This window comes from Castanea sativa, chromosome 1 (genome assembly GCF_040712315.1).
Source record: "Castanea sativa cultivar Marrone di Chiusa Pesio chromosome 1, ASM4071231v1".
Classification (NCBI taxonomy): domain Eukaryota; kingdom Viridiplantae; phylum Streptophyta; class Magnoliopsida; order Fagales; family Fagaceae; genus Castanea; species Castanea sativa.
In genome coordinates, this window is record NC_134013.1 from 23634381 (window position 1) to 23706469 (window position 72089).

Here is a 72089-nt window from a genome sequence, read left to right on the forward strand (position 1 = left end):
TGATTGTAAAAAAAAAAAATAAAAAAAGCAAGCAGTCGTCCTAGGTTAATATTTTTTGACGCAAACCCACAACAATCCCACATGCTTTCTAAAATAATTGTCCAAACTCAAAAATGTGTTTTTCCAAGCTTCCAAATACACATCACAACAAATGTGTCACTCTAGATATCAAAAGGCAATGTTTCAATTTGTTTTTCATAAAGTTAAAATGAGGTGTTGTTGCCAAATAGATAAGGTGCCTGACATCTTCTACACGCATAGTCAAACCTCGAAATCATGTTTATGCGCCAAGACATGATTTTCATAAACATAATTTTGACCCTTACCTAGTCTAGGGACCCTTTAAAATGTAAACGTCCCTTTGACTTAGGTTTGCTAATAAAATAGATTAGAAACAGATGATCAATTACAGCCTAACAGCCAAAGATTAGTAGTGACTTCATAAATCACATAATTCTTCATTTTCCACCAATTGAATCCATGTACTAGAGTGGATTATGTGAGAGGAAAATGTATCACTGTTTTAGGTGGTTGATCGCTCTTAATTGAATCAGGATTCTACTTAGATTGACTATTTCATCATCCTAAACATGAACCATGTGTCACTATTTCATGAATCCATGAGTAATACATGGATCACATGTGAGAGACATGTGACACCATTTCAAGTGGTCGATCTTAGAGAGAGAGGATATTATTTAGGTTCTATTTTTGGCTTTGACATACATCATCGAGGTTTTATTCTTGTTCCCAAAACTTAACATGAATGGTTGAAGTGCAGAAAATTTGAAATTTTCATGGTTGGAAAAAATTATAAATTTCAAGGATGAAAATATAACATAGGCTAGTGATAAAAAGATTATTTTAGCAAAAATATTAAAACTTAATCTTTTTTAATTTAAAAAATAGAAACATTTTCAAAAACAAATAATAATAAAATAATTTTTATGAAAATTTTAATCTCAAAATGTAATTTTTTTTGTTGTTCTAAAATTTTGATTAAAAAAAAGGTAAGTGAAAAAACATGAAAAAGTTAATATTTTATTTTTAAAAAATTCTAAGAAATCCAAAATGCATAAAATTTAAAAATAAAAATTTACATTTCTTAAATATTGAATTATATTGAAGAAAAATTATAAAATTTCAAAAATATTTGGAAGAAAAATGAAATTAAAAAAAATAATTTGCAAAATTTTAGAATTTAGAAAAAATGGATCCTAAATTTTTAAAATTCAAAATTGAAATTTTAATGAAAAAGGAAACGAGAATTGAAAATATAAATCAATTTTGACTTTGGAGAAAAAGTTTGAATTGAAAATGGAATTTGAAAAAACATTTCCCTTGGTGAAATTTGCATTTATTTCATTTAAAAAGCATAGATAATCGTTGCTCATTAATTTCTTATATGATAATGTTCTAATTTCTCATATTAGAAAATTTAAGGACACAAGAATTTCAAAAAAAAATTCACAACATCCTTGTTTTAGTTGTTGTAGGTCTCGATATCATATAAGCTAATTTTATTTTGACCTATTGTGGGCACAAAGGAGAGTATGTCCCGATTGAGTGGACCACGGCGGAGAAAAATGGATTTTCCACCTAGATTAGGTCTAAGAACTATATTGGGACTTTAGGGCCAATCAATTACATACATGGGTCCATATACCAGATTATAGCTCTAGAGTTTGGGTATGGCTTGGGAAGTTATTAGGCACCCAAAACCGCCTGGCTTGTGGGCTGGCCTTCATTATGTGTTACTAGGTTATATTTAATTAAAGAGTTTATTAAAAGACTCATGATCCTTAACCTAAACATATATCATGCACTTAAGGAAATAACACAAACAACATATTAAATATCACATTATAATATAAAATGAAACAAATAAAACACAATCAAACATATTTTATTAAAAAAGGAAAAGATAACACTTAAATCATATACATACGAAAAGATTATAAAATAAACCAAATATAGCAAATAGACTCAAACAAACATAGTAAATAATTAACCTTAAACAGAGTCAAATAGAATCAAATTACATGTGAAAAATGATTAAAACAAATAAAAACAAGATTTTACCATAATTTGGGTTAAGGTTGCGTACGCATACTCAACTATGTGTATGCATGATTAAACCATGTGCAAATGCGTACGCAGCCTTTAACACAAATTCGAAAAATTACATTTTTACAAATTTAATCAAACAAATATATAGCATGTGAGATCAAACAAGCATATTAGAACCCTAAACACTAAACTAACATAAAGAAAATAAAACAAACATCAATATAAACAAATAAACATGAAACAAAACAAATATACTAAACTAACATAAACTAAATATGCATGTTAAACTTTACATGAAACCAAAATTAAAAAACAAGAACAACCTAAAACAGATTATAAACATCCTAAAATCAAATTAAAACATATCAAACATAATAAAATCAACAAACAAATAAAATAACATAACTAGAGAAACTACATCAAGAACTCATGTCAATCATATATAGCAAGGTGGGAAATCATGGAAAAGAAACTCACCTTACTTTAGAATCACAGATTTGAGATTCTTTTAATCAACCCCTCAGTGCCTACAATACAAATATTAGATGGAGAAGACAACAATAATCAAAGAACACAACAATAATTAGTAATCACAACTCATGAACACAAGGTTTTGAAAAGGTTTTAGAAAAAAAAAATTGAAAGCAAACTTTCTGCCTTAGAACTAACTCAAGAGATGTTTTAATTTTGTAAAAAACGTTCTAAGGTGCTGCCCTATGATTTTGAAAAGAGAAAAAATGGTTTTAGAGAAAATAGAGGTCAAAAAAATCTCTCTAGCTAGGGTTTTGATTGGAGACATAAAATAAGTATTTATAAATTAAAATTAGGGTTTTTGGAGCTTTTTAATGATCTTTGAACATTCTCAAAGATCTATGGGCCGACCCATATCAAAGTATGATGTTTTGGGCTCTTAAAATGAAGTTTTAAAATCCAGAAAATCGAAATGCCTAGTTGACCTAATTTCAAATGGTCATAACTTACTTGATATAAGTCCAAATTAGGCAAATTTTGTATTCAAATTGAAGCCCAAGATGTCTACTTTCCAATGAAATAAACCTCACTCAAAAATTCTTTGTGTATCAAAAGGTATGGTTAAAATAGTAAGAAAATATCATTTTTCAATATCGATTTCAAAGCGATTTGAGCACTTTTGAGTTGTGATTACTTCCAAACTATTGTAAATTCTTTAATTACCATTGTTTGACATATGTCAAACTCATCATTAGGTCTGGGGACCAAAATTTATTAACGAATATAAAATGCGATGTTTACACCTATGATGAGTAAAATACTTAACACTTCAATTAATTGAGAAAATTTTACAAGATTTTCTTTTACATATAGAATTGTTATATTAATTAATATCAGAAAATCATGCCTTTCTTCCCCATTTTCCATCTCTCCCTTTTCATCTGAATAAAACATAGGGTAAAAGATAAGAAGAAATCCATGAAATACCAAAATTGAGAACATGGTTAAATTTTAAAGAAATCATAATGATAACTAAACTAAGATAAGATTTGTGGGGAATAAAAGGACCTAAGTAAGTATTTGGGCCTTGGGCTTTATTGATGGGCGCTGGTTCGTTTTAGACTAAAAGCCTCTAAAGCTGTAGGTCGGCCCATAAGTCGAGAGTCCGAGGATTCGTTTGAGGACGAACCTCTCCTCGAACAGACCCGCGAAGACCCTAGGATTCACCAAAAAGATCAAGGCAGAGTTTTGGAAAAACTGTTGGTTAAGAGGGGGATTCAAATACCTTCTAGACGCTAAGGAGTGAGAGAAATATCCCAGAAAAAGGCTGCTACCTCCACATTAAAGACCCTGCACCTACTTCCCTGGCCGCATTAATGGGGTAGTGACCCCTGAACAGTAAGAGGGACCTTCTGGCCATTTTTTAAGGACTTCAAGAAGGTGGTGGAAGGGGAAAAGGCTCTAAGGGTAAGATTTGTGTGACACGTGGATGAAGAGGGAAGGAGAAGAAGTATTTAAAGAGGGAAGGGAGTAAAGAAGAGGGAGGCTTTTTTGGGGAAAAGGAACTAGACAAGGACTAAGAACTGTAATCTTTGAAAGGAAAAAGAGAAATAATATACATAAATCGTCCTCAGCTTACGTCCGAGGAGGTTCATTTGCCCTATTCGTCCATTGTTTATAAATACTGTAATAATCTAGCCTGTTCATCAAGTTTCGAACACTACTAAACTAGATTGCGAACCCACACTCTACAAATTTAATTGTTTAAGGCTCATTGGGCCTGAGGCCACGTGTGTTTTTGGGTCCAGGTGCAATTGTGCACTTACAATTGGCGCCGACCGTGGGCTCTAGCGTTGGAAGAACTCAAACACCATGGCAGGCTTAGGCTCGTACCATACAGAATCTCAGGGATCGCAACCTGAGGATCCTTTCGAACGTCTTGAACGCCGGGAGGATCGAGAGGGTAACGTTCACACTGAATATCCTAGAGCAAGTCATACTCACGGTGGAGGCAGGGCCACCCACGAAGATGATGCTAAGGCCATGCAGAAGCAGATTGATCACCTTAAGAAGAAGCTGCGTCGCGTCAGGCGGAGGCGTGCTTCACCCTCATCCAATACCTCTTCGGGGGAATCCCGGGGAAGTAGTTACAGTTCGAGGTCATGGTCGCCCCCCAGGAAAACATCCTCTTACGAAGAGGATGACCCACCAGGCCATAGGGACAGGAAGCTCCCCTCTAAGGGCTTAGGGAACGATGCCATGAGCCGGGCGTTGCACCAACTCTCCAAATCGCCATTCTCACTCAAGATTGAGAATGGGAGGCTCCCCAGGAGGTTCATCCAGCCCACCTTCACCATTTATAACGGCCGGACCGACCCGGTGGAACATGTGAGCCACTTTAACCAGAGAATGGCGGTGCATTCTCACAATGAGACCTTGATGTGCAAAGTCTTCCCTTCTAGCTTGGGACCTGTTGCTATGAGGTGGTTCAATGGTCTTAAATCAGTGTTTGTGGGTTCGTTCAGGGAACTGACTAGAGTATTCGTGTCACGGTTCATTACATGCAATAAAGTTCCTCGACCGTTGGACTCACTGTTGTCTATGGCTATGAAGGAGGGCGAAACGTTGAAAGCATACTCTGACAGGTATTGGGAGATGTTTAACGAGATAGATGGTAATTTTGATGAGTTGGCGATCAATACTTTTAAAGTGGGCCTTCCAACTGATCATGACTTGAGGAAGTCCTTGACCAAAAAACCCGTACGGAGTGTACGTCGCCTCATGGACCGTATTGACGGATACAAAAGGGTCGAGGAAGACCAACAGCAGGGGAAGGGTAAGGCGAAGGTTATCCCGCAAGAGCAAAGGGATTTCAGGTCGGACAGATACCACAACAACAAGCCGAGAAGAGATTACTCCAGGCAGTCTAGCTCGGCAGCACCTCAGACTGTTAATACTGTATTCCGAGAACCGGTGCACCAGCTACTGGAGAAGGTCCGTAAGGAACCCTACTTCAGATGGCCTAGTAAGATGGCGGGGGATCCTACCAGGAGGAATCAGAATCTCTTTTTTCAGTACCATTAAGATGTGGGTGGTACTACTGAGAACTGTCGGACCCTCTGGAACCACTTGGAGCAGCTTGTCAGCGAAGGAAAGTTAAAGCAGCACCTGTACCAACCTAGAGGACAGGGCAGTCAGTCTGGCTCGAATAATCAGAGGAATAATTCATCTCGGCCTCCCTTGGGAACGATCAACGTTATCTTTGCTGCGCTTGGCAGGACTGGCTCATGTCCCACCAGGGTGATGGCAGTTTCGCACTCCCAAGCCGAGGAGGTGGGCTCCAAGCCGAAGAGATTGAAGCTGAATGTGCCCATCTTGGGATTTTCAGAGGAAGATAAGATTGGGACCATCCAACCCCATGACAATGCCCTAGTGGTCACTCTGAGGATAGGAAATTATGATGTGAAGAAGGTCATGATTGATCAGGGCAGCGGCGCGGATATCATGTATCCTGACTTGTTTAAGGGGCTGAAGTTGAAATTGGAGGACCTTACCCTTTACGACTCGCCGTTAATAAGTTTTGAAGGGAAGGCCGTTATACCAAAGGGACAGATTTGATTGCCCGTGCAATCTGGCTCAGAGACGGTCGAGGTGGATTTTATTGTGGTCGATGCATATTCCCCATACACAGCCATCCTCGCCAGGCCCTGGTTGCACGCTCTGGGGGCTGTCTCCTCCACCTTGCATGTTAAGGTTAAGTTCCCTTCGGGGGAGTACATTGAAGAGATTCTCGGTAGCCAATTGGTGGCCAGGCAATGCATATCGGCCGTAGTACTGCGTCAGACCGAAGCACAGTCCTCGACCTCGGTGAGGAAAGACTTATAGCGATTAACAACTCTAGATGTGCCCGATGTGGTGACAGCAGAGGAGGCCATATGCGAGGACTTGGAGAAGTTTCTGATATCCGATGATCAGGAAAGGTTCTTCTAGGTTGGGGTACGTTTACCACACCAAGAGAAGATGGAATTGATGGAGTTTTTAAAGAACAACATTGATGTTTTTGCTTGGGACCCCTACAAGGCTCCAGGGGTTGACCCAAGTTTCATTTGTCATCATTTGAACGTCAATCATGCTATTCCTCCTAGAAGGCAACCCCCTCGGCGTTCCTCCAAGGAGCACTCCGAAGCCGTTAAAGAAGAGGTGCTCAAGCTCAAGAGGGCTGGGGCTATTAAGGAAGTTTTATATCCGGAGTGGTTAGCGCACACGGTTGTGGTCAAAAAGAAAAATGGAAAATGGCGAGTATGTGTGGACTTTACAGATTTAAACAAAGCCTGCCCAAAGGACTCGTTCCCAATGCCGCGCATCGACCAGCTAGTGGATGCCATCGTCGGACATCCTCGGATGAGTTTTTTGGATGCCTTCTAGGGTTATCACCAAATTTCATTGGCGGCAAAAGATCAGGAGAAAACTGCCTTTATTACTCCAACAACAAATTATCACTATAAAGTGATGCCGTTCGGATTGAAGAATGCTGGGGCTACTTACCAAAGGATGATGACTAGAATGTTTGAATTACAGCTTGGAAAGACCATTGAGATATATGTGGATGACATGGTAGTGAAGAGTAAGACGATATCTGCACACGTGAAAGATTTGCGCGACACTTTTCAGGTGCTTAGAAAGTACAAGTTGCGTCTTAATGCCTCAAAGTGTTCTTTTGGTGTGGGTTCTGGGAAGTTCTTGGGTTATATGGTTACTCATAGAGGGATAGAGGTGAATCTGGCACAAGTCAGAGCTATTCAAACCTTACAGCCACCTCGGAATCCAAAGGAAGTTCAGAAATTGACCGGAATGATCGCTGCTCTCAATAGGTTCATCTCTCGGTCAGCTGACTGATGTAGGCCTTTCTTCCAACTGTTGAATAAGTGGAGGGGGTTCCAATGGTCCGACGAGTGCGTTGTAGCCTTCCAACAACTTAAGGAATATCTTTCCCGGCTACCCATTATGTCTCGGCCTGAAGTAGATGAGGTCCTGTTTGTGTATCTGGCTGTGGCCGTCCACGCGGTCAGCCTGGTCTTCATAAGGGACGACGATGGGGTGCAAAGGCCGGTCTACGACGTCAGTAAAACCCTGAATGACGCCGAGGTACGTTACCTACTTTTGGAGAAGGCACTTTTAGCCGTAGTTCATGCCACGCAGAGGCTTCCTCATTATCTCCAGTCCCACACCGTTGTAGTTTTGACCCAATTGCCTCTCAAGTCAGTTTTGCGCAGCGCTGATTACTCTGGAAGGGTGGCTAAATGGGGAACTATTTTGGGAGCTTTTGATATCAAATACATGCCGCGCACCTCAATAAAGGGCCAGGTTCTTGCAGTTTTGATGGCGGAGTTCGCGGAACCATTGTTGGAGGAAGCTGTGAAGGAATCACACATGGATGAAAAATCAGTTGGCGTGATCACGGGCATAGGACCTCCCACTTGGGAAGTGTACGTTGATGGGGCAGTTAACCAGAAAGGGTCTGGCATCGGACTTGTCCTGGTATCCCCCGAGGGGATTGTCTTTGAAAAATCTCTGAGGTTGGCGTTCTCGGCTACTAATAATGAGGCCGAATACGAAGCAGTCTTGGTCAGTATGAACATGGTGCATAGGATGGGCGGAAAGGGAGTTCATATGCGCTCGGATTCCCAGTTAGTGGTCGGCCAGGTGACGGGGACCATGGAGGCTAGGGACCCAAGAATGCAAGAATACTTGACCCAGGTTAAACGTTTACAATCTAAATTCGATTCCTTTATCCTGTCTCACGTTTCTAGAAGTGGAAATACACATGCAGATTCCTTGGCTACCTTAGCGACATCCTCGGCTCAGAATTTGCTTAGGATTATCCTTGTCGAAGATTTGCTAGAGCCAGCTCTTACCACTGTTCGTGCAGCCCGAATCCACTTAATAAGGCTTGGACCTAGTTGGATCGATCCTATGATATCTTTTCTGAAAAACGATATTCTTCCCGAGGACAAGTCTGAAGCAGACAAGATCCGTCGAAAGGCACCGCGTTTCGGGTTGTCTGAGGATCAGAAATTGTATAAACGATCCTTCTCCGGACCATATTTGTTATGCGTACACCCCAAATCAACGGAGGCGCTTTTGTAAGAACTGCATGAGGGAATTTGTGGGAGCCATACTGGGGGAAGCTCCCTAGCTCATAGGGCCCTGACTCAAGGATATTGGTGGCCCAATATGCAGAGGGAAGCTCAGGACTATGCAAGAAAGTGTGACCAATGCCAGAGGTTCGCTCCTAACATTTATCAGCCTGGAGGAGTCCTTAATCCTTTCTCCAGTCCTTGGCCTTTCGCTCAATGGGGATTGGACATAGTAGGACCATTTCTGAGGGCTGTAGAAAACAAAAGGTGGCTACTTGTGGGGACCGACTACTTCACTAAATGGGTAGAGGCTGAGCCCTTGGCAAATATTAGGGACGTCGATTCCAAGAAGTTCATCTGGAAAAACATCATCACTAGATTTGGGGTACCACATACACTCATTTCGGACAATGGCGTTCAATTTGATAGTATAGCTTTTAGGAAATATTGTGGTGACATGGGCAACATAAATAGATACTCCACTCAAGCTTATCCTCAGGGAAACGGGCAAGCCGAGGCCGTTAACAAGGTTATAGTTAGTGGACTCAAGAAAAGGCTTGACGATACGAAGGGCAGATGGGTAGAAGAACTACCACATGTTCTATGGACGTATCGAACTACGCCGTGCAGATTTATAGGAGAAACACCATTCTCTATGACTTATGGGGCCGAGGCAGTGATACCTTTAGAATCTGGTTTCCCCACACTAAGGACGAGTTCATTTAGTCCAGAAAACAACAACGGCCTCCTGGAGAAAGGCCTGGATTTAGTTGAGGAACGGCGAGAGACAACTATGGTTCAAATGGCTTATTATCAGCAGAAGGTTAAACGAGAGTATGATGCCCATGTTAAGCTAAGACCACTTGCACCTGGGGATCTGGTGCTAAGAAAAGTTGTGGGTACTGCTAGAAACCTAGCTTGGGGAAAACTAGGACCGAACTAGGAAGGACCATATTGGATTATCTTTGTAGGAGGCATAGGATCATATCGGCTAGCTGATCTAGATGAAAAGGTTGTATAATGCCCGTGGAATGTAAATAACCTACGAAGGTATTACTATTAATGTAAGATACTTTTGTCGTTCGTGGTCTGAATTATGAATGTATGCGGGCTTATAAATTACAACTCTCAAAATATCAAACAGAAACTTGGTAATGCATGGTCCTCGGACCACATACCTTGTGGAAATTGATATGTTTTAAAATATCAAACAGAAACTTGGTAATGCATGGTCCTCGGACCACATACCTTGTGGAAATTGATATGTTCTAAAATATCAAACAGAAACTTGGTAATGCATGGTCCTCGGACCACATACCTTGTGGAAATTGATATGTTCTAAAATATCAAACAGAAACTTGGTAATGCATGGTCCTCGGACCACATACCTTGTGGAAATTGATATGTTCTAAAATATCAAACAGAAACTTGGTAATGTATGGTCCTCGAACCACATATCTTGTGGAAATTGATATGTTCTAAAATATCAAACAGAAACTTGGTAATGCATGGTCCTCGGACCACATACCTTGTGGAAATTGATATGTTCTAAAATATCAAACAGAAACTTGGTAATGCATGGTCCTCGGACCACATACCTTGTGGAAATTGATATGTTCTAAAATATCAAACAGAAACTTGGTAATGCATGGTCCTCGGACCACATACCTTGTGGAAATTGATATGTTCTAAAATATCAAACAGAAATTTGGTAATGCATGGTCCCTGGACCATATACCATATGGAAATTGATGTCTTATCATTTGTTAAACAGAACCTTAGTTATGCCGGGTCTACAGACCTTCTACTCTGGGGAAATTAACATCTTAAGTTACTATTACTAAATGGTAAACAGAAATTTGGTTAAGTATGGTCCTCGGACCACATACCTTATGGAAATTGATGCCTTATCATTTGTTAAATAGAACCTTAGTTATGCCGGGTCTACAGACCTTCTACTCTGGGGAAATTAACATCTTAAGTTACTATTACTAAATGTCAAACAGAAATTTGGTTAAGTATGGTCCTCGGACCACATACCTTATGGAAATTGATGCCTTATCATTTGTTAAACAGAACCATGGTTAAATAGAATTTTAAGTTATACATCTTTAAGTCTCAAGCAGAAATTTGGTAAGGTAGGTCCTCGGATCCCACACTTTACTGAAATTGGCGTTCCAGGTTACAAATTCTAAGTATCATATGGGTTTGCAAAGTGTGGCACTACTTACCATCTAAACAAAGTTTGTTTTTGGCAGGTTCTTGAACACTTTACTTTTCAAATGTTTGCAAAAAGTTAAGTTAGCCTGCTAGGCGTTCGTTATTACTTCGTGCTTGATATCTCCTAAGATGTAGTTTGAGAAGAATTCTTGTGGTAAACACAAAGATAAAATAAATACAAGTCAAATGAAAATCAAACAAAACTGTCTTTCATTAATTGTTCTGACATACATTACATGCAAAATCTTAATTACAAAGAGAAAGAAGCCCTAGGCTTAGCCCTAAACTTTTGGAGAGGGGTCTTGCTAAGAAGTACTGGTAACTTCAGTGTTTTTTAACTCCAACTCAAAGGAAGACAAAATTTGTTTTCCCCTGTCTGCTATAGTTGTTAGAGGGATGATGGGCTCCACACTTTGACTTGGGTCCTTCTCGGCACCTCCATACCCTTTCTTCTCTTTATTGGAACTTGAAGGTTCTGTAGGATCCGAAATGGGCTCTGGGATTACAGAAGGGAGAGCAGAATGAGCTGTCTCACGGGCAGGTACGACAGCAGGAGCCTCTTCTATCTCCTGTATGTCAAGGGGAAGCCAAACGTTCTCGGGCTTCCTCAGCTCGGAAGCTGAAGGAACCCCTGCTACGTTTAGGGCTTCGCCCCAGACCTGCTGACAGTATTCTCAGCACAAGGCCGCGAACGCCTCTGTTAGTTGGTCTTTTGTCGTCGTCACCCCTTCCTCGTAGCTAGCCTTCTTCGCAGCCTCTAGTGAATCCTTGAAGGAGCGAGCTTCCTTCTTCATCTGCGCAAGCTCCTTCTCCAAGTCAGAGCGTTCCTTCTGTGCTTTGGAGAGCTCATCATCCTTTTGATGAAGAAGCTTGCGCTGCCCCTCCACTTGAGTCCTCATCGTTCTCAGGCTGGCCTCGACGCCGTCTCTTTCCCTTTTTAGATTGGTTAGCTGAGAGGAGAGTTTCTCATTTTCTGCGAGGGCATGGCCTAGGGACTTCTCAGTCTCCATTCGGATCTCTAGCTCCATTCTAGCCTTCTTTCGAGAGTCCTCCACGAACTTCTCGGCGGCAAAGACCTCTTGAACAGCCTGTGACAAAGTATCAGAGGGTTAGACATAGGAAGACATTCGTTAATAGTCAGATATCAAGAAAAACGAAATGTACATAAGGAGTGAAACTTACCAGGGCTAATTCCCTTTTCAAAGAAAGGAACAGCTGAGGCTGGCTCATTTCTTCCAAGGCTTCCATATCCTTGGGCAGCAGAAGGGGACGTTCCAACGCATCAGCCAGGTGGCGGGCATGGCCTTGTTGGACTGTCCTAATGCTAGACTGGCAAGAGATTGGTACTCCGTCCAATCTTAACTTGGGAGACCAGGTAGCCGGTGCTCGGCGCACTTTGGCCAAGTCCCTAATCTCCCCGCTTTCAACTGAGCGAGCATGTCCCTTGCCTTTGTTCAGCTTCTGCTGCTGTGGCTGCTGTTTTAGTTTTTTTGTTTTTCACCACCAGCCTCCTCGGCCTCCCCCTTTCTTTTCTTCTTGGGCTCCTCAACCGGAGGCTTAGGATCAGCTGGAGGAGGGGGTGGTGGCAAGGACGGAGGAACTTGGGACCCTCCCGCTCCTTTTTGGGCTACTTTCTCGCCTCTCTTAGTTAGAAGGCCTTTGAGCACGTCCATATCCTCCTCCTCGGAATCGTCGTCAAGATGGGCAACTATTAAACCTGCAACTCCGGAGGCCTCGGCGGGCTCATCTTCCTCGTCAGTGAGTACGACAAACTAGCTTCCTCAGGGTCTTTCGACGTCCTTGAGCCGGAATTGGTCTATCTCCTCGTCCAATGAGTGCGACGAGGACACCTGCTCCTCCGAGGCGGCGGTTGTCCAAGAGTGCGTTGAAAGAGGTATCGTTGCGATTGGTCGCGTGTATATGATGGTGTCGGGATCGTCAGGAATGTCGTGGTCGGCAAGAAAGTGCGGCCTTGCTACGTTTATTCTCCGGCGTCGCCTGTCCCCCGCGACAATCGCGTTCTCTATCTCTTGAAAATCCGAGGATATGGGGTCGTATCTTAGTATTAAGTGAGCCGCTCTTACTTGCAAATCTTCGCTCACAAACACTTCTGAACGGAGGACGCAGTTCAGGTCGGCGATGTTACAGTGGCTCAAACGTGGGCGTACGAGCTGTTTATCTGCGAAAAGCAACACCCGAGGAGACAAATATGGTTAGATTTGTGATAAGCGCAAAAAATCAGAAATGACAGCGCGCAAAAAAGAATAAAATATTTAAAAGGGGTTGAGATTGAGTCATGTGAAAGGGAAATTAACTCCTGAGGAGTCACACCTGGATCTCCCCATACGACTGGGCAGTGAGGGCCATCATGCCAGTTGCCTAAGGCAATGAGGTAGTCGTCTTTCATGCCTTTATTGGACTTGGGCAGACAAGAAATTAACCTAACTACACTAGACCGTGATTTAATGTAATAACCTACGCCCCTAAGTTTGTGGCATTCGTACATAAAGGCAACATCGTGCCATGTGAGGTTCAAGCCCATATGCTCGTTCAGAGCGTTGACACTCCCTGAGACCCTGAATACATTGGGTGCGCATTGATCTGGGCATAATCTATGGTTACGAAGATATTCCCTAGTTACACTCCTCATAGGGAGGGTCATCCCACCTTCTATGACGGCAATCATAGGGATTATAACCTCTCCCGTCTTCCTAGAACCGCCTATTGCTTCCGCTGGACAATATTTCAAGCCTACGTCACTGGGAATTTGGTATTTGGCCCTAAAGCCTTCCATCCCAGCGGCGGTGTCTACTAAACACTTAAATCTACCCATCTAAGAGAAAGGAAAGGGCAAGTTTCAAGAGGAAAGTGGTTAAGGAGGAAGCCGAGGACAGAATCCGAGGAGAAAGGAGTAGAGAAAGTAAGAACTTACAGGTTTGTAGGTATGCGAAGTTCCACGGGTTTCTGGAGAGAAAAGATTATGACTGATGCTCTGATGTGATTGAATTCTAAAGAAATGAATGAATGCGCAGATTTCCAAACGTTATGACGTGCAGGAGGCGGCCTCGAAATTGGATTCGTCCCGCCCAAATTTTCAAGAGGCGATAAGGATCGTTAGATATTCATCTCACCGTTGAACGTGGGGAACAAGGTGTAACTTGCGGTCATAAATGCGCGCGTTCTGGAATTCGAAGCGCCAAACGGCATTTTCTAGGAACGGAATGGTCTCCACACGCGTGGTGATGTAAGAAACGTGTGGAGAGAGCTCTAGTCGGATCAAAACTCTATTTTTCTCCTCGGATGAGGAAAAATAAAGTTTTGAGGGGCTATTGTGGGGAATAAAAGGACCTAAGTAAGTATTTGGGCCTTGGGCTTTATTGATGGGCGCTGGTTCGTTTTAGACTAAAAGCCTCTAAAGCTGTAGGTCGGCCCATAAGTCGAGAGTCCGAGGATTCGTCTGAGGACGAACCTCTCCTCGAACAGACCCGCGAAGACCCTAGGATTCACCAAAAAGATCAAGGCAGAGTTCTGGAAAAACTGTTGGTTAAGAGGGGGATTCAAATACCTTCTAGACGCTAAGGAGTGAGAGAAATATCCCAGAAAAAGGCTGCTACCTCCACATTAAAGACCCTGCACCTACCTCCCTGGCCGCATTAATGGGGTAGTGACCCCTGAACAGTAGGAGGGACCTTCTGGCCATTGTTTAAGGACTTCAGGAAGGTGGTGGAAGGGGAAAAATCTCTAAGGGTAAGATTTGTGTGACACGTGGATGAAGAGGGAAGGAGAAGAAGTATTTAAAGAGGGAAGGAAGTAAAGAAGAGGGAGGTTTTTTTGGGGAAAAGGAACTAGACAAGGACTAAGAACTGTAATATTTGAAAGGAAAAAGAGAAATAATATACATAAATCGTCCTCGGCTTACGTCCGAGGAGGTTCATTTGCCCTATTCGTCCATTGTTTGTAAATACTGTGACAATCTAGCATGTTCATCAAGCTTCGAACACCACTAAACTAGATTGCGAACCCACACTCTACAAATTTAATTGTTTAAGGCTCATTAGGCCTGAGCCCACGTGTGTTTTTGGGTCCAGGTGCAATTGTGCACTTACAAGATTCATATTAGGCTTGTTTTAAGTAAGACAATGATTCTAATGCTAAAATGCATGAACATAGTTACAATCCATGAAAGAGGATGATCATATGAAATTCTTGGAAACACAATTTCAAACAATTACACAATGCATGGAAATGTAATTACAATTTTTTTTTTAAATGAGAATTTTCATGTAAGAACAATTTTAAACACATGTGATCATGAATTATTAATTTTAATTTGTAAAAAATTTACAACCTAAGCTTCAAAAGAATATTAGAATTCAACCCAACCCATCAAACCATGAAAAGCCAATCCATGTTGTCAGGTTGGTGATTTGAACACACACAAGAGATATATTAAAACCATATACTTTAGGTATGGTTTCAAATTAATTTCTATGATTTCAAAATTTTCAAACTAAAATCTGAAATTTAAGACTATTACAAATTAAACCCTATAGTTTTGTTAATTTCAAACGAAACCCATCAACTTTTAAAATCTTACTATGAATTTAAAGTTTAAACCCTAATCAAACCCACCTCCAAATCAAACAAAAAAAATTATAGGGTTTAAATTGATATGATTTAATAATCTGAGATCAGATTTAAACTAATGAAACTATAGAACTTAATTTGTAATATTCTTAAACTTTAGAGTTTAATTTGAAAATTTTGAAATTACAATGTTTAAATCATCCTTGAAAAATAGGATTTAAAATGTATTTATCGAAAAATTTAGTGTTTATGGACTAGCATCAGTAATAATAATAATAATTAAAAAAAAAAAACAGATAGTACACTTGGCCTGTTGGCCAAAAACAAAAGGTCATACTAGTCACTAATAATAACCAATATTTTTTGAGAGAAAGTTTCAACCTATGACGTCTGCTCTTGATGATAGCTCTTTATCATCAGACTAAAACACCAATCAGTTTTTTGTGTAGGCGGGAATTAAATCTCAGATCTCTTATACAACTATTAGAGATTTTACCAGTTGAGCTAATTGGAACCTACAATAATAACCAATTTAGTACTTATGGACTACCATCTTAAATAAATAATTTTTTTTATACAAGATAAAATTCTATTCTAGTCTAATCTAAGTGTAAATGTGTGTGAAACTTCCTCTTGGAGGCTTGAATAATGACCCTTACCCTCCACACCTCACAAGTATATTAATAGTACAATTGAAGTCACTATAGTCATTATTATTTAAATATAAGGAAAAGGCACAAAAAAAACCCAAACATGTTATTATTAAGACACATTAAGCCTCATATTTTTAAATGAGATGTTTTAAACCCTAAACTTTCACAGATGTACATTTTATATATGTATAAGGGTGGAATTTATTTGGGAAATTTTTTATGATACATTTATGAAAGTCTAGGGTTTAAAACATCTCATTTAAAAATGTGAGTTTTAATGTGTTCTAACTCCTAATGATAAAACTATGATTTAAAAAAAAATTATAACAAGGTCTTAGTTCTTTAGGAATATTGCTTATAAATATCATTATAGTAAATATAGGTGTAGTAGTTACCGAGACATTATTGTGAGCCTTGTTAAGGGGTCACAATCAAAGGATTAATTAATTCCCTTCACGAAAATCCAATTGATTCTGATAGTTAATCTTTACATAAATATAGTAAATAAACGAGTTGGGGTCACGATTCCTTTTTTGTTAGATTCCTTTAAGAATGTGTGATGCGTATGCCAACCACTTCTTTATAAGGAGAAAAATCAAGAATAATTAAAGACTGAATTATAGAGAATCAAAACTTAGCTACCTAGCTGGGTATTGCTTAGCTAAGTGACAGATAAAACCTCTCAGTTTGGTTCCACATGGATGACATATGACATATGATATTGCTTCACATGTGCCCTCCATGTTAAGCAACCTTTTGTCCACATGTAACTTTTCAAAGTGGGCCAATAAGGTTAAGATCAAACAGCTACGGCATGCCACGATCGATTGCTGGATGATAAAACCATTGTTTGTGTAAAATGGCATTTATGGCTTTTTCTTTTTCCTTTTTATTTTTGCATAAATATTAATATATATATATATATATATATTTATATTTACCTTTTCTTATGTAACTCTAAAATTTAATTTGTTTTTGTATTGCATTATTGTATTGTCTCATCAATTTTATTCCTCATACTTTTTATGAAAGAGCAATTGTCATTTTTAATTAGACAATGATTCTTACACATTCTTTATTGTATATCATTTACATTTATACATATCACCTATTTTACTTTTTAAATAAGAATATTGTATGTTAAATTATGGACATGGTAGGTACAAAATACACACTAAACCAAGTGAGTGGGGGTGTGCATGGGTATTGGGTTGGGTTGGATAATTTTTTCAACCCAACTCAACTTTATGGAGTTGAGAAATTTCCAACCCCGCCCATCACATGTGAAGAAATAACCCAACTCAACCGACATGGGTCGAGTCATGTCGAGTTGAGTTAGTGAGTTATGCAAATATGTTTTATGCTTTGCAAAATTAGGTTCTCATAAATTTTTTAAAACATTTTTTCAATATATTATTAAATTTCATATAATATACTTAGATTATGTTCCAATTTTTTTCTAAATTCATCAAATCTAATTCTCAAAATACCAAAATCATTTGAACCCCAAAGCTAGTTTTTTTTTTTTTTTTTTTTAATTTACTCTCGTTACTGAAAGATAAAATTTCTAATTACTTAGACACAAAATTGTAACACCCTTAAAATCTACCCAAACCGTCCTCACAAGGACAATTTGCTAAGAGACACCTTTTTTTTTAATAATTATTTTTTTTTAGAAACAGAATCGCTTAGACAAACAATTGGTAAACCAGCCATGTTACAAGCATCTGACATAAAATATACAATCATATGCACCCAAATCAACCACACACAATTCTAACTTTTAATCCCCCAAAAAAAGCCACACACAAAAGGATAGTTTTGCAACAAAAATATTATTCGCCAGGCCATTAAATACACAGAGCCCAAAAAAAAAAACTTATATATGATATTATTTTTTTAAAATTATTAACAAATAAAATATCAAATAAAAAATTTACAAAAAAGAATATACATAATTTAATTAGAACTTTTTTAAAGAAGGTCAACCTAATTTAAAAACTAAAGTAAAAAATATATATTTGAATGATGACGCTGAAAAATGTGGGCTTTCAAAAGTTTATAACTTTATGTGACAATTTTAGAAGAAGTCAAGCCAAAGGCCTTGTAGTTGAATTGATACCTACTCATGTACAAAGTGCTTAGGGGTCTAGGGGGGAAAGGGTTCGAGTTGCAGGGTTAGCAGCACGTTGTAATTATTTCTCAAAAAAAAAAAATCAACAAAAAGTCAAAAGTTTTTCATTTCATATGATGAACTAAATAATAAAATTTTCATCTCATGGTTGAGCCAAATGGCTCATTTAATTAAAATTTTCTATAAATTACATAATTCCCTATGGTTTGCAGTAGTTTTAAAACAAACGCTAAATTTTTTAAAAAAATTCTACTAAATTTTTTTTTTTTTAAATTGATTTCTATTCATGTTCTCAAGCGTCTATTTATTAATTACAAGTAACAAAAATTCACATAAGCTGATGATAAGACCTATCTAAATGCAAAAATCTTATCTTGTGAAACTTTAAGACCTTTTGGAATAGGTGAGAACTGTGAAATTATATAACAAATATTTATTTACTATTGTCACAAAAAATATTCATATTAAAATTATAATTATATAAACTTATGTCCAAATCATATCATATCCATAGTTAGAATTTTAGAATACTATAAAATAAAAGTTAAATCTTTAATATTGTAGTTGTCGTTGTGCCAAGTGAATACTTTCTACTTCTTTTAGCGATTCTTTTATTATTTTTTTCTCCTTTTGTCATAAGGCAGATTGTAAGCATATTAAAATAATTAACATTTTTTTTTTTGAGAATCTATTAAAATAATTAACATGGTTGCTTAAAATGATATCCTGTTGCCAAGTTCAAAATTTTAAAAAATACTATTCCAATTAAAGTTATAATACTAAGAGTTTTTAGGAAACTAGAAGAAGTTTCATTATTCATTTTTATATTATTTAATAATTAATCCTAATTTTTATGTTTTAATAAATGTTGAATAATACACGATGTGCTTGTACCATGTGACTACATGTAAGTTTTATAATTTGTACAATAGTAGCATACAACTTAATAAAATTGCATTAAATTTATTAACATTATTTACTTTAAAACTCTATTACCAAATTTAATATAAAATAAAATAGATAATTCTTCAATTAAAAGTTAATTATCAAAACTTATAGAATATTGAAAGGAGTTTTATTTTTTATTTCAATTATTTTAGAATCTATTATCACCTCTATTTTTTTTAATAAAAAGCTTAGAGTAACGTAAAGAAATTTTTTGTTTTTCTTTTTAGAACAAACTTATAGATGTTAATATATTTTGAGGCCTACAGCAATAAATTTAAGTGGGGTTTTTAAATATTTAAATATCAAGTAAATATGATTTATTTAACTTTCAATATTTTTTTCCCTTTTTTTCTTTGTATATGTTTAGAACCGTTCTAGTTTTTGAGATTCAAAATTTTTAAGGTTTTATTAGCATCTGTCATACAATTGACAATAGTTATTCGATCTAATCTTTTTGTGACACTTCTTGTGACATAATGTATCTTAGGTAAAATTTTATCAATTTTGAAAATTTCGTGTACAATTTTTAGGTTCTTTTGTCTGTATAGTGGAGGACCTTGAAGGCTTGAAATACTTTTTAAATTTTTGGAGGGTAGGGAAACCTTAGGCTTAGGCCTAGGGCTGGTTCACTACACCATGAGATGACAAAGCCTCCCGATCCACATTCAATTAAACCAAGAGAGATATATATGTAGATATTGGTTTGACAACCTCATCTGCCTAAAATAGAGTGTGTCTACTAGGAGGTCATCCTCTTTCCAGAGGCGGCTGCACATTATAGTCAGGTGCTCATAGACCACTCTAGCTTGCTAAAAATTATATATATATATATATATATATATATATATATATATATATATTTAAATTAGCATATTTTATTTATCTAAAAAAAATATGCTAACCACCTTAACTTGATAACCTCAAAATTTTGGGTTAAATAAACATAAGAGTAATGATATAGACACGATAAAATGTTAGAACAATTAATTTTACAACATTACTAAATCAACATACTAACTCACATGGGTTTTTTTTAATCTCCAATTAAAAAGTTTTTTTATGCTAATGTCAGAATCGTTGTATCATTTTATTGTGTCTCTAGCGTTACTCACAAAAATAATATTAGACCCTCAAACATAATTCTTAACCCCTAAAATAAAAATAAAATAAAAGTTCAAATAACAATAAAAATGAGCCCAAATAACCACACAAAAAATAACCAAAAAAACAACAAGATTAGGCCAATCAACAACAAATAAACAAAATATTTAACAAAAGCTCATTAAAAAAAAAAATAACCCCTAATCATTTAAATTTGTAACTCGATTAACTCATTCCATAAAAATAATTAAATAATCCTTAATTTAATTTTCCAAAAAAGCCACCAAGAGAGAGATTGTGGTTGTGAGTTTTCCTTGTAACAGTGGGAGCTCCTCAACAACTTGGCTTGCAATTGCAACATGTATCATTCGTTACTCTTTCTCACTTTCTCCATTTGTCTTTTTTCTATTATCATTTCAAATTATTACTCATTTTATTATTCTCATCCCAGCATTCTCAATTTTCACTTAATTTCTCATTAATCTCTTTTTGTTTTTAAATTTAGTTTGCAGAAGAAAATTGTAAACTTTTATATATTTGCTATTTTTTATGATGTAGATATATTTAAGTTCTATTTTATTAGATTCTTTACCATTTAAAATTTTCAATGACCACCGTAAAAAACATCCAACATTATTTATAAGTAGTGAATCACAATTTATATTTCAAAAAATACAACAGCACTACACCAATGGAGAAGGTGTCATCAGGCAAAGTTTCCTAAGAAATTAGGGTGGAGTAGTGTGACGTCAGGTTCTCCTCTTAATTGCATGGGAAAGATCCCATCAACCATCATTGGAGAAATACTGTGCACTTAGTTTCAAAAAAAGAAATACTGTGCACTTCATTGACTCAACACTATCTTGAGGTTTTTTTATTTTTTTTATTTTTTATTTTATAGAAAATGTTAACTAATTCGTTAAGAATATTGGTTTAGAAATTATTTTTAAAAATATATTATTAGAAAAATAATAAAACTATAAATATTGTTTACAGGTTTTTATATTTGTCAAGAAAGTAATATAAATTTTTTTATTATTATAATTTATTAATAATTACTTTAAAAACAACCATTAACATAACACTTTCTTCGGATTTGATTTTTGAAGTAGCATCTCTATATTCTCTAACCAACTCCACTAATTGGTTTCTGACCTAATGAATATGTCATTCTCGATCAGTCTGCAAATTTCTCTCCGGTGATCATAATAGGGTCCATTCTCTGTGCTTATTGGAATCCTTGCCACGGTTCTGTTCTCCATTTCACACACCTACTCTTGACTTGCGTAAGTGAGTTGATCATAATAGTCTCGGACATGTATGTGGCAATCATCCAATTCATTATCCTGTGAGGTGATCGAGGCAACAAAGTCTACAAGGTCCTTTTTGTCACTATATATATATATATATTTTGAGACTCTTTAATTGCATAATTAATTGCGAAGAATGTATAAGCATGAGTTGTGAAATTCACCCCAAAAGAAATATTCTAACCATCAAGGACTCAAGAAAATTTGGACACCTGTATGTGTACTCACGATTCATGAAATCCTCCCTGTAAGGAAATCATGTACGTAGACCAAGTGAACAACCCCCATGAGAAATTCTTTTTTAGGTAGATAATTAATGGTAGCAAAGAAAGGTAACCGTTATGTTACTCGATTTAGGGTGCCTTCGTGAATTGCTTAAAAAGTTTTTATTTATTTATTTGTCTCAACTCTCAATTCTTTTGCAAATAATATGACTTTTAATATATTTTTTTGAAATAAACTTACTTTTAACTTTTTGTAATACATTCAATATAAGAGTTATAATTTTTTTAATATATATTATACAAATAAGGTATTAGAAATAAGCAATTCTCAAACATACACTTAAACATTCCTAAATGCAATTCCATAACGGTTGTATCTGAATTTTACCCTTAATTGTAACATTCTTTTTGGTACTAAGAAATTAATCTATCACCCTGCCAGAAAATAAACAGAAAAAGATCAAACTAATAGTGATTTTGTGCCCTTATTTAACAGAATGGTTGGGTCCCACTTTGGTAAATTATATGTTTCTGCCTTTAATAGTTTTCCAAATCTATTGTTTATTATTTTATTATAGTTCCATAGTTATTGAGAGAATATTAACCTTCAATGATATTTTCTTAAAAATATCAATTAGAGAGAATAATAATCTTCGATGACATTTTTATTAAAAATATCAATTAAGTTATAAGACTCTTTAACACTCAATTGTATAATTGTGTCAATGAAAATGCACTAATTCTTTATTCTAAAATAAAAAAATGGCACCAATGATTATGATTATCAACCTTCTTAATTAAACATGTACTCTATTACTTTAAAGTTTCATCCACCGGGATACTTGACCAAACATGGTGGGCCTCTGAGTTGAAGTTTAAAATTTTCTAACCGCATAAAGTATTGAATGATCATAAAGTCCACCACATTGATGCACGTTGTGGGGTCAACGCATGTTATTGGTGTACTAATTCAAATACGTATTTTACTTTTTAAAAATAAAACAACGAAAAAGACTTTCTCTCTTTCTTCAATTATGAGTAATATGCTTTTAGCATAAGAATAAGTACGCATAATAGGGATTATTTTTTCAAGTTTTCTTGCATTCAAATGGCTAAAGAAAGCTAGTCAGAAAGAGTGAACTTTCACAACGACAAGTAACTTCAAGGTGGCATATATTATAATGGTTTTTTTTTTAAAGTGACATATATTATATGAGTAATGCTTTGCAAACAACATTTTTATTAATAGAAAAAAAAAATAGTGTCAAATAATTAACCGAAATTAAACTTAATAATAATTTGATACCTAAAATTTGTTGTAAAATTATTATAAAAATATTAGTATGTAATACATTACACGTATAATATATATAGCAATCAAGGCCTGAAATACCAAAACTAAGAAATTGGCATTCTACACGTGCCACGGAGGGTATTGGCCACAGGGCATGTTCTTGACAGAAAGGGGATGTAATATATATCCTCCAGAGGACACACAAAGCTACCACGGCCTCATCTATGGTCCCAAATTTTCAAATTATTAGCTAATGATGACGAATTATATGATCTTTCTTAGCCATCAAAAATTTCAATCCCATTTATTACGGTAGGTCGCAACCTAACGGAAACGGTCGCTACTTACTTCCTTTCATAAATGGCTTCGCCTAATAACATGACCTTCATCTACCTAGTTTAAGTCAATGATATGCACCAATTGAAATTGAAACAATTTTTTTTCTTCTTTTTAACATGAATCACTATTTTTTTTTTTTTTTTGAATACTAAGAATTTTAACACACACACAAGAGGAGAGAGGACAATGTTTTAAAGAAACTAACAGTAGTATATATCCAAAATGGTCTTACATGAATCACTATTTGTACTACTTTTATTATGCATTAATCAAAGCAAAACAAAATAATAGTAATGAAATTTTTTTTTTATAAACTTTGTACTTCTAAATTTATTATAAATTTATAGAGATTTTTTTTTTAGTGATGTTAAGCATGTTACAAATTTGATTATATAAGTTCTATAATTAGATGTGCAACTAGCCACAAAATAGTAACATATATTATTGAAATGATACTAATCATATTCATTCTTATGCTAGATGGTAAGTTTTTTTTTTTAGTTGAATTACTAGTAATTTTAGTAATTTTAATGTTTTCTTTTCTTTTTTCATTGATGACATGGCAATCAAAATTTGTCAAACCGTGTAGCATGGTCGACATCACAGTAGGCTCCTTTTGGCCACGTGGCTTCACAAGCGCCAAAAATTTTCCTTTCAAAGTTGAAAAATTAGAGGCAATTTTATTGCTTTCATTTTCGGGGACCCAAAGGGTATATGGGGCAAAGAGAAAGATGCCCAAGTGAGGAATAAAAAAAATTATATAAATTGGCCATTCCATTCTGTTATTTACCTGATGTAATACTTTTGCAATTACCTTTTATGATTAAGACCACTCTCGGGGTATTCAGATGTTTGGAGTGTAACATAAACCCGAAAATCTTAGATTTAATCTATCATATTATCAATTTCTTATAAAGTTTTTGGTGCATTCTATTGTTAGAGGAAGTAAAATAATTTGACTAAATACTTGGACACCACTTTCTTAAAAAAAAAAAAAAATTGCATGATTAAGGGTCCATTTAAAATCCGTTTATTTTACTAAAATTGAAAAAAAAATTTAAGTACTGTAAATAAAAATAAAATTTAATTGAAATAGTATAGTGAAATTCATAAATTGTACTAAAAAATACAGTAAAATTCATAAATAATAACAAAAATAAATTGGTAAAAACAATCTTTAACAAATAAACGCTAAAAGGTCAATAGGAATCTGTCAGGGGTTTTCAGTAATTTCAAGTCCAAGTGTTGCCAATGGCCACTGAAATCCAAAACGGCCCCTAAAAGCATAGCTGACCTACAATGGGCCAACTTATCCCCATCGTCGCTATCTGCAGCTGTTACCATTGCTACTTACACATTTCCATTAATTCAATATTTATATATATATATATATATTATTTTTTAATATATCAATTTCAGCCTCTATTATTTTCTCTGATTTAATTATGTATATAATAAAGAACCCAAGCGACCATAATATGTTCTTTTTCTAACCAACAGAAAGAACAAAATTTACTGAAGATTCCATACCTATGACATTAGAGAAATAAACTTTTGATTTCTCTTTTTCTTTGTTGAGATAAACAAAGCTAGCAGATCCCACCCAAATAAACAAACAGAATCACTTTCTCTTTTTGATACTTTCTTTTCAGCTGTGATTGCCTGGAGATAGAGAGCACCATGTTGAGGGATTCTGAGGAGGACACAGTGATGGTTGGAGCTGATCATGAAGGCGATAAGGACGGTGTTATCGGGTGGAACTCAAGCGAAGAAGATAAGGGTAAGAGTGATGAAGGTGGTGACAGAATTACTAGCGGTGGAAAGCGGTGGCCTCGCCCAGAAACTTTAGCACTATTGAAGATACGGTTGGACATGGATGGGGTGTTTTGTGACTCAAATCTTAAAGGTCCACTATGGGAAGAGGTTTCAAGGTGATTTGTAATTTCTTTTTAATATGTTTTTGTTTTGTTGAAATTTTTGTTGCTGTTTTAGATCACTAATTGAGATCCGGATTTGGGTTTCCACTGAAACTTTGTTTTCATCTTTTGGTAAAACTTTTTGAGTCATTTCACAGTATGCACTTTTTTTTGGGATATTGGCAATTCTTCTTGTACTTTCATTTGGTAATGTTTCTTAAATATATATATTATTGAGAAATTCAAAACCCATACGATGATCACCAATTTCAATGCTCTTAAGTGAAAATCAAGTTGATTTGCTTTTTAAGATAAATAAGATTAGTATTATACTATTATTTATAATTAATAACCATTTTTTGAAGAATTCTAGAAGAGGGGTATATTTATAATGATACATGACATTTTTTCCGACATTAGTAATGTGTTTTCCTTGGAAAACCTTTGGTCATGATGATGATTTGTTTTATAGTTTCTCTCATCTTTCTAGGTCGTTCTTCCTTAATTCTATCCATCAATTATTGTAGATTATGTTATGAAAGTAAGCATCTTTGGGACAGTAACTTATAAAAAAGATGTTTTTTTCCAAAATTTCGGTGTCAGGAAACTAGCAGAGCTTGGTTATAACCGGAACGCCAAGAAATGCAAGGAGAAATTTGAGAATGTCTATAAGTACCACAAAAGAACCAAAGAAGGTCGAACCGGGAAGCCAGAGGGGAAGACGTATCGGTTTTTTGATCAATTACAAGCCCTTGAAAAAAAACATCAACCATCTAGAGCAATGGCTTCAAGTGTTTCTAATACTACTATTCCATCCACAGCAAACCCTACAATCATATCCCACAAAGGTGTTTCTAAGAGTACTACTGTTCCATCACCAACAAACCCTACAATCATATCCCAGAGTGTTGTCCCTCCAATACCAAACCCTACAATTCCTCCATTACAAGCACCAAAACCTGTTATTCCTAGAAATCCTTCGCAAAGTACCATTTCTGGGATTATTTTCTCGGGTAATACTTCGACCTCTTCTTCGACAGCGTCTGATGAAGAATTGAAAGGCCGTTGTAAGAAGAGGAGGAAATGGAAGGACTTTTTCAAGAGTCTTGCAAAGGAGGTGATAGAGAAGCAAGAGGAGCTACAGCTGAAATTCTTGGAAGCCATAGAGAAACACGAAAATGAACGAATAGTTCGAGAAGACTCTTGGAGGATACAAGAAATGGCAAGACTCAACAGAGAGCATGAAATGTTGGTCCAAGAACGATCCACCGCAGCAGCGAAGGACGCAGCGGTAATTGCATTCTTGCAGAAGATATCAAATGGCAACAATACAAATCTGCAGTCACAGCCAATGCCTCGGCTAACACCGCCGCCATGCTTGCTCTCATCAGAGACCAATTCTGAGATTCAGAAAATGGATATAGTTCGCTTTGAGAATAGTTCAACACCTTCACCGACACAAACAAGCTCTTCCAGATGGCCAAAAGCTGAAGTTGAAGCTCTGATAGGGCTTCGAACAAGTGTTGATCGTAACTATCAAGAAAATGGGCCAAAAGGGCCTATGTGGGAGGACATTTCAGCTGGAATGCGTAGGCTTGGATACAATCGGAGTGCCAAGAGATGCAAGGAGAAATGGGAGAACATCAACAAGTACTTCAAGAAGGTGAAGGAAAGCAACAAGACAAGGCCCGAGGACTCAAAGACGTGTCCATACTTCCAAAAGCTTGATGCACTATACAAAGAGAAGAAAAAAATTGAAAGCTCAGCCAATTCTGGTCGTGATATGAATAACTTAATGGAGCCATTGATGGTCCAGCCAGAGCAGCAGTGGCCTCCACAAGAAGACAATAAGCGGCAGGAGACAGTTATGGAAGATATTGAAAATTTAGAACAAAATGAAGAAGACGATGAAAATGAAGATGTAGATAGTGAGGAAGAAGATGATGATGACGGCGGTTATGAGGTGGTAATAAACAAACCTACCTCGGTGGATAATGGTGAATGAAACAAGATAGGGAAGCTTCTTATAATAGAGTTACAAATAGTTTGCGTCATTGGGTGTAAAAAAGAGTGTCCTAAATGGTCCAAAGGCATGTGAAAGAGCAAATTTTCTGAGTTCTATTTTCAATGATTAATATCCCGGACCCCAAAAGAAAAGGGAAAATTGTTGCTTCATTCCTTCTTGATGTACACTTGTTTACACAGTGTTAATATTTTATAAAATTACACTTTTTTTTTTAGAAATGTCCACACTTTACACTACTAAGTGTGTACAGTTAGTGTGTATTAAATAGTGTACAATAATCAACGCTAAAAAAGAAAAAAAAGAAAAAAAAAAAAGAAAAAGATGGAATGATAATTAGATAAATAAATAAACCCTTTATGATTTGTGTCGTCGTATAATACCTTCCCTTATTCGGATCTGATTGAGAGAATAGAGTAATTGAATTGACACCAATACACATGGGGTTAGTGTAGAGTGGTATTTGATTAATTTCATAAATAATAATAACTATATATTTATTACAATTTGCCAACTTAATTTAATGGCAAATCTTGAAAGCATTGAATCAATAAATTAGTGTGGTGCCTTGTTTCATTCGACTTCCCACATAATACTAATAATTTTGGTAGCAATTTGATTTCTTATCATTGGAATAAAGGATTCTGGATATAAACCAGAACAAAATGAGGTGCCTACAGAAATTATTAGTCAATTTTCATTTAATTGCTCCGTTTTGCTAGTATAAAATAGTTTTCTGTACAGCTAATTGCAATTAATGAGAACAAGCAATGTCCAAGCCTTTGTCCTAATGTTACCCTCTTAGTCCTCCAATTTTATTCTTTGTTTACATTTTTAACATGAGACCCTTATCCCATCTACCTCCACCTCAAAGACCCCCCGAGCTTCCCAAATCTCTAGAGTTTTTTTCTTCTCTTAAACTCATTGTGTTTTTCCTTTGCTCGTAAGCTCTAATTTCCCCCTCTTTAATGAGCATCCATTACTATAGATACAATGGGAGAGGTTGACCAAGCGTTAGCGATACTAAGATGAAAGGATTGAGTAGATATTTCAAACGCATTTTGGCAATCCTTGATTTTTCTTTCTATAATAATAATAATAATAATAATAAAGCGGGGTCTTATTTCTAAGTAGTGCTTTAATGCCGATCACTCTTCTGCCATTGCTTGCTATCAAACCGTAGTTTTCAATTTGGCCTTCAACCATACAGGCCAAGCGGCTAAGTTTAGTGCTTTCAAAATCTTTTATGACTGGTTTAGATTGAAGAGTAAAGAAGAATAAAATAAAATTTGTTCAAAATTAGTTTATTTTCAGCCAACTCAACTCAATTCTACTCTCCTTCATTCTCTCTCACTCCTTCCTCAATCCAAACATGCCCTTAAATAAAAGAAAGAGAGAAAGAAGACTAATAGGAGCTGCTTCAACAAATTAGAATTTTCAGTGGACCTAGAGACTCCGAGGCTGTACCCTATTGGTTCCTCCCAAGGGCCCTTTATTGTATCACGCGTGAGCAACATCTTCTTCTCTTTGTGAAAACCTTCTCCTAAGGATTTTCCTTCATAGACTACTGCTTCAGCGAAAGTGATAGCCAGTGCGATGTGTGGACTTGGGTTCCATAGAGGTGACCGAAGGTGAGAGGAAAGCTTTTTCTTCATCACAGTGACCTACCCCCATAAGCATCCTAAAACAAAGAGAGTTTGGTTGAAATATTTATAAATATCGCATGGTTGTGGTAGTAATGTCCCGGAACCTAGCAACTATTCCGCGCTTGAGTTTCAAGTTACCTTCTCTTCAGATTTTCCTGTCTAGTGACCTATTCGACAACGAATTCTTACATGGTCCAAGGAAATCAAAGGTATGCTTCCATCATTTCATCTATATCGAAACCTATATAAAGAGCTCCTTTCAGCACTTACTCCTAAGTTGGAGCAACAAGTGACGGATTGAACGTCTCTAATTTACAAATCTTGTTTACTATTGTATAATAAGGAAATAACTTTTCTTTTGCGGCTAGATCTCCATTTGGTAGAACATTTTTTTTAGCATTATCATTTATAAGGGAAGGGGGGGGGGAGGGGGGACACAGTTTGTTTCTAGGATAATTGAACAAGAACCTTTTATTCTTCGGCAAATTTTTGTAGACTTTCCCTTGAAATGTCATCCTAGCTAGTAAATCTCAATCCTCAATTGGATATTATTTTGTAGAACTCCTCTGCTAATATCAACTTCTCCACCTTTGATCGCCAAATTCTGTGTTGAAAACCCATCAGTTGTTGCCTTAAGCATTGATGATGTGAACTTGTACTTTCGACGCTCTTGAATTCATTTATTAGGGCGCCCATCTAATCTTATAATAGTTGTTACTTATTACAACCTAGGGCGTGGGTTGTCACATCAAATATTAATTAAATTGGTCACTTTTTAATTTCAAATTTTTAAGGGACATAAAATTTTTAGAGACTTTCTTACATCTCAAAGTCTCAAACAGAAGGGGTGGCGGGAAAAAATTGGTGAACTGTTTGAGAATCTTTTTCTTATAATTGACTATAATGAGTAAGTTGTGGTGGAATACAAATTATTTGTACTATATTTTTTGTATTCTACTTTTTATATTACAAATTACAGTTTATTATGTTTTTATTTTATTTTATTTATAAAATAGTCAAGGTTTAAAATTAAAAAATAAATAAATAAATACAACAAGTTATAATTGATAAAATATAAAGTAGATCGTTGTTGTGGCTATACCCAAATTTAATTGCTTTCTCATAAGGGGGAAAAATGGAGGAGGTGGTAAGTTGTAACAATGGGTGGGTACTTTTTAATTGGGCCACAACCAGTATGTTGCAGCAATATTCACTCAAATTTAATTATGTCCTCGTGGGAAAAAAAAAAAACGGAGGAGGTTCCAACTATAGGTGGGATCGTTTTGTAGGAAAAGCTTTGACCACCTATAGTTTAAGTTTCTATTAATTAAAAAAAAAAATTGTTTCCATGGGAAAAAGTTAATGGATATCATAAACGTATTGATTTAGTAATATTTTTCAAAACTTTTTAAAGTAAAATATAAAAAAAAAATAATCATTTTGAAATATTTTTATATTTTTCATAAAAATTATGTTAAAAATTTCTTAAAATAATTTATTAACAATTATTCTGGAGTCACTCATTAACCGGTCCTATCTTTAAAAGTATCAGTTTAGATATTTTTACACCATCCGACGAAATAGATGGATTCCATTTTATCTGAATTATATTAAAACTAACGGTCAAAACTATCAATTGCTATAATTGACAATCCCCCAAAGTCTTGGTCCAATGATTAGGATCTTATGGAGTAGATCTTGAGTTCAAATTTCCGAAAACGATGCTACGGAGTCGGTTTAGTTTAAGGACTATTAAACTTTATTTGATTAAAAAAAAAAAATTACTAACAGTGATTGAAATATCTGATTTTGCTTGAAAAGTGCCAAAGATGAATGATTCATTAGAAAATGACAAAACTTGATCGAAAGATGTTCTCCTTTTTTCCCAAATGGTAGAGTTTGAACACATTATTTCAGTTCAGTCGTAGCTAGAAGTTCCCAATAAACCAAAACATCTTTGCACATTGAGAACTTTTTTTTTCCCTGAATAGAATGAGTGATTTATGACCTACAAAATGAGAAGCAGGGTATGATCCTTTTCCTTCTATATGTGAGTCATGCACTATTTAATGATAATTATACACGCTGGGAACAAGCTCAGCATTAATTATTGGAACCAAGACCAACCTTTGCTTTGAACTTTTAGAACATCTTTTCGTTTTTTCTTTTCCTTTTGCTACTTGGTTGTCGGCTAGGATTCTTAGAGCACTGCCCAAGGAGTACAAGTTTTTTTTTTTTTTTTTAGAAACAAATACACACATACAAGAGAGATGGAAAGGAGTTCCAACACAAGAACACACCACGGCTCCACTCAAGGAGTACAAGTTAAAAATTAATACATGCTCAATTATGAACTGTAATGCACTTTTAAAATAAAAAATAAAATACACATGTTAATGATTCAATGGCTTACATATATAAAATTATTGTGATAAGTGTACTTTTTTTTAATATACGTGTACAATTTGACTTTAATTTTTGAAAAATGAATAAAAATATTATTTAATAAAACATTAAATATATCTTAATTAGTGCCTTTAGAACATTCGTTAATAAAATCAAATTTTTTATTAGTGAATATAGTTAGTGAATAGAGAAATCTCTTGGAGTGAAGCCATATATATATATATATATATATATATATAAAGTTAAGAGACTTGGACCTAGGACCTCATAAATCACATGATGCCTAGATACTTCTAGACTAGCCCTTTGGGAGTAGAGAACAACTGTAAGGCTGTGTTTGGTTTGGGTGAAAAACCTTTATTGAAAACATTTTGCAACCTTATGAATGTTTGGGTGGATTGAAAATCCTGGTCAAACTGAAATCAAACTAAGGTTGGCTAGAGTGTAAAATTAATTACACTTTCATTTTACAGCATTTTTTTTTTCATCCTTCACTCTCACACTCACGCTTTACAAACCCGAAGCAAAGCAGAGAGGAGAGCTTGAACCACAGCCACCTCCATCACTGAACGTCGCCCTTATCCTCACCGCCAGTTAGGTTGCTCGCGTTCTCCTTTCTTCTGTCTCTTTACCTCTCTTTCCCTTGAACCTATGAAACCCCAAAGCTTGATCTATCCAAATCGAGCTAGCACGTACCAAAACCAAAGTTCTCTCTTACCAATTTGTTGAGCCATGTCACCTCTCTCTCTCTCTCTCTCTCTCTCTCTCTCTCTCTCTCTCTCTCTCTCTCGTGTGTCTTAAAAAAAGGTAATTTCCCCACATTAATTGCTTAAGAAAGGGTGTTGTATGTGAGACCAATTTCAATTATGGTAATGATTTAGACCCCAAATTTTAAATTAAGCCTTAATCAATATTAGGCTAGTCTATCAATTAACACCAAGTTTAAGTGATTAACCAATTGATATAAGTAAGGATGATACTAATTGCATGGATAACAATAAAATGAGCAACCGAAAAAATAATTGGCACAATAGTCAACGAGATAATACCAGATGTATTATCAAAGAGGAAAAATTAGATAATCAAGCGAAAAACTTCTCTATGGCATTACCAACAAAACTATCCGCTAGAATGAATAGTTGCATTGCAAGATATACATAAAACCCTCCAAGCTTAGTGTTATCTATGTCCATAAGCCTTCCAAGCTCCTGCTAGAAATCAACTTCACCAAGTTCTTTCTTCAATGTAGCTACCAATTTGCAAGTTGAGCCGTCAACTACAAGCACACAAGTACCACAAGCAACCAAGTTTCCTTGGATTTATATGAGTGCTCAATGATTCCCAAGGTTCCAAACAACAATCACAACACAAGTGGTGATGGGTGTGAAGGATCTAATCTCCTCTCATAGGATTTGGCTATGGTGAGAGGGAGACAGTAGAGAGAATTGGTAGGTGTTTGGCTCTCACAAAAGGGAATGTTTCTCTCAACTCTTAGGGGGGAATTAGGGCTTTTAGGGTTCTCTCTAGTGTTTCAATATCTGAATTAGGTTTACAATTTTTTGGAAAATGGCACTTATTTAGGTAGGTTAAAGGGGTCGATATAGCAAACAAAAAGTAACTGAATGTTTCAAGTTCAGTTGAGTTCATAGGGACAAGAATGAGGCGAGTTTGAGCCAAACTCACCATCCAAAAACTTTTCAAACTTGAACCTCATACCATTCTCGCCTCATACACTTGAACCACTTTAAACCACAAGCCCAATACAAGAAAAGGTCCACAAAAACATACATAGAAATATGAATTTTGAAACCCAAAATATATTGAAATTTGCCATGGAATTAACCAACATCTAGAAGCTTTAACAGTGTGTAGTATAACTTGTTACATTCTTTTTAAAAAGTTATCATCAATTTTGAGTAGAGTTTGTAAAAAATCTATGTGTTATAACTTATAAGTTCGTTTCTTTTAAATAAAAAATAAAATAAACAAAAAGCCTCATTCCATCTCTACTTGTCGTGAGGTTATTTATTAAAAGCTACTTTTTATCGGAACTTTAACTAAATAAACAAAGGCACAAAGATATCTCATTTTATTCATTTCTCGTGACATGGGTGTTACCATTTGAATTTGAAAATTGAAACCCAAGAGGGGTCGTGATCATGATCATTATATATTACATATATTCAATTAGATAGAGGTCTTACAGGTAGTCAAATGTGGCGTGAGTCGAGCTGTTTTGGACGCGGCTCGCCGCGGAACCCTTTCATACACTTGGGAAGTCAACTACATATTGGCTGCACATGCTTTCGATTATTCCTTCCCTTTGATACCATTACTCATTTCAGCCTCTTTGATAGCTACATTTTCATAAGTCAAGAATCTAAGGGGAAGTAGATTTGTTCTTATTCATTCATAATCATCTTATATAATTTGTCTCACAGATAAGTGATTTTTTTTTTCATTGCAATGGCAATATTCACAACATTTTGACCAAACCTGCTTAGATTTTTTTTTTTTGGTTGCTGATCAGTACTATATAATAAAATTTAATTAAAGCATCAAAACAATGAGCTGGCCTTGATATGAATCTACCTGATATGCCGGCATCACAATTTTTTTTTTTTTTTATTATTATTATTATTATTATTTTTACTTTCTTGAAAGGACAACCTCTCCTCAACTTGCATTTATCTTCATTAATGTAAGATCTGCAAAAATTAATTCCTTTTATCCAATGAACTATCCTTCTCTAATAAGACATTCCCACTCTCTCTAATAGAGAATATCCACATGCCCTACTATCAAATCCAAGCCCACCTTTATCAAATGGAAGCAGCACTTTTCATATGGTCCAACCTAACCTTTATACAAATGACAATAGCACGATAAAACTTTCAAGTTTCAAGTGTAAGGAGAAAATGGACAATACTTTTCCATGCATGCTATAGAGAATCAGAGCTGACAAAGAAGAAAGGAAAAAAACCAGGCAAGAAATCATGCATTGATTTGTTTTGAAGGTTAAGCAACCTCAAGATTAACAAATAGATAGTGTTTTCAAGAACTTGAACATAAATTTAGGTTTTTTTTAGTGCAATTTCTACTTCAAACTTGTTGTAGTTTGTTTAATCTCTAGAGCATGTGAATTAGTACCACGGCACGGCTTTCATTCAAGTCTGCCATTAAGACATATAGCAGCATACGTGTCTCTCTAAGGTCTTTGTCAGGGAATAAATGTGCAAGTGATTTAAATACGGAAGGTAATTGGACTTAAAAAGGAGTTGAGATATTGAGAAACTAGTCTTGGGAATATGACAGTACTATGTTACACTGTACATATTTTGCTTTCTGTCTGATTCATGATCAGTTTGGCCTTGATGTTTGTATTGGGTATCTTTTGCCATTTTAATTAGTGGAATTTCACATTTCATTATTAGCAATCAAATTGGAATCACCATGCAGTTAATGCATGTCATTTAGGTAACAATGTTTACCTGGAATGATTTGCAGTGCTATGGGGTAAATAACTAGAACTCACCCAGCAAAAAAGAAAAGAAAAAAAAAAAAACTAGAACTTTATTGCAACACGTTTTGCAAGAAGATGATATTCAAAATAGACAAATCACCACTCGACTTAATTAGCTAAATAAATGTTATTCTTAAGCCTTCTGAAAAGATAGCTACACGTATTGATAAAATAATTTTTCGTTTTCTCTTGTGCCCATGTTTTTTCTGCTTAATTGATTAGTAGATCAGGTTTAGATATATACTTATATATGTACGTTTTTTCACCATAGACGCAACGTTTTTTTTTTCTTTTTAAAAAATGATATCAAATCAAGAAAATGACTACTCAGGTTCACATAAAAAACTGGTAGTGGTGAAAAAGAAAAAGTGAAAAGAAGAATGAGGTTAACTAGAGGGAACCATTTTATGGAATGCATGTAAAAATCTTTTTCCTTTTCCAGTTGACACTGAAGGGTGATAAGTTGAAGCAAGTTGGATCCTGTCCCACTAAAATTACAAGAGGAAGACGGACTTTTCTGCATGTATGTGTGATGGCAATAGGAGCTTTTATGTCTTACACTGTTACTGTGTAACAGTATTTATTCCTGTCAGATAGATGATAGATCAAAACCAATCAATTTGTGGGGCACATCTTTTATTGCACAAAATTGTTGTATTTCTCATTAAAATGGACATAACTGTAGTGCACGCTCAAGTCAAAGGAAATGCGCCATGGTGAGGAATGAAATGAATGGCTTTGCGTAATTGATCACAAAAGGGTCGGTTCAATAATACAGTTTGATGTTGAACATAATAAATTTAAATAGGATTTATTTTTTAATTTAAACTTTAAATAATAATTTTAAAAAAATTGAAAATCTACTTTTTTATGCAAAATTGACGCTCAAGTTTATATTTATGTTTTGTTAACATATTCAATCTTAACTAAGAGTTTATGAATTTTTATTTAGTAAAGCCTCTTTCGGCATAAATAATTATATCAATTATTATCGATAAATTTTTTTTACCAATACATACATTTAAAAAAGAATCTAATCTTTTAATATTAACAATAATTGTTATATTACATGTATGAACATCATTATGATTATTTTTATTGTGGTCTTTTTATTGTATGATTTCATTATTTTCTAACTTTTTTTATGAACTTCTTGTTTATTTGTGAGATTTCATCTAAATTTACTATTATATTTTTTTACTAACAGTTTTATAAAAAGATCGTATTTGATAGCAATAAACTTTCATATTATTTATATTAATTTTCTGTTATATTTTTATATTGCTAATAGCAAATTTATAAAAAGATCATATTTGTTGGCAATAAACTTTTCTATTCTTGTCTCTCATTTTTTGAAGTTTTTGACTTCTAGATTAATATTTTGTAGTAGAAATTTATAATTAAAAAATATCTACATATAACATAAAACTATATATCAACAATGTAAAACTATAATATGAAAAGTATAATTGTAAAATGTAGAATAATGGAATCTTATTTATCAAAAGTACTATTGCAAATATCTTGATGACCCAATAGCCTCAACGATCCCAAGAAAAAACATATTCAACATATAACTCGATGGATAATAATAACCAACCCAAGATCGAAAAAAAACAATTATCTTGGTTTTAACAAAAATATTTTTTTTTTTTTGAAGAGTTTTATTTTACCTTGAATATTAAGGGAAATGTATGGTGAAGGAAAGTTGAAATCTAATTTCTAATTTTCATTTTGGTGTTGAGAGAGAGAGAGAGAGAGAGAGAGAGAGAGAGAGAGAGAGAGAGAGATCACTAAAAAAACAATTTTTAGTGAGTCTTTTATCAATGGCTTTAGTGACTTAGGCCTAGAGGCAACCTTGGATCATAGGTTTCAAGGTTGGCATATTTACATTGACTGTCTTTTACTTATATAATGTAAAGGTATGACAAGGCGGAACTTAGTTGATCAAGGCTTCAAATAATGGCTTTGTGATAAAAGACATATGATTGTCATTATTAAGTAAAATTATTCCATATTTTCAGTGTACCATGTCATCCTCTCCTATTAGAGTGAATTTTACTTGTACAGCCTACGTATAAAATTTATCCTCATACGTAGGAGGGAAGTGTGTGGAACATATAATTCCATTATTAATTTGAAGGAAAATGATTGGCCAAATTGTCCTAAGTGGAAATACAGGGTTAGAATCTTATACTAATGTCCAAACATAAATTAAACTGAAATGAAAATGGGAAAAAAAAATAATAGAGGATTGGATGCAGCCGACATTATGCTCAATTGATTTAAAAGGAAAATATTAGCCACTTTATTCCATAATAAAATTCCTAAAGTATAGCATTGTCTTTAGTAGAAAAATTTTATGCAATCATAGTTGTACCAAATGATCATCTGAACTTCTTCATTTCTTTTTCTTTTCAAAACAACTCATCACATAAATTAAATTTCTCATAATTGTTCATACAAACTTTTTTTAATAGATATGATAAGATTTGAAATCTATAGTATATATCTTAGGATAATTGCTCTTTATTTATTATCAAGTTAAAACTTCAATTGATTTTTTTATGTTATATGTAGGATTTGAACCAAAATTTTTTTTTTTTTTCTGTTTCTTTGTTTGAGAAGAAAATTGTATATTCATTAAAGAAAAACCAAATCGGCTAGGATTGCAACATTAAAGTGTAAAGGAACTTCATTTATCTACAAAGAAAAACATATAACATATCTAATAGATCTCTTATTCAATCACAAAAAAATTCACTAATTCAATTAATCGAAACCGACCACATATATAAAAAAATAATATATATAATATATTAAGAAAACTTTGTCAAACATCTCACCACAAATATTTAGGTGTCTATTTTTACACACATCTCAATTATATTAAATTACATCTATATAAGATTTAAGTGATAGTCCAATAACTTCTTTTATAATACTTTGTATGTGTGGATAAACTCTTATCTTATCTTCACTCCTCTTTTATTTACCTAAAAATAAATAAATACAATCCTTTCATCTTTCTTTTAGTACTCGTACTCACGTCAAATCATGAATTCATGATCATGAATTTAATGAAAATCAATAACTTATACAAGGAAAAGCTGTCTGTAATTAATTCCTGAAAAATAAATGAAAGAAGGAAAAACTGCATGCAAGTTAGGTCCTTTGTAAATTAAGAAAACTTAGAAGATTCCTTTTGGTGGACCCTGTTGTTGTAGGGTTCATGACTCCATGTGATATTGGCCTTTTGTGGTAAGGGCCCTGTTGGAAAGGGCAAGCATAATGTGCCCTCATTTTAAGCTGTTCTGCACTACATGAATCTGAACCCCATCATACACTGTTTTCTGAATTTCTCTGCAAAACCACCAGATGCCGTTAAATTGAAAAAATAATAATAATATTAAAAACAAAAACTGAAAAGATGCTTCTCTCTCCCTCCCTCTCTTTAACTCACAGCTATCGTTTAGTGAAATTAATCTTGAAACGAAAAGTCAATATTCATCCAAATTATAGACCCCAAAAAAAGAAAAAAGAAAAAAAAAAAAAACTGACAAGTAAATAACCATTTCTCACACTAACACCACCATGAAACATAAACAAAAATACAACATTAATAAGTCTCTTTTATTTTATTCTGTGGAACCTGAACAACCCTCTTTCTCTCTCTCAACTTATTTATTTAACCAAAAAAATAAATAATCTATAAAATAAAAACATATAATCCCACTGACTATATGCTACAACCCCCTCCCCCCATGTGTTTTTGCCGTATATAAACTTTTTTTTTTCTTGAAGTTCTGCCTCTCCAAATTCACCAACACCACCAACACCACACGCCGGAATCCGACCCACTTCCCACCGGCTGTCCCATGCGATCTGACCCGACCCGACCTGACCTGACCTGATCCACATTCATTAGAAAAAGGACTTTTCTTAGTCTTGGTCATGATGTCTCACTCAAGCGAGCCTCAGCTAGCTAGCTGCACCCATTGAAGAAGGTTTACTAGCCACTATCTCATAATGACCACCACCCTCCTCTTCTTCTTCATCATCTCTATCCTTATCATCATCATCATCATCATCCTCCTCCTCCTCTTGATTTTGGTCCATTGGCTCGCTTTCCACATCTTCCATGACGGCGTCGGATTGCTGAGGAGGCCATTGCTGCTCAGGCCGTACCATCAATGGCACCATATTGCTGTTTTCGGGTTTCACTTGACTTGAAGGGCTAATTTCATACTTGTTCTTCTCTCTGTATAGAGCGTCAAGTTGGTGAAAATATGGGCAAGTCTTTGCATCCTCAGGCCTTTTCTTATTGCTTTCCTTGACCTTCTTGAAGTACTTGTTAATGTTCTCCCATTTTTCTTTGCATCTCTTTGAGCTTCGATTGTATCCAAGCTTTCTCATTGCGAGCGAAATCTCTTCCCATAGAGGTCCTTTAGGCCCATTTTCTTGATACTTAGCATCAAGACTGGTCCTTAGCTTGATCAAAGCTTGAACCTCCACTTTAGGCCATCTCGAAGAGCTTGTTGGAGTGAAGTTACCCCCATTATCATTCTTGTGAATTTCCAAAGTTGTCACAATTGCGTGTGGCGCCGCCGTAGATGGAGCTGGTGCCACTGGCTGCGGCAGTGGTAGTGGAGCTGGCTGAGGCTGAGGCTGAGTCGCGGTTGGCTGTGGCGGTGGCAGATTGTTTTGAGGTTGTTGACCCGGATTTTGCTGTTCGGATATCTTTTGTAAAAATGCCATTACTGCTGCATCTTTAGCAGCTGCTATGGATCTTTCTTGGGCTAAAATTTCCCGCTCTCTATTGATTCTTGTCATTTCCTGCGCTCTCCAAGCTTCTTCTCGAACCATTCGGTCGCGTTCTCGTTTCTCTATGGCATCCAAGAACCTTTTTTGTAACTCTTCTTGTTTTTCTATGACTTCCTTCATTAGTCTCTCGAAGAAGTCCTTCCATTTTCTCTTTTTCTTACGCCGGTCTTCCAATTGTTCGTCCGAGGAAGTCGAGGAAGAATCAGTGGAATTGGAAATAAGATCTGCTGAAATGTTTTGAAGCGACGGAATTGTGGGTTGTGAAGGGTTTGTTGTTGTTGCTGCTGCTGCTGCTATTGGTTGTGGTATTGGTGGTGGTGGGAAAATTGTGTTTGTAGGGTTTGTTGGTGGGAGTGAAGGAATTGTTGTAGCATTGATCACTGGTTGTGTAACAATATTAGCCTGACCTTGTGACACATTCGCAGTATGTAATGTGGCTGATGTAACAGTGACTTGATGAGCAATACTTGGAAGGTTTGGTAATGGCATTGCCAATGTTGTTGTTAAAGTTGGAGGCTTTGGAGGTGTAGGTGATTGAGTTTGAGGATGATGTTCGAAAGCTTCTAATTGATCAAAAAATCGATAGGTTTTTCCATCGGATTTCCCAGTGCGACCTTCTTTGGTTCTTTTGTGGTACTTGTACACGTTCTCGAATTTCTCCTTGCATTTCTTGGCACTTCGATTATAACCAAGTTCTGCTAGCTTCCTGATTTAGAAAATGAAACAAAATAAAAATCCATGAAAAATATTTATTAAAAAAAAAAAAAACTCAGTTTCTATTTCTATCACACATTAATTTTAACAAGAAAACAAAGTAGCATTGCCACATAAAATAAAAACCTGAATAATACGAAAATTAGACAAGAAGAGTTATGACATAATGAAAACAAGATGCTATAGAAGAGAAGGATGAAACAAAACATATAGGAGGAATTAAGAATTGGTAGATAACTAAGCACTGTTGTCTCCGATGGAAATTATATAGCTCCAGATGGGAGAATTATTCTAGATTTAATTTTCCTAGTACTTTTCGAGAACTAAACTGAACAAGAGTGAACAAAGTGAGATAAGAAAACTAACTGATGTTTATAGACTGAAAATAAATTCTGATATCCTTTTTGGAATATTGGAAAAGGGGAAAATGCTTGAAAAGAAAACAAACCCGAATTCCATACGCCTAGAATCTTAATTCTACAACGAAGAATTTCGTTTGTTGATGCTAAATTCCCACAAAATGAACCAAGAAAAGAAACTAGGGAACTTACTGAAATAAATAATAATAATTACTTGGAAACGATAACCCTTAAATCCAGAAAGCAAGAAAAATGTGAACTGCTCGCAAGAGAATAATCCGTGAGGCACCAAAACAAAAACTCCCCAAAAAAAAATAACACTTTAAAATTTTTATTTTTTTTTAAATCTACAGATCTCCAGTCTGTTCTCATGAACACCAAGACTATTCATGGCCGGAAGATAGAGAATAGTTGGTTAAAAACGGCGTGAAATCACTAAGAGCGTGCTTAGTATTTCTAACAGAGTCGTTCAGGATTCGAATCAGCTATTGCCAGACTGTTGAATTATAATTAAGGAAGAAAAGGGAAAAATTAAAAATTCACCTGGAAACATCTTCCCACAATGGCCCCTTAACACTTGCATCCTTAAAAGCCACGTCCATGTCTGACCTTATCTTCAAGAGAGCCAAAGTTTCTTGACGAGGCCACCGGTTTCCGCCAAAAGAGCGGTCGCCGAGCTCGTCACCTCTACCTTTGTCATCTTCACCTGAAGTTGATCCACCAAGCCCACCACCAACCTCAGCAGCAGCAGCAGCAGCAGAAACATCATGAGCACTTGTTGTTGCTACAGATGCCACAGCATCTGCAGAGCTCCCTAACACACTGCTACTTGAATCCCCGGCCAGCATAATAGCATAGGTGATACAAGAGAGGTCTCTCTCTCTCTCTCTCCCAATTAACAGTTTGTTCTAAGGGGAAAAAAGAATAAAATTAAAAATATCAACAAAACAAGGTGAAATCTTAGAGGGTTTTATGAAGATGAGTGTATGGTGAATTTATTAATTTATTATGGTGGGGATCTGCTTGTCAATCTCAAGAAGTTGTTTCTTTTTTATTTCTCACTTTTTTTTTTAATTTTTTTTAATAAATTAATTATTTCTTTTCTTTTAGCCGTGGAATCTTCAGTCTTTTTTATTTTTATCTTTATTTTGTCCTTTTTTTTATATATATAATTTTTTGCTTTATTGGTGTTAGTTGATTAAAAAGGAATAGTGAGAGGGATCACCACCTGGGCTCTCTCTCTCTCTCTCTCTGTAATTATAACAGTGGCACAGAAAGATACATACATACATGGATAAAATAAATTACATTACAGAAAAAGATAAAATAAGTTACTCAAAATCCTACAGACATTTTTGAACAGCTGCACATATAGACGATTGTGATAATATGTTGGTTTTTGTCTGCCCAGCTAAATTTAGTTAAAAGCCGGCCCATGTAGGTCAGCTCTATTTATTTTGTTTCTTTTTTAAAAAAATTATATATGTTAAATTTATTATATTAAAAAATCTTATTAAGTGATGTGGTAAAAATTTATTGTTGTCCACCATTTTACTAAAAACTCTCTTTTTTTAAAAATAAAAAAAATTGATGAGTCAATAATCAGTTTTTATTTAAAATTATTTTCTTTACTCAAAAATTTTAAATTAGTGAGGGTCTTTTATGGTAAAAATTTATTTTTATAATTAATGATACCTCAGTTTGTAATCGTTATAAATAAAGTAAAATTTGTAATATCTTCAATAACTTCACGTTAGAGGTGTACTTTGAAATGCAACTGGGTTGGCCACACTAAGGGTAAATTACTGAATTACCCCTAACATGAGAACCATTGACCTTTAATCATTGGAGCTAATTTGAGATAATATTTTATTATATCATTCCGATTCTGATCTGGGTTTGCTTAGTTTAGGATTTTTTATCTCTGTATTTTATATTAGGTTGTCCTTGATATACCCACAATTGCCCCTTGGTTAGAAATTTTGTAGAAAGAAATTAAGTTTTAAATTTTCAACTTGTTGGGTGGGATTGTAGTACTCTACAATGTGGCGTAAAGGGACCTACATTGATCGCGACCATAATAGTTTGACAAATTCTGTTCTCATAATTGAGCAAAAGAAAATAAAATAAAAATTTCCAAATAAATTTGAGCCTCCAAAATGGGTATTTTACTTTCTTGAAAAAAAAAAAAAAAGAAAGAAAGAAGAAGAAGAGGACATTGTGAGTGGGATCCACTGTTGAATGGAACTGGTTAGATGTAGGTCATGTTATTAGGCAAAGCCATTTATGAATAGAAGTAAATGGTGGAAAATTCAGTTGGATTGCAACCTACCGTAATAAATGGTTTCAAAAAATTCAATGGCCTTGATCTCTTATATAATATAATCAGTGATGATTCAAACTAAAAATTATTGGGGTTTTTCCGGGACCATTAACCGTGGTAGCTTGTGATTAATTGGATGTTTCTCTAATTCTGTCCAAAGATTGGGACTTGTGGCAGCCATAAAATTGCGGCAACACCGCTTTCTAACGTTACATTTCTTTTTCAAATTTTAAATTTGTAGTCACACTTTTAATTGAGAAAAATGACCACATATTGTGATAGGGTTGTTGAAAAGCCAATGTCCACATATAGATATGATATTCATATAACCCATACTTCTATTTCTATCTATATGTAACCAAAAATAAAAATAAAACAAATTAGAAATTAGAAATTACCCTTTGATTTATAGAATTCTTTTTTCTTTTCTTTTTTTGAGGAAAATTGATTTATAGAATTCTCTTTCTTTTTGAAGTGGTGGACTCTCTGATCAATAATAAATGAATTTTTTAAAAGGCAAAAGTCAGTCAAATCTAAGAGACCCCCACGGTTGTAGTTGGAGTTAGAAATAGAAACAGTTGAGAGGTTAACCGAAGATTGAAAATAGATGAAATAAGATAAGAGAGCGTGGAAGAAATGAAAAGGATAGTGTGATTTGGGATCGATTTTCAGTAACTCTCAATTATTGAAAGTCCAAAAACAAGTGGATTGCCCAACACATACATAATGTAAAGAAATGTGGGACCTACTCAATCAATATGCTATTTAATGCACACATCATCAAAGATAAACTTTTTTGTACACAAGTATACCATCATTGGGTGCAAAAATCAAAGTATATCGGATCAGAGAGAGAGAAAGAGAGAGAGAGAGAAGTTTGAAGAATATGTCATCCTGTATAGGGGTAGTTTAGTCAACTGAAATACGTAACCCATTCGTAATGCAAAGGGTGTGTAGTCGTAAGTTAGGTGCTACCAAACGGAATTATGCACCGTGTAAACTTGTATTTTGGATCAACAATTTGTAAAGGACATCTTTTTATGTATAAGAATACGACAACAACAAAGATATAGTCCTAAATTTTATAAATCAACTATAAATCTTTAACAGATTAATCAGAATCGACCATATATATTATTTATCACTTCTTTAATTGATTTTTCCTTTTTTATCACTTCTATTAACTTTTCCTTCATTCAAATTAAATCAAATATTTCTTTCTCTAAATATAACTCTTGCATCTTTTCATTAACAGGGGGTTATGCTTATTTTTAAACAGATTTTCTTATTTTGAATTCTTATATTTTATTTTTTAATTTCTACTTGTACAATTTAGCATCTTTTATGTATAATATGAGTTATTTATTTTATTTATAATAATATTAATAAAAGATATTCTCAGATTAAATTAGAGAATTTCGTTTACGGCTATAGAAATTTTCTGTTTAATTAGTTATATAAAAGATAAAAGTGACATGTACGTATAGAGCAGTGTTTAGAGATGCAAAATTAGTTTAATGAGCTTATATATACACAATTCTTTTTATTACACGTGAATGTGGAGCATCTATTCGCCTATAATAGTAGAGGAAAAGGGAAGAAGAGTTGATAAACAAAGAAAGTGGGCGCTGTCATGATAACATTGTTTTCTCTTTATCTTTTTTTTTTTCTTAAAAAAAAAAAGGTTATATTTTTGGTTTATATATATGTATATTGCTTTGCTTGTATTACAAAACAATAGATATATTTACTGGGGTTTGTTTTATGTCGGGTTGCTTCGTTGGCAGAAGAACATCTGAATAGCTGGATAAGATAGATGCCTTGTAGAACTTCTCTAGCTAGCTGGAAAAAGATGCCTTTCCCACTATGCCCACCACTTGGTATTTACAGCCTAACAGCAACTACTACCGTAAATCTCTCTCTCTCTCTCTCTCTCTCTCTCTCTCTCTCATACTCACACACTTATTTGATGAGTGAAATATATATCATCTGCAGCAGGCTGGCATTATATAATTCTACGAGGTAGTCACATGGTACAACGGGATTGGTAGCTTTGAGAATTTTCATATAAAGATATGTGTGATCAAACTTAATTAGTTGACAACACTTTGTGGGAACTCATTCATGTGTGATGTGTCTAATTTATTATGAAGGAAATTGAGGTTCTTAGCAGAAATTTTTTATAATTAAACACCAATAAACTAATACTGTTAGTTATGTTTTGAAAATACTGAAGTCATGCAAGTATTTACGGTTGGAAAGAGAATGGTCAAGTGTCAATTGCATTTAAATCAAACTAATCGGTAAGCAACTAAAAAGTTTAAACCACCACTCTCCCTTGGTGTGGTGGTCACTCTACAAATATAAATATTTATGGGGTGTGGGGGGTAAGAGCCAGGGTTCAAATCTTCAAGAGAGAGTTTCACACATATATACACTCAGATTAGACTAGAGTAGAAATTATATCTTATATAAAAAAAAATAACATAATACACCAACGTACGCCCTTGGTGGAGTGTGAAATGTAAGGGCTAGGGTTCAAGTCTCCAAGAGGGAGCTTCACACACATATACACTTAGATTAGACAAAAAAAAAATTTATCTTCTATAAAAAAAAAAATCAAAAGTTTAACCTCATATGATTTTTTATTTTTGGTCTAAATATGAAATTTTTATTTATAATTATGATGTATGTGTACATGTAATTATATATTCTATCCATTATTTGGTATTTATTATGATAGTTTTTGTATATATATTCTACTATTTAAAGATAATTGTAAAAAAAATACTATTTAAAGATAATAAAATGTACCAAGATTCTAATAAAGGGTTTAAATATATGATAATAAAATTTAAATTTAATTAGAAAATATATATTAATGACATATAAATTATAATGTATCAAAAACTTATGTATCACGAGGTCAACTAAAAGTCAAACGAATTTAGTTTGATATGTATTATTATAGATTATAGATGATATCTCTTTCCTCTTCAAAATAAGGTCACACACTTTTTTTTTCAATTGGAAGATCACACACTTAATCCAGTGTATAATCTATTTACTTATAGAAAGTGAAATATATAGTGCCTTGTCTGAAGAAAAAAAAATGTTATTACACCAAAAGAAAGGGTTTTGGAAGAAGAAAAAACATTTGTTGACCCATATCCATCCAACAACAAAAATCTTCTGTTAATAAAGGAATTTTGGTGATGGTCAATGTGAAATCATTAATATTAAATACAGCTCCTGGATTAAGCTTAAAATTTAACTACATGACTATACGTCACTTATTTATTCATTTCAATTTTTTATTTCTTTTTTTATGAATTAAATTTTAGTACCAAAGAGGGAGAGCGGTACGGGTGATTGGTGAAAGAGATTCGTTTTTTATTTTTTTAGTTTTTTGGGTGGGGGTGTTCACCTTCCCCATATATGCCTAATAGAGAGTGAGTTATCTGTTTATAGCCCCCAAATATATATATATATATATATATATATATATATATATATATATAAAATCATATCGCCTCCTTTTACCCAAGCAATTAACTTTTCACCAACACAACAATATCGTATGTGTACAAGAAAGTATTTCGTACGTGAAATATAGGTATTATCAATATATGCATCATTTATCTCACAATTTGTAGATCTTACATGACTGTAAAAGCCACACATATTAAAAGAGATGAAAGATAATTATTATATGCGTACATAATGTAAAGTGACATATGTTGTATAAATAAAAAAGAGGGGTGTAACATCAATATACATGTCTTACAATATGTAAATTCCCACACGGCTGTATATCTTATGCATAAGATAATTATTAAATGTATGTGTGCACAATACAATGTAACATACCCTTGTGAAAAAAAAAAATACTGGTATAGAATAAAATTTAAAAAAGACAAAGTTGAAACCATCAAATAGCAATCCCACTCCGTGTCAATCAATCTTTTTAGATTTTGTATATGAAGCATAAACCAACAAGTGGTATCAGGCTTACCCTCAAGACATACTCTTCTCTTTCTTTCTAAGCCCAAAAGTGGGAAAAAAAAATTGGTATCAAACAAGCTAAGGTTCCAACATACTTAAAACTTTGAAATTTTGAGAAGAAAAAGAAAAAAGAAAAAAGAGTTAGCTAATACCGTACATCAAAATTAAAAATTTAATACTTGCATAACTGTCTATTACAAGAGAATTAGGAAACTCAACCAACATATTTTAACCTTTAATTGCTTCCATTAGAATTCCCTTCATATGATGGTAAGAAGTAATAACATTAAAAGAAAAGGAAAAGAAAAGAAAACGGTGGGTTTGTCATTTTTGGTGGGACGGAAAAAAGCAAATACATATGGAAACATTAAATACGTAACAATTTTGTAGAGCTGGCTGACTTTTTATTTTACAGGGCCATATGAAAAAGGTTAAGATGAAGACAAAAGGTTTACTTCACATGGGTGGGCATGTGATGATGTGAATGTACACTTACATTTTTTCTGTCTACCATGTGGATTAACCCCAATATTTATCTGTCACCAGCTAAGCTAGCTCCCCAATAAGTTGATTCCCACCCCTTCCCCCCCTCTTCTTCTTTTTTCCCCTCATTTTCCCTCACTCTTTTCTTTTCTACCCTTTTATTTCTCTCTTTTTAAAAAAATAAAAAATTGAAAGGGCCTCAACCCCATAAATCATAACGAGTTTGCATGGAAAAATAATATTATTTTATTTACAATTATTAAAAATAATTTTGTAAATTTTTTTTTGGAGAATGGTCTCTCTTTGAAAATTGTGTTTTCAAAGTATTCACCGAAAATTTTATTTCCAAAATACATTTTTCAATATAAAATGCGTTTATAATTACACTAAAGTTGTGTTTTCAAAATATAATTTTAGAGAAAAATATGTTAACTGAAATCCTATTTTGAAAATAAGATTTTAGTGCAAAATTTAAAATTTTAATTCATAAATCTTGTTCGGAAAAAGAGGATATTTTTCTAAATAATTTTTAGGATAACATTATTTTTTTAAAAAAATTAATAATAATAAAAAATTAGTCTCCCAAAAGAACCCCGAGTTTGCATCCATATCACTCATTCCCATGAAGCCCACATAGGAGAATCTAAGCCAGAACCCCATGAAACAATTTTTCTTTTTCTTTTCTTTTTCCGCAAGGTAATCACATTTAATTGAATATGACCCATTAACAAAGGCTAAAATAACGTGACTATTACTTGTGTACTCTTACAGAACATGATCACATTAGTCACTTTTCCTACTAGTTGTACTTATATATAAATATTTAGACTGCATAGTACATACATAAAAAGATATTCCACCTCTCCTTTTTCATATTTTAATACTTGGCATTATCAGTAGAACCTTCCGTAGTGGCTTGTTCAACATTTTTGTCATTATTTTTCTTCTTAGAATCCCTCATATACATATATAATAACCTTGCAGTAAATTATAACAACGAAGATTATAGCGAAAGTGAATTTCAAGCAATCATAACCATGTGCAAAGATTTTGTTCTTAATATAACGTTTATGCTAAAAGCTCTCAAAGTTAGCCTGCCATGGCAAAATGCCGCCGAGTTGTCTATCATTGGAACGTGGAAGCATGTGCACGCACAAACCAATGTCACACGAAATAAAGGAACTAACCCATCCTAAGGGCTATCTACTAAAGAAGAAAAAAAAATGGTGGGTTTTAATTAGTTCAACTTAATAAAGTATCTCGTCTTTGAATAACATATTTGTGACCTCACCTACATTGAAACTTAATTGGTGACTTCACCTAACGAAGTAAACTTCATAAGTTGTAATTTTATCGTTTCTATAAAACAATATAAAAATATTTTTTTTTTTACTTTTAATTGACCTCATAATATTTTATCATAAAAGTTTTTAAACTCTTATATTTTACATGGCAGTATTCTAATTTAATATATAATTTTGAATAAATTTAATTTCTGTTTTATATTTAAATCCTTTAGAATCTTAAAGTGTCATGTTTTCTTTAAACAGTAAAATATATAGTTCCATATAGAAACACAAACATAATAAATGTCTATTAGTAACTATAATTTCACTTTTTTTTTTATTAAAAAAAAAAAACCTATCATGTTAAATTTTCCAATGCATTGTACGGGTTACCGACAGGCTAAAACAATTAGGGGAAGAATTACCAAAAACATAACACACACACACACCCACCATAGTAGACAAATATTTAAAAATGTCACTGTAGATGGGCCCTCCATGTGGGCCAAAAGAGAGCACTAAAAAAAGCCCACATTGAACAGGGTAGGGTGGGAGGCCCCCATGTGCCACAAACAACAACTTTTACAATGGGTAAGAAAGGGAGAGTACTAACAAAAAAACACGTTCCTCTCACGTCCACTTCACTGCTTTTTTCCTTTGCTACACACACACACACACTCCTGTCCGCTTCTCTGTGATGTGAGTGAGACTGAGAGACTCTCTCTTAAATGGATAACAGGATAAGCCATTGCCATTGAACTTTTTTAAGTTAGTGTTTTTGTAACACTTTCTATACTATCTTCCAAACGGTCCACCTATGGGCAAGACCGTAATCCTACTTTTTAATAATGCACAAACTATTAACACTCTTTACCTAAAACCCTCCAACCATTACTGTTTTTTTTTTTTTTTTTTAAATTTAAAAATTGCATGATCAAGGACAAAATTATTGTCAAATAATAATATCTCCTATCCAACTACAACTTTTGCTAGAAATGGTACTTACCAGTATATAAAGCTTGAAATTTTTTTGTTCTTCACAAGTAAACTAGGCAAGGATTATTTGGACATGACTAAAGCGATGTCCGGACTGGCAGGGAAGCACCTAGCAACCATGCCTCCAGGCCTAGATAAACATGAAAGTGTAGAATCTAGAACACAACCCCATGTGGTGAAGAACCAGAACCAGTCCCAATAAAATACTCTCTCCATAAAAGCCTGATGATTGGCAACAACAATATATATCAAGAGTCAAAGACACTTCATGATAGTGATTATATACATGTATGATAATTGAAGCAAAGAAATGTAGATTATACCACATTACAATCTGGAGTCCGCCCTTTCGATCACCATCAACAAAGGGTCAATTAAAAAAAATAGAAAATATTATGAAACCCGAGAAAAACTGAAAAGGGAATTACAGTTATTGAGTAGAATCAGAGTGCTGGCATATGTGGTTATTCAAATATAACTTTTTGATAAGCCTGTTTCAAGTTTCACATAAAAACATCATTGTAGAGAACACAGCTAGTTGCCATGGTACATTTAGTGTGCAGTAGAAGATAAGAGTTAAATTAAATCCTATTAAATGATAAAGACATTAATAATAACATAATAATTGAAAAATCATAGACCAATTGTTGCAATCTAAAAATAAAGTGACAGCCAAACTAATTAACAGTAAATTCTAGTTAGTTAGTGAGTGAACGTATGGAACCTATAGGTTACATAATAATGCTTATCTCAACTATCCTCACCCCAACCGCCCTTCTCCTGCCAACAGAAAATAATATGTAAACCAACACCCCCACCCCCACATTCTGTTGTAATCCACAGTAGCTGAGAATATCATAATTGGAGCTAAACGGTGGTATTTGCCATTTAACAAGAATTGAATACACTTTTGAGAGTGGTACCACAGTGAAAAATCTGTAATTGAGCTACACTTTACTACCAGGAATAACTGGGAACATGTAAATCATTGGATAGACACCATGATGTCAGTTTCATTTCACAAGTCTAATTTTGGGAGGACGGGTAGCAATGGATGTTAAGATCAGAGAGAGATATCTTATGTTGCATTATGGAAATCAGGCTATCAAAATTCCCTGATGATCAACAATATTTTCCTAGAAGAACTCATAAAATGAGAAAAACAGTCCCTAATTTAGCAGGTCAGTTTGTAGTTCAACAGGAAATCCACCATGTACAGGAAAGTTTTGGTTGTTAGTATGCATACCAGACATGGCACTGCTAACCTTCACCCTGACCAGCTATCATGCTCTAATCTGATACGGACACAATAACCCATTAATGTCAACTATGCGATAATGGTTATATGAAATTCAGAATAAACTAGAACTGAAATATACATATTCCAGGTTTATTGCTAAGGGATCCAAGATAATTCAACCAATTATAATCATGACAAATAGTTCCCAAACCATCCCATTAACAAAACTATACAACCCAACCAATTAGAACAGTATTAGCCTTATCCAAAATATTTAAATTCAGTTTCTTTCTTCTACAAATTCTAATTCACAAAAATATATTGCCATCCTATATTTCGGGTGACCAAATTTCTTAAATTCCATAGGCCAATCAGGATCCTATCCTACTCATAGGCCTCAATATTTCAATAGCCAAGCTATTTAGGGACATCTTATATCTTGAGAAGTTAAAATGAAATCAAGACTAATCCTCTAATGTATTCACTCTATTCATATAATTTGGGTCATTTTGCCCATGGAAAAGACTAAGTTCACAGTTTCTCAATGTAACAATTCAGCTCAACTAAAATAACCCTTAATCCCAATTTTAATTGGGGTTGATTATGGATTCTCATCAACTAATCAAGGTCAATCAAATTTATTCTTTCTTCCATTCTATCCTATTGAAAACCATACTCTTTGCACCCTTCCAAAGATTCACATTCTTCTTCACAACCCTCATGATCAACTGAAGAGATTTCAAGGAAGAATTGGCAATAATTAGTAATGTGAAGATTGAGCTGACAAAAACATTACACTCCATTTTTGTACCAGAAGATAAGATTTAGGCAATCCATAACAAATAAATAAATAAATACTTTAGACCCCCCCCCCCCCCTCTCTCTCTCTCTCTCTCTCTGCACTCTCCCTAACATGAATTGTCACTTTTTCTCATTGGTGCCCTAAATTAATCAGCCTCCATTATAAATAATTAAACTATCTCAACTCTCTCCCATTTTTCCTCAACTGCAGCCACCCTTGGTATCATTCTACCAAAGATTATAGAGGCAATTATAACAGCATGTTATTCAAAATTTTGAAATTATCACAAATAAGTTATTTACAGAGAGAAAACAAAGCACTAGATGCATTCATACAAGAAAAAGAAATAATTGAATCTAATCTCCCACAACATATGGAAACCTAATCACCAGAATGATGAAGAAAAAAGATGAACAAATAAATTGAAATCCTAAGAAAACCTTACAAAACACAACAGCAACAAAAACAAAAACATAACATGTTTATTTTTAAAAAATAAATCTTAAAAAGTTATGAATGGAAAAAGAAATGATTTAATTATCAAATCCTGTCCAGATGCCCCCTTAACAATTGCCTGCACTTAACACAACATTTGAAATTCCAAAAACAGTTCATTTGACAGACAAAGCATTTGATTCTCAACGACACTGCAGTAGAGTGTGACCACCATTTGAGAAATGCATATTATGATACAATGTGATAAAAAGAGAAAAAAGCTGTTATATAATCCTAAGAATTACAATAGAACATGAATTTTTTTCCTTGCTTCACGATTGGGAGAATGAGTCTCCTCACACAGCACAACCTGCCCCCATGTGAAGGCATAAAGTAAATAATTAAGAAACAGCAAATGAGCTTTTTGTACATGCATGGGGAGACTCATCCTCCCAATCATGAAGCAAGGAAAACTACTAATTTTTCATGGTTTAGTTGAATTCTTGAAAAATGCTCCCGAAAATATTTTCTGATGTTTGGCTTGTACTGAAAACCACTAATTTTCTTACCAGTCCTAATAAAACAAAAAGGCCATCAATATTTAAAAATAATAATTAAAAAAAAATTAAAACTCAAATAACCATTACCATTAACAAAATCAAACCCTTATCATAAATTCCATATAATCTCTTAGAGCATACCAAACACAAAATACAAACCAAAATTTGAAAAGAAAAAAATCAAATACCTCAGCGACAAAAAGGAGGACGCTGGAAAAGCAAAGATCAGTGGCTTAAGTGGTATATCAGTTGCCGAGGGTGTCATCTCAGTGGAGGGTCCAGTGAATCCAGTCAGTGACTCAATGGAGAGCTTAGACCAAGTGGTGTGGGTTGTTTCGCAAGAGGTGGGAGGGTTGTGATCAACAGTAACAAAGGGATGGCTGGGTGAGTCAATGACGACTCAGGGTGAGGTTAAGCTTTATTGAAATACAGGTAGAGCATTGGCCAGTTGAGTGCCTTTGGGGAAAGAGGGTGGCATCATCAGTCGGTGGGTTTGAGGGAAGGTGTTGGCTCATACCCAGTGTATGGAGGGGCCAAAGGTTTTGTCATAGCCAATGCACAATACTTCCACTTTTGTGAGTCATGGGAGTGATCATGGTAGGTAGTCTTGTCCCTTTTTTTTTTGGTAGAGGCTGATTCTTAGACTCAAACCCCGTGACCTGTCGCTTTTGATGGAAGACACTTACCATTACACCAAGGCCTAACCTCTGGGTAAAGGCTTTGTGAAGAGAGAAAAATGTTTAAGTTTGTTTGGGGCATAAAACAATTTACACATCTCAAAACTGCATTTTCCTGGTCAACCAAAAGCATTTTTTGGTTTGAGCTGGATTTTACACCATGACAAACACAGCCTAAGCGCAGATTATTGAAAATATGACAAACACAACAGATTCTCACAATCTTCCTCTGCATAGATGGATCTCCCTCCTCCAATAAATATATTGTGCCCAAAAAGGAAAGATCCATTAAAATTAAAATTAATAGCAATCCATAATGAGAAACAAAAACCTTTGTCCTACCAATAATCTGTTGAAAGAGTTGACAAAGAGGCTAAATTTACTCAATGCCCAACTATGCTATCCACCTATTTCATCTGTTTCTGAGGAACTCAACAACTATACGGAAATATAACCAAACTTCAGAGACAACAGAGATATGGAGTGCTCATTGTAACATTAATCTTCACAACAGTACTAACCACGCCATTCTTTACTGTATTCCTCACTGTAATCAATAGGGATATAGAGAGCTCATTGTAACATTAAACTTCACAACAGTACTAACCACATCATTCTTTACTATATTCCCTAGCCTAGCCTCCCTAAAGGCATAAGTTTAATATAGCTCAAACATAGCCTGAGGAGAAACTGTCAAACCTGAAACAAAATCTGTAAATTTTGAAGCTTATTAGGAATCAATAAATACAAAAATTAAGTATAATATGATTTAATATTATATGAGGATAATTAAACACACATTTACTACGCATGATTGGGTGTAATTGACCTGATTTTGAATTTCTGAAGTCTGCACTCCATTGGAAGATCACATCAACCTAGAAAGTCAAGCCGGAAGCTACTCTAAAGGCCAAACACAGCCTGCCTAATTCAGTTCCAGAGTTAGGTCATCCAGCTCAATGTTACTCTCTTATTCTATCTCATTCAACTGGCAAAACTAGTCATTTTAGTTTTCCCTGGGATAGTAAGTTTCCACATATGCATTCTAAAATTAAATTACCAACAATATAGTAACGTCCCTGAATATCATATTAAGCGGAGAAAAAGTTCAGCCCTAGAATGCCTAATTTCTTGAGACATTGATAGTTGGGGGTGGGGGTGGGGGTTTGAATCCTAGATGTCTCCGTTGGAATCACCAAAATGTGCCAATTGAGCTACGAGGCTCCTGCCTAATTTCTTGCTATATGAATATGTTAGCTTGGCACAAATGTGCAACCCTAGAATGGTTACACTGTGCCACGTGTCTTTTTTGTGTTGGAGATTTTATTAATTCTATTAAATTAATTAATATTTTCACTGATATCATTAAATATATAAACATGAAAATATAACCATGATATACAAAAGAACCAAAGTTTTTGTAATATAAATTTCACATTAAACCTTTGTTTATATTTTTCCTTCTAATTTTGATCACCTTCTCTTTTGTTTATTAGTTTGAGTGTTCCTATTATAGTTAGAGTTACAACAGCTAAAGTCATAAATTCAAACATACCTAACTAGCTATTTATCTTGATCACATTTTTATAACATTAAAATTTAATCGGGATTTGTTTAAGTAAGATTATTCAATGCTTTAAACTTTGACATCTTTATATTTTAATACCAAACAGAAAATCAGTACTTCTTTACACTTACCATTGGTTTCAGCTAATCCAGATGAACACGTGCTTATTCTTATCATATCAATGACATAAACCTATATTAACTTATAGATACTGTATAGAAATTTAATCTCAATTTTTATATTGGATTACCAGATGCACGAAGTTCGGTATCTTTATGTTATAAATACTAAATAGAAATTCAACTTTTCTTGATGCTTATCTATGAATATCAACTCATTTAGGTTATTACATGTGGCCAACCCTAACTAATCTATGGATCAGCCTAACTAATCTACTGAGGATCCATACAATCCCAAAAATTTGGGACTGAGGATTGTTGTTGTTATTGTTTAGATTAATGCATTTTCTAATCATGTAATTGACCTAGGGCTATGCTAACATATACATTTTATAAATATACAACTGAAAATCATGCAAATAGTAGTTCTTGATCCCATATTTCCATCAACTTCATATATTGTGTATAGATACTTTTATCCTAACTTAAAATTTTGAAGACATGTGAATTGAAATATACTATTCAAGTAAATTTTTTATTATTACTTTCCCCATGTCACAATCTAAAAATTAAGTAGGTACTAATAAGAAAACTAAAGGTTGGAGTGGACAAGTATTATTAATTTCTAAATTAAAAAAAATAATAATAATAATAATAAGAGTGATAAAAACTGTATAGGGTCCAACAAAAAATCATTTGTGAGGTGCAGCTCCCTCTAAAATACTGGAGGACTAGTATCTATCACAATGAGACACTCTTGACTGTCTCCCCCACCTGGACAAGTTTAATTTCTGGATTAGCAATTGGAAAGCTTTCATACGCCAGAAGAATGGAGCTGATCTCCTTAGAGCTTGAAAGCATTCACATCTATTGTTCATCCACTTCTGGAGAAGACCTCAAGATCCATTTGATCAAGCATTTGGGATTTCTTTTGGCCAATCCCTGAACTCGCTTATAAGATCTAGACAACCAGTTAGTCCAATGTACACTAAAGGATGAAGGTGGACTTCAGAAAGTCTGATGGATTTCCTTTTTAAGGGAAGAAAATAACCATTGTCCACACATTTAATGGTTGGGTATGTTAAGATTGGAATTAGAGGGGGTTATTTACTTAAATGGCAGTATATTTATCCTTATGAAAGTATTGAGGTGTCAACATTAAGCTCAAAGTGTAAAAGATCCACATCATAAATTTAGTGGCATTTGGGTACTTGTGACTCCCCAATCTTAAGAATTCACACAGTCCCATTCCTATATACTCTATATGTCCCAAATTATTAATCCTCTATTCCATTTTGAGATATCCCAAAATGAAGTCCTGTTTGAAAAGTCAATAAATAAATTTTTTAACACACCCTTTACTTTATTTAAAAAGTTAATACCCCTCTTTCACTAAAGTTTAAATTATGGAGGTTAGTTTTGGAAGCTTGTACCTTTTTATGTAAAAGACAATGCATTAAATGGTGTTCCCTTAAAAAGTTGGATTTTCTAAACGGACCAAACAATATGGGATAGATGGAGTATCATATAGGCTTCACTTTCAACCTCAAAGGGGCAAAGTAGAAATAAGACCACTGATGTAGTATATGTGGCACAGACACAGTATTCCAAGCTGTCATATGCCTGTATATGTGCAGCTTCAACATCCTACACTTCTTCTCTTTGGAAACTTACATTACTTGAAAAAGATTAATATGAACACTGATGTAGTAGCTTCTAATGTTGAAAAAACTTGAGAAGTATAGAAAAGCTTCACAGAAAAAAGCAGGTTTCAAATGCCTAGTAGAAGCTTGACTCTAATAAATGAAATGTCACAAGTCCTGCAAGAAACCAGCATCAATAGTGCAATGGCCAAAATGTTACGACGAAATGGGACAGATGTCCTTCAGAGAATGTTTCCTTGTTCTCTGAGCCAAAATTCCACAATGCTCACACTTACTACAACACCCCACAATGATGCCTATTCAATGAGCAGTCCTAAGAAGTTGAAAATCTCCAAGGGTACCATTATTTTTATAGTTACAAACAGCCTAAAAGTATTCCATAACAACCACCTTTGATAATAGAACTGCACAATCCTTTGATAATAGTCTTGTTCTCTTTGGAAGAAATAAAATGCTATGGCAAAGTAGATCAGATGTGAAAAAGCTGGAAGAATTCAAAATCTGAAGATTTTACCCTGCAAATATGCCATTCTATAGGACAGGAGCAGGCAGGACACACCATTCCACATAACACATATCCTACAACTAGAGAACATTAAATATCAATCCATCTTACACAATATCCGATGACCTCCAGGAGATCATCCATCAGGGAAACCAAGCTGGCCTGGATATAAAAAGTAGGAAAATCAACCTAAAAAGCATTTTAAGGTAACATGAGAAACTCAGTACCAAAGTTATCCTTGAACCCATTAATATGCTGCCTTATATATGCATGTAGGCAGAAACAACAATTTAGTTTTATAGTCTTCTTAAGTTACCACTAAAAGATAGAAGTATTTTAGCACTAAAACAAAAATAGCTTAGCTGAATTTCATAAAGAGAAACAATAACAGAAGATTTAATATTAAATATTCAAACTTACAAAGTAAAAACAGGAAATGCTAGCCACAAAATTCTTCAACCATAGGCAATACGATTTCACTTAAGGCAAATGAACTAGAATTAGCCACTGGTAATGTGAACCATCCTATGTTTACACAGATATGCTGGCAGCGTCATTGATTTCCAACAAGGCTCCCCCATCCAATTTGTGATAAAACACTTGAAACCAACTGCAGCTTGCCAGAAGCAAAGGAGACTTAAAGCAAGCATGTAGCAATAATAATAAACTAAGCTTGACAAGACCGGCCAACTAGTTAAAACCAGCACTCATTTCCTTTCGCTTCAATTCCAGTGCCATACGCTCATTCTCAAGTTTCATCCTCTCATTTTCCATCCTCAGTTTTTCCAACTCACGGTCTCTTTTCTTGCTAAACCTCTGCCACTTGAACCGCTGTTTCTCTAATTCCAACATCTCAACTTGAATTTGGAGCTTCTGTTCTTCCAAATGAAGAGAACGAGATTCAATCCACTGCTTTTGTAACCAAGCTGCTCTCATGTTCTCAGGTAAGGCTTGATTCATATCAGATTGGGCAATTTGTGCTTGAGAATAAGGACTTCTGTTGTAGTCCTGGGAATTCAAGGGATTCCCAATATTAATATCTTCATGGGCCAGGCCTTGTCTCAATTTCTTTGCTGACCCTAACACTCCATATATCCCCCTGTTATCCCCATGTAAACCATGATTCTCCTCGAAGTCATCCTGATCATCAGTTTCCATATCTTGATCATCTTCATCATGATCATCATGTTGGTGCTTCCTGGCATCATCAGTATCATGATCATCTCTACTTTTAAGAGCCAACTGTAATGAACGCTGTAATGCTTGATCATGAGGTAAATGCAATCTGTTACTATTATGGTAAGAACACATTTCTTCATAGAACAACTGCTTTGAGCTTAATATTTTCCGAACGTCATCCTTCTCTTTCTCTGTCAGGTATTCTATCATATCCAAAAGTGCAGGGTTCTCAACAACCTGGCAAGAAGTGCCCCTCCCAAGCATATCATTAAGCCGCTTATAACGTTTGTTAAGGTCATTGAATTTATCCTCACACTGCTGTGGTGAAACATGATAACCCCTCTCAGCCATGACCTTCGAGATAGATTTCCACTTGCCCTTTTTTTGTAGAACTGCAAATTTCCTTCTCCCCCCACTACCACAATCGGAGGAAACATCTTCACCTATATAAGAAACAGCAGTAATCAGAAGCCTCACCATCTTATCAGTCCACTTCACGCGCTGCCATGGTGACCCCTTCTTCCCTCTATTTGCTTCATTATGACCATCAACACCCTCTTCAGTAAAACTCTGTTCATCCTCATCACTCATTGAGTTTTTGCTCCTCTCCCCCTTATTGAAATCTACCATTGGAATGGTTTGATCACAGTTTTGTATGGTTCCCATTGTGAGCGGAAATCCCTCATGAATTGAGGGATGTACAGCTGACCCTTGGCGAGGAAGATTTTGATGTTGGTGTATTGTATGTGGGTGTTGTGTTTGATGATGAACTCTCATTGATCCTTGCAAGTCAAACCCTCCATAGGAACCCCCACCACCTGGAATAATACCTCCTTGTGGTAAATTACCTTCCATTGCTTACTCCAAACAACAATTCAGATCAGACCCATAAATCCCATCACCCCTAAAACCCTAGCTTGCAGGTCCTTCCCAGTTCCCACTCAGTTGAAGCCATTCATATAAACTAAATCCAACTCTATAAAATAAAAATTATGCATAACCCATTTCTTATTTTCAACCCCAATTCCTTGTACAGTCTACAACCTCCTCCTCCTCCTCTTGGGGCTATTCAAAATCTCAACTTTTAAGCAACTATACCCATATTTTCCCATAGAAATCAAAAACAAATACAAACCCACTTCCAAAATTTCAATACCAATTACAAATACCACAATTTTTTCTATACAAAATCCACCAAGACCCAAAACAGTTTTTTTCACCAATACTCGAATCAAATAAAAGTACCCAACATATGCAAGACAAACACACAAACAAACTAATCAAATCCTCAAAGAGTCGATTCACAAATAAGCAAAAGAGCTACTTATCTGCGATAAATCTCGAATTAGATAGCTCCCCCACGCTCACAACACCCCCCAGAAAGGCATAAGCGGACCACCCAATGATTAAGCCGAGAATCCAGGGTCGATGATCACGAAAAACATCTCTACCATCTATAAATATACTGGCATAGACAGCAGAAGAAAAGAAAGACAGTTTTTATTAGATGTAACCCTCAAATTATCGCTAAGTTTATTACTATATGTTACAAACTTAATACAAACTATATGTTACAAACCTATCCTATGTTACACTTTTTATTTTTTTCTTTTGTTTGTTGAGAAACTACCTGTTACACTTACACGCTTGTGTTTGTTTGGTCTCAGTCTCAGTCTCACGTTATATTTAACGAAGGAAGAAGCCATTATTATGTAGCATTTTGACAGGTTCAATGTATGGAAAGATTCGGTGGGTCCTTAATAACAACAGTAGTTGATTTTCAGATCACTTCTTAATTAATTTTTGTATTAAAGTAATTCTAAGACCTCATAAAATAACACAATTTGTGTCACATCTTTTTTACAGGATAAGTTGTAAACGGTAGAGGTGTGTCCTCACATGAACTCATCATTGCACCTCTACCACTCACAACTCACTACGTGGATAAATTATAACACAAATTATGTGATTTTATATGACCCTAATTTTACTCTTTCTATTAAAGTAGAGCCGAGCGACAACAAAATTAGGGTCAAACAATATAAATTATGTATCTAGAATAATATCTTTTCTTTTAAGACACATACCAAAGAATAATATCATATACTTATTATGACACATAATAGGAATAGCTTGTTGTTTAATAAAACTATATAAAAGGGACGTCTAGACCAAGTTCATGTATGTGCTTGTGTGACAAAAAATTTTACTCAAAAAAATACATGGGACACGAAAGGTATGGTCCACCAAATTATTATCGTTGTTATTAAGAAAAAATTGAGATGGTTATTAAAATTACTTTATCTTGTTCATCAAAAAAAGAAAAAAAACTTTATCTTGAGTTTGTGTAGTTTTGTTACATGTAATAGGGATTTGACGCTTTTGTCCGCATGTAGGACAATTTGAAGTAGTTTATGGAATGATAATATAATTAAAGATTTTATATTGGTCGCAATCCACGAGCAAAGCACACGACTGTTAAATTAAAATTTTGTCTTGTAGCATTTCTCCGTTACTCTTTTGAGGTATCTGGTTAAGTAAAAGAATTGACAATGATAAGAAAAGAAAGAAAAACATGCAAAGGTCGAGGAGGCCAGCCTAATCATGTCCCACCAACGGTGATTGATAAAATACGAAATGTGTGTCGTCAGTATGTTCATTGTCAACGTGATGGACGACTTGGATGTTTTGCTAAGAGAAGACAAGTGATAATAAAAGACGCTGGGTTGATGCCTGACCCACCAATACTTAAATTAGTTAATCTTGATGAAGCAAGATTTCGTCTAGTCAGTATGTTTTTTGTCAGTACGACGGATGACCTAGGATCTTGTGTAAGAGAAAACACTAACTAGATAATGACACCGGTTTAGGGCCTGCCAAGAACCCTCCAATTCTTAAATTAGTTTAAACTCCTTAGAAGTAAGTAATCTGTGGAGCAATTTGTGTGTGTGTTCAATCTGAATCATCTATCTGTCTTTCTTGGCTTTATAGCCTCTGTGTAAGTAAATGCTCAGTATAACGTTACACCACAGCTAGAGGATTTATGGCTCAATGATGATCACTTAATTTCAGCCTTTTACTGTTCTTAACAGCCATTTAAATGCACATTATTGGACAGCAGTAATGGTTCCGTGCTCATTTATCACTTAGTCATTGAATGTTGTCTAGAATTAATGCACTTACGCTCGTCCATACTCTTACTCGTCATCATTATGGACAGTTTGCAAGTAAGGACGACCATTTATGCGCTACTCATCAGTTGCCCCATTTATTCCTTTATCGTCCTTCATTTGGATGAGCAAAGGAATATGGAAAGTCTTTTTTGGTGGGTTAGTTTATTCGTGCCCCGAGATTCTCGTCTTATCACATTTATTATGGGGCGATATCCCCACCAAGTGATTGCCACGTTTCCCTCTTGTGTTGGTCGCACGTGTGTGCTTTCCTTGTGTTTCCCGCACATTGATTTTGCTTCCCTTTTTTAGTAAAAACTCTTCATATTCTCCTTCTTCTTCATCGTACATTGTATTTGAAGTCTGAAATTTTCCAAAAAAGAGAGCTCCTGCATTCAGTACAGTAAGACTCATTTTCTTCAAAACTCCATTAATGGTTGATTTTGCTTTCATTAGGCGGGAAGCTCCTTCTATTTCATTCTTCTTCGCTAGACTAGGGGTGTTTCTAGAGTTTTCTGGTGGGCATCATCCTCAAGTAGGTTTGTTTTTACCTCGAGATTGTGGAGCTTTTAGACCTGTTTTGACCGCCCTTTACCCCCTGATTCGTCATTCTTTGATTGCTCATCACTTAGAGATGACCGCTATAGAGTATAGGGACGCCGATGTTAGGTCTAGCGAGCTCAAAACTAGTCTGTCTTCAAGTAGTGAGTCTATGGATAAAGATTTTGAAATTGTAGTATCAAAACCCTCGTTATCTTCAAAACCCCCCTCTTCTTCGTCTTCAATCCCTTTCCATGCTCTCTCTGAATCTTACTCTTTGGAGCAAAGACACCTGAAATCTATAAGAAAAAGGTTTCAATTCCCTGGAGGGGTTGTCACAAGATTACCTCGTCCAAATGAAAAAGCCTGCTCCTTTGCCCATGGTGAGGTGAGTTTTTATGAGGCTACTTTTTCGTGTGGCCTTCGCTTTCCTATTCATCCTTTCATCATGCAACTCCTTTCTGTTCTTAATGTTGCACCTGGACAGCTCATCCCTAATGCCTGAAGGACGATTATTGGCTGTATGTCAGTTTGGGTATCCGCCCATGATAGGGACATGATAACCCTGGATGAGTTCCTCCATGTAGATGCTCATTTTTTGGAAGCCCAGCAGGAGGAAAAAGCTCAACAACGTGGGCAGAAGAAAGTAAGATAGAAAAGTCATTAAGCCCAAGCGGTAGGAATAATAGATCATGGGTCCATAAAGCAAACAAATGGACCTTGAAGAAGTAAATGGGCTTAAAAAGACCCGAAAAGAAAGAAGTAGCAAACCTATGGGTTGTATGGATGTAGAAAAGTGAGAATGTGTCACAATTGCCACAATAGGCCGAAAGCAATGTAAGTAAATAAAGTAAGGGGCAATTGAAAACCCATAAGCCCCAAGGATGAAGTATAAAATACTTGGGCCAAGGAAGCCCAAGAAGTTAGTAAAAATCCCATGAGAAGTACAGAATTAGAAAGGGCCAAGGATGCCCAAAAGGAAGTAAGCGGGATGCGGGAGCCCACAAGTAATGTAGTAAAAGGCCCAATGAGTTTATTGGGTCATCAGAAAAGGGATGAACAGCAAGGCCAAAGAGGCTTAGCAGTCCTGGGTCAAGTAAACATCACGGCAGGTATGGCATAATGATGTGGCAGGAAGTAATAGCAAGGCTAAGAATAGAACACGGGGAATGGCACCAAGGAGGAGAAGCCCACAATCGAGCAAAGCCCAGCAAGTTATAAAGAATGAAAAATCAATAAAGTAGCCCACGCCGTAAGAGGTCAAGAACAAACGGTAGATTTTGGATAAGCATGAAAGTAAGGCACGCGCAAGGCCCAGACACCACCAGCCTGTACCCGGCCAATATAGGAAGTAACGGGTCTTGGGTCAGAGGTAAGAGGGCATGGTCTGGCGGTAGGAAGGGAGGAAAACCTATTTTTGTGTTTCCTACTCAAGCTCTTTTGGAGGCAGTGTCCTGCTGGGATAACATACTGCCCAAAAGGAGCAAAGTTGAGTTGGAACCACTAAGTGCCATGAGACGGAGAGGAAGAGAGTACTTACACCGTGGCAGGTAAGAATGTCACGGCAAACAAACAAACAAACAAACAAACAAAATAGTCATCTTTGTCTAGTGAGGTGGAGTGGCGCAGCCAGCACAGGTAAATGGCGCTGGCTGGGCAACTAATTAATCAGTAATGGTCGGCAAGGACGCCCACACCAGACAAAGACGGTTAAGGGCTAAAATGGTAAAAGCCAGTCACGACAGGCATTATATAAGGAACCCCTACTGTGCACGGGGAGGGGGATGAAAGAGTAACCTAAAAATAGAGAGAACTAGAAGGACTAGGAAAAAACACGAAAAGATAAAAAAATAAATAAATAAATAAAAAAGGAGAGGGAAAAGAAAGAAAGAATCGGAGAGAAAAGGAAAAACAAAAAAAGAGAGAACAGTACAGCAGGCATGCACCGGAATAGGATGATTTCCCCCTCTCCCTCTCAAACCACGCTCTTTGCTAAAAGCAAGATGCTCATCTAGGCACAAGTCATTTAGGGCCCATTCCCTCAAAGCAGTTAATTTCTCCGCTGGAGAGGTTATTCGCATTGAGGAAATGGTTTTCCTTCTTGACTTAGATCCCGCGACAAAACTCTGCACGGTAGACTAATATTTCTTTGTGATTCAATAAGCTTATTATCACTTGTTCCATATTTATTTGTATTGTCCTCTCATAAAACATGTGTTTCTCGTAATGACCCACTATTTATTTTGTCTAAGTGGTGAATAAATCTTTGTTATTATCTTTATTATATCTGTCTGCCGTAATTGTCATAACAACTCTACCTGCCAGGGGCATGTGATCAAAGTCTGGGCTGAATCAGGCATAGTTTACGCACAAGCCGGACCAAGGTGAGTTGCAATTGGACTGGTCCCAACTCCCTAATCCAGAACACCTCGGGCCTAGTACGGCAGGAACCAATCCAGCCCAATACCACACAAAAGGCCCACTACATTTAAATTGGCGACTACGCTGGGGAGTTGGGAAGCAGACATGAATAGAAATCCTCACAAAAAAATGCCGCCAAAATCCAGGACGACACGAAAACATGAGCGATGTGCCCTCTCAGGCAGAGTCAAGGCCAACCACGCCTCATCAGCCTAACCAGCCAAAAGGTGTTAACGGGTTGGGGGCTGGACCCCAACTGTAGGCAAGGAATCTCGCTGACAATGCCAATGCTTTTGTTAAGGTGCTGTAAGCATTGCAACATTCACAATAGCATATGATGGAGGAAATTCATCAGCTGAAGACAGAAAAGACGAAAGAGAAAGGGAGCCAGCATGTCCCAAAGCATGCGGCAGACAAAAAGGAGACACCAGTTGAAGGCGCTCTACAAAATGAAGGACAACGATACATCACCATGGCCGAGGTAGCAGCTCTCTTGGAGCAGGAGAGGGCCAGAGCGCCCAAGGAGAGATTCTACGCCCGAAGGCCTCCTTATCCATTAAGAATGCTTAGCAAGCCGTACCCTGAAAGGTATGAATCACGTGCTTTCACACAGTATGATGGCAGGAAGGGAAGTGTTGTTGAGCACGTGAGCAAATTTATTGATACTCTTGGCCCTTATGCGATAGACGAGGACTTATGTCTTCAAGAATTCTCTAAATCGCTATGTGACCATGCCTACACCAGGTACATTGGTCTAAAACCAGGATCAATCCCAACTTAGGAAAACATGGTGGATGTATTTTGCACTAAGTACTTCCACAGGGAAGAAACGGTGACGCTCGTGACTTTGTAAGCCACCAAGAAAAGAAACGGTGAAGATATAATGAAGTATATCAAGAGATCCAGAGACATAGCACTTGATTGCTATGATCATTGTCAGGAAAAGACATTGGTGGAGATGTGTATGACGAATATGATCAAGGAATACAGAGCTGTTCTGGAAAACTTAGAGATCTCCTAGTTTGTGCAGCTATTACAGAAGGCCTGAAAGACCGCTCAATCGGTAAGGCCAAGCTCTGACAAAAGAAATGCCCTGTAGGCCAGACATCATCCACTGGTGAGAGGAAAAGGAAAACTGATGGGAAGGAGTACGATACCCCTCCACCAATACCATGCATCCCAAAAGAGCTAGACGTGCTCTTGGACAAGTGGATAGCAGACAGAGTCTTTAAACCCAATCAAGTCTCTAGGGAGCCCTCAGAAGAAGAGCGGAGGGACCCACGCTTCTGCCGCCTGCACAACTATGTGCAACATCCTACCACAGAATGTTGGGCACTCCACAGACTGGTACACCGCAAGATCAAAGAAGGGACCTTGGAACTGTTGTAGTAAGAAGTCCAAAGGAATCCACTCCCAAATCATAAAGGGAAAGGTGTAGCAGCAGTAGTAATTTGTGCAAATCCAAGGGAAAACGAGAAGGAGAATCCAGCCCTGCCCGCCACGGCAAACACCACCCTACAAAAGAGCTCCAAATTCAAAAATCTGTTTGACCAACTAAGCCTTACAGTGAAAAATGAAAGATAGCCACAGAGGCCCTGGTAAGCATTGCCTCTAGGGCAGGAGTGGAATGTTTGTCGATGGAGGTTACAGATGACAGAGCTCTCTTGCAAGAATCAAGTGAAATTACTTTCAGTAATGAGGATAGGAAGTGGGGTGCCCTGACCACAAGAGGCCCCTTTACTTAGTCGTATCAATAAATCAGATCCCTATCAAGAAAGCCTTGGTGGATACAGGAGCTTCGATAAACCTCGTCCCATTAAGCACCTTACAAGCGGCGGGGATTTCAAAAAGAAAGATTCAGGGATGCCCAATGGATGTGACTGGATTTGGAAAAAGTGGCGAATATACCACAGGCCACATTCAATTATGGTTGAAGGAAGGCCCTATAGCCTCTTTAGCCCGGTTCCATGTGGTAAAGACGGAGGTCTCATACCATGTGCTTTTGGGAAGGCCATGGTTGCATAAACACCGGTTGGTACTGTCCACCTACCACCAGTGCGTGAAAGGAAGGTAAAGACGGAGGTCTCATACCATGTGCTTTTGGGAAGGCCATGGTTGCATAAACACCGGTTGGTACTGTCCACCTACCACCAGTGCGTGAAAGGAAGGTAAAGACGGAGGTCTCATACCATGTGCTTTTGGGAAGGCCATGGTTGCATAAACACCGGCTGGTACTGTCCACCTACCACCAGTGCGTGAAAGGAAGGTTGAATGGCAGGATGATACATATAGCGGTAAACTCGTCGCCGTTTGAACAGGCATAGCCCATCTAGTAAAAACCATGTTTTATGATCAATAGGCACCATTTGGGGAAAGCTCAGTGTCAAAACCAAGGGACACCTTTGTCCGTAGGTGGGAGGACATTTGGGGTGACCCGGAACCTAATCTGAGAGAATTACTATCTTAGAAAAAGAAGAGAAAAGAAGCACCTGCTGTAGAGCTGGATGATACACCACAATGCGTCGAGGTCCGAGGACCTGATGGTAGGATTGTATATAAAACTATAAAGGTGCGCGAGGCCTATAAGTGAAATACAAGCGGGCCCTAGACAAGAGAGGCAGCACAAAAGCCTGGTGTGTTGCGTAGCTCAAGAAGGCTCAGAAGAAGAAAGTAATGAAGAGAAAGATAAGGAGGTTATGGCAGATAAAGATGTACAGGCTATGGCAGAAGAAAAGTTAAAAGAAGTCAACTTGGGATCTGACTCACAGGGACCAAGGCCCATCTCAATCAGTTCAAAGTTGTCAGAAATGGAAAAGTCAGAATTAATACGGCTATTGAAGGAGAACAAAGATGTCTTTGCGTGAGATTATAGCAAAATGCCAAGATTAGATCCTGGGCTGGTAGTGCATACGCTGAATGTGAATCCGGAGGCTAAGCCAGTTGCCCAGCCTGCCAGGATATTCCACACCGAAATAGAAGGGCAAATAGTCAAGGAGGTACTGTTAGCCGTAGGATTTATCAAACCCATCCAATATCCATGCTAGTTGTCCAACATAGTGCCAGTAAAGAAGAAGAACGGGCAGATAAGGTGTTGCGTAGACTTCAGAAATCTTAACGGGGTTTCCCCGAAAGACAAGTTCCCACTGCCAAATATGGACTTACTGATAGATTCTGTAGCAGGAAGCATCATGTTTTGCTTCATGGACGGATTCAGTGGGTACAATCAAATCAGAATGGCGCCAAAGGACACAGAGAAGACTGCTTTCAAAACACCTATAGGCAACTTTTACTATACAGTAATGCCATTTGGGTTAAAGAATGCAGGTGCAACTTATCAACGAACAATGATGGCTATATTCCATGACATGATGCATCAAGAATTAGAAGACTATGTGGATGACATAGTGGTAAAATCAAAGAAGCGAGAAGAACATGTCCAAGTGTTGAGGAAGGTATTTGAAAGATGTAGAACTTTCAAGCTAAGAATGAACCTTCTCAAGTGCGCATTTGGAGTGTCTTCAGGAAAATTCTTGGGTTTCCTGGTTCACAACTGAGGAATAGACGTAGACCCGGCCAAAGCTACAACCATAGCAACTATGAAGCCTCCAGCCACAGTAAAGGAGTTGAAAAGCTTTTTGGGGAAGGTCTCATATATTCGAAGATTCATCCTCGGATTGGCATCCATTACCTCTGCTTTTGGCAAACTGCTCAAAAAGGGGCAAAACTTTGAATGGGGGGAGGCACAGCAGGCAGCCTTCAAAAGGCTACAACAGATTATGATGAATCTCCCTACTGTGCAAGCTCCAATTCGTAGGAAGCCAATGTTGTTGTACTTAGCCACCAACTAGTATGCCGTAGGCACGTTGATCGCCCAAGAGGATGAAAATGGTATGGAACAACCAGTTTATTACATCAGCCAAGCTTTAAAAGACACAAAAACTCGTTACCCAAGGGCAGAGAGGGCATGCTTGTCTATCTTGTATGCCTCACAAAGGTTATGTCATTATTTCTTGGCCTACGAGGTATGGCTGATGACTAAGTCCCACGCCATCAAAGCCTTATTACAATAGCCAATTCTCTCTGGCAGAATATCCCAGTGGTTGCTACAATTGTCACAGTATGATCTGAAGGTGGGAACACCCAAGGCGGTAAAGAGCCAGGCTATAGCGGATCTATTGGCACAGTTCCTAGGAGAAGAAGAATTCCCGCTAGATGATGAAGTCCCAGGACAAATAGCCGTGGCAGAAGAAATTGGAGAATGGTGGGTAATGAAATTTGATAGGTCTTCTACCACCCAACTGGGGGGAGTGGGAGTAGTTCTGTATCATGAAAAATATGAGGTTGTAACATTATCATTCAAATTAGAATTCTCCCGTTCAAACAACACGGAAGAATATGAAGCCTATCTAACCGGTTTAGCCGCGACCCTTGAAACGGGGGTCAAGCACTTGAGAGTAATAGGGGACTCGAACCTAGTGGTCTGCCAGACCAGAGGAAGCTTCTCTTTAAAGGAACCTAGTCTAGCCCCGTACAAGGCAATGGCCTAGAAGATAGAGGAAAAGTTTTTGACCTTTGAAATAGAGCACACGCCGAGGAGAGAAAACCGGTTCGTAAATGCGCTGGCCGCGTTAGGCTCACAAATAGCCTTTGAAGGGGATAGCACCAGGATAGAATTCAGCAAGAGGAAAGAGTCTATTATTGAAGTATTGAAAGAAAAGTTCCAAGAGGAACAGTATGAAGAAGATTGGCGGAATCCCATAAAGGAGATCTTGATGAAGGAAGGAGAAGCTGCAGAGTTAAGGGTACTAAAGGATTATGCCCTGGTAAGAGGAGAGCTTTACCACAGGATGCCAGGTGGGATCTTGTCTAGATGCATGGGGCAAGAGGAGGCCCAGAGAAAGTTGAGGGAAGTGCATAATAAGACTTGTGGATCCATCAAAGAGATCAACCTTTACCGCAGACTTCAAAGAGCAGGCTTTTATTGGCCAAGTATGGGAAAAGACGCTAACCAAGTTCAAGTCCAATGTGAGACCTGCCAGCTTGCGGCAAATAGGGAAAAAAGCTATGCTGTGTTTGCCAGCGAAAACTGGAGAAAACCATTCACCCAGTACTTAGTAGAAGGCATCCTGCCATAAAAGCACAGTGAACAGTACAAGCTTAAGAGGCTAGCGACACGTTACTTCTTACACAACGGGATCCTTTTTAAGAAAGGGTATAACGGAGACCCATTACGCTATTTGGGCCCTGAGGAAGCAAAAGATATGATAAAGGAAGTGCATGCGGGAGAATGTGGGGAACACCAGGGGAAGAGGAAGTTATACAGATACCTGCTGTAGATGGGTTATTACTGGCCTGCCATGAAAAAGGATATGGCAGAATTTGTGAAAAAATATCACAACTGTCAAGTACAAGCCAACTTAATTTACACCCACCTGCAGAATCTACACAGTATGGTTACCCCATGGCCATTCCATACGTGGGGGCTTAATTTGGTAGGGCCGGTTAACCCACAATCACGCGAATACATATGGATCCTGGTGGCTATAGAGTATTTCACTAAGTCGGCTGAGGCAGTGCCACTTCGTAAAGCCATGGGAGGAGAAGTGGCAAACTTCATTAAGGAAAATATAACTGTAAGGTTCGGAGTACCTCATAGAATTATCAGCGACAATGGCACGCCGTTTGTCAACAGTGACGTGAGGAAGATGCTAGAATTCTACCAGGTCAAACACCATCGATCATCACCTTACTACCTGCAAGGAAATGGGCAAGCAGAGGCAACAAACAAAACCCTTTTATGGCAACCGCAGATATAAACGAAGGATGACAGAAGCTTACGGCAGGACGACTAAAGAAAGAGTGTTCGTAGAAGGACAACTCGTGTTAAAGGTGGCAAACTACGTCAGGCGAGGCATGGCAGGACTGTCTAAGTTTGCACCAAAATGGGAAGGACCCTTTATGATAAGAGAGACGCATCCCTCTAGGTATTACCGTTTAACCCAGATGAATGGCAAAAACCTGATGGATCCCATCAATGGGAAGTGGCTAAAGTATTATTATGCGTAGAATGAGGAAGAGTGAGAGGTTACAAAATCCCCCTTTTGTTTAATGAGTCTTATGTTTCCCTTTCGTTTTCTTTCCAAGTGACTATGTCACAAAACAAAGAATTGTAACGTACTTTCATGAAATATGCAATAAAAAATTACAAAGCATTATAAAACATTCTATGTCATAGCAGTAGCAAAAAAAAGAAGGGAAATAGTAACCAAATGTAGCATTTTATAGTTACAAAACCCAAATTGTGGCTAAACTGCTAGATGAGTGCTAAAAAGAAAAAAAAAAAAAAAAAGGAAATATAAAGGGGACTAGATAAAAAGAATGGAGGAAACCACATCATCATCAACGAAGTCTAGAGATAAGGGTCTAGTCCCCAAAGCGGTTGGATCCACCAACGCTGGAGAGAAGGCGCTCACGATGACCCTCCAAGTCTGCCACCTCCTTCTTCAGAATCTCAAGGCGTGTGTTAATGGCGTCAATGGCAAGCTGAACCTTCCTCATAAAAAAGGCTCGAGCGATCTCACGAAGATGATCCAGGATGAACTCTACAGCAAACCCCACACTAACAAGCTCCTGAATCATGGCCCTCCACTACAGGATCCTTTCGGTAGAAACAGTGTCAACAAAATTATGCTCAATATCATTCATCGCGCTCCCTAGCAGCTTTAAAAAGTGCTCCCTGGTAGAACAGCCATATCGGAATCCTTGCATAAAGTCGTCGCGGTTGCTGTAAATCGCTACGAGATGAGAAGCGCAATCCTTAGGTATCCTAAAGCCATGAAAGTTGACATAGGGAGGCTTAGAACCCTAGAAGTTTGTAGGATCGAGGTCATTGACCTCGTGTTGGTTGAAGCGGGTAAAGAAAGCTGCAACCTCACTCGCCGAATCCAGCACTGTGGTAGAACTGCTACCCACCTCAAACTGAGAAGGAACGATGGGAAGCGGACCTAGCAGAAAGTGTAAAGAGTGGAATAAGAAAACAAGAGGCAAGCAAATTGAAATTCATAGAGAATGGGTGAGGAAGAAAAGAGAAAAAGAGGAACTCACTAGGGCCTGTAAGAATGGGGGCAGTGGGAACGGCAGAAATAGGTGCTACAGGTGTGGCAGGGGAAGTGGCTGTAGGCATATTTTTGTCTGCTACAACCTCTGGCTCTTCAGAGG

The 72089-nt window shown here is 36.1% G+C and overlaps 3 protein-coding genes across 3 annotated transcripts; 1 reads left to right on the forward strand and 2 right to left on the reverse strand.

The window, feature by feature from the left end:
• Nucleotides 1–24968: 24968 nt before the first annotated feature.
• On the forward strand, nucleotides 24969–27648 carry LOC142622417 (trihelix transcription factor DF1-like). The gene is made up of 2 exons (XM_075795883.1): nucleotides 24969–25419; nucleotides 26008–27648. Exons 1-2 carry the CDS (start codon nucleotides 25169–25171, stop codon nucleotides 27407–27409), a joined length of 1653 nt encoding a protein of 550 aa, XP_075651998.1. The 5' UTR covers nucleotides 24969–25168; the 3' UTR covers nucleotides 27410–27648.
• Nucleotides 27649–38612: 10964 nt separating this feature from the next.
• On the reverse strand, nucleotides 38613–41949 carry LOC142615963 (trihelix transcription factor DF1-like). Its single transcript, XM_075788862.1, has 2 exons — nucleotides 41443–41949; nucleotides 38613–40532 (listed from the first exon to the last, which is right to left on the reverse strand). The coding sequence occupies exons 1-2, from the start codon at nucleotides 41745–41747 to the stop codon at nucleotides 38984–38986; spliced, it is 1854 nt and encodes a 617-aa protein (XP_075644977.1). The 5' UTR covers nucleotides 41748–41949; the 3' UTR covers nucleotides 38613–38983.
• Nucleotides 41950–57492: 15543 nt separating this feature from the next.
• Nucleotides 57493–60381, reverse strand: LOC142621730 (uncharacterized). Its single transcript, XM_075795079.1, has 2 exons — nucleotides 57982–60381; nucleotides 57493–57723 (listed from the first exon to the last, which is right to left on the reverse strand). Exon 1 carries the CDS (start codon nucleotides 59593–59595, stop codon nucleotides 58252–58254), a length of 1344 nt encoding a protein of 447 aa, XP_075651194.1. The 5' UTR covers nucleotides 59596–60381; the 3' UTR covers nucleotides 57493–57723; nucleotides 57982–58251.
• Between the last annotated feature and the right edge of the window lie 11708 nt (nucleotides 60382–72089).

Bases quoted from the DNA above. Each gene is read 5' to 3' on its own strand.
- LOC142622417 (XM_075795883.1), top strand. From the start codon at position 25,169: ATGTTGAGGGATTCTGAGGAGGACACAGTGATGGTTGGAGCTGATCAT. The intron at 25,420-26,007 runs GTGATTTGTAAT...TTTCGGTGTCAG, and splicing joins CTATGGGAAGAGGTTTCAAG to GAAACTAGCAGAGCTTGGTT.
- LOC142615963 (XM_075788862.1), bottom strand. From the start codon at position 41,747: ATGCTGGCCGGGGATTCAAGTAGCAGTGTGTTAGGGAGCTCTGCAGAT. The intron at 40,533-41,442 runs GTGAATTTTTAA...TTTCTAAATCAG, and splicing joins TTGTGGGAAGATGTTTCCAG to GAAGCTAGCAGAACTTGGTT.
- LOC142621730 (XM_075795079.1), bottom strand. From the start codon at position 59,595: ATGGAAGGTAATTTACCACAAGGAGGTATTATTCCAGGTGGTGGGGGT.